The sequence below is a fragment of the Ammospiza caudacuta genome, chromosome 21 (assembly GCF_027887145.1).
Source record: "Ammospiza caudacuta isolate bAmmCau1 chromosome 21, bAmmCau1.pri, whole genome shotgun sequence".
Lineage (NCBI taxonomy): Eukaryota > Metazoa > Chordata > Aves > Passeriformes > Passerellidae > Ammospiza > Ammospiza caudacuta.
The window spans coordinates 411,166-480,000 of NC_080613.1; the positions used below are offsets into that span (position 1 = coordinate 411,166).

The following is a 68,835-nucleotide window of genomic DNA, read 5'->3' on the forward strand; positions in this document are numbered from 1 at the left end:
GCACGGCCTCTCCACGCTCCCAGGGCTGCTGTCCAGCCAGATGTGGAAGGGTATTTCCCTACTTGCACCAACAACAATGTTCCTACTCGTCTCTCCTGCTCTTGCCTCTTCACTGATGCAGAGTTTGCAGGAAAGCTTTCCACCTAAAATCTATGACCTGCTCATAGAACCCATGAGAAGAAGCACCAGAAGCGAAAGCAGTGAAACAGGGCTGCTTGCTTTCCCAGACCCGAGCTCAGGCCAGGGGCGAGCGATTTCTCCCATGGGTGAGCCGATGAAATGCAGGGGGAACATTTTACAAAATAAAGGTAAAATACACAGCCGAAGGGGTAACTTTGGCCACAGACACCAGAGTGTTGCTGCGCAATCACAACTCGGGCCCAGGCCCACAGACGATGGCACAGCAGAGAAAGGGCAGCCAGCTCCTCGCCCACGAGGCAGCAGAGCCCAGTTCACTCAATGCACCCACTGAGAGTCTTGCTCTGCCCTGTGCAGAGACAGCCAGCCACCCAAAACTCCCCAGAACATGAACTTTCTCTTCCCAACAGTTTAACAGCCCCTCCGGGGCTGCTCAGCCCGGCCACAGCCAGTGCTGGTACAGCCACGGCCAGTTCAAACTGCACCGGCCCAGCTTCTGCTCCCACAGCCTGCGGCACCCCTCCAGCTCAGGTCAGGTTTTGTGAAAACAACAGCAAAGACAAGCTTTGAATGTTTAAATAGAAAAGAAACTCAAGTTTAGAACTGCACAAGACTCTGAATACTAGAGAGGTGAAGGTCTCATCTATCCTTTAGAAACACATTCCTTAACAAAGAACAGTTTTTCTCCAAATTTAACAAAACAATCTAACCCAAACCAGCATGGCCTTTGCCTCTGCCTGAAGAATTCCAGCCTAATTATAAACTTCCTCTGAAAAATGAAAAAAATATAGCTGATACTCACAGTTTGGGAGAAGAGGCAGGCAGCAGCTCAAAGTCAGATGTGCTGATGGACCCCAAATCTGAGGGAAATGATGAAAAACCGCTACTGCACAGGTGTCTCCTTTCTCATCAGCTGGGACCTGATCAAGCAGCCTAATGAGCTACACCTGGTCACGCTGGCTCCAGTGCAACTCCCAGACACGCTGGGTGTCAGTGCCCTTCATCCTCCTCCACAGCAGACCAGTTCTGACTGTTGTCTGAGGCAGTGGGAGTTGTTTCCCAGTGACTCTTTTCAAGTTTATTATTTCTCTGCTCCACGTTACCATTTGAAGTGAGCAGAAATGACCCAGGATTGTGAAAGGGCCCTTGCAAACCAAACTGGTGCTGGTCACAAAGGCTGTGGGTGCCCTGGATCCCTGAGCAGGGTGTGCAGAAGTGCTGGTGGCCCCTGGGCTTGGCTGCCCTGGGATGCTGCTCTCCCTGCGGGTGCCAGAGCATCAGTGGGTGCTGACCCGATGTCTCCCCTTCCAGGGCTCAGCCCTGCCCTCACTGGCCACAGCAGGACCAGAACAGTCCCGCTCTGGTGCTGAGATGTCATTCAGGGCCTTTTTGTTTATTAGTGCTTGGAAAGTTTTGCCAAGTGACACACGTTAGGGTTACAAATATCGGTAATGTTGGAAATGTTCCCTGGAAGCCACAGTTCAGCAGACTCCTTCAAAAATAACTAATTGAACCACAACAGAGACACCAAACTGACCCAATCCTCCCAGTCCGTAAAACTATGCACACGCACCATATTTCAGGGTCAATTTATCACAACATGCCCCTTCCTCACTGGTGCATAGCAAAAGGAGAGCATGGACATATTTATAGCAGGCACTGCTTATCAGATGGTATAAATATGTCCATGCTGGAATAAATCATGGCATGGGTGTGAGCTCAGTGATCCATGGTGAGGAGGAAGTGCTGCTGAGCACCTGGGAATCCCCTGGGCATGGGGCAGGCTGCCCACAACCACACAAGGCCATTCCCAGAGGGACAGCAGGACACAGGACATGGCCCCACTTTTGTGTTCTCCTTCCCGCTTGCACCAGGAGCAGATGGAGAGAATTACAGGGGCCTTCTCTGTATTCTCCTTCTCTGATCATCCCCTGGCAGCTGTTTACCTGCTGCCAATTTGGATATAACGAAGCTCCCCAAGACAAGGGTCCTTCAGCTTGTTCTTGGACCTATCTCAGGTGAGTAATAGTGGTGGCAAGGCACCATTAAGGCAAGTCATGCTCCTCTGCTCCTGTAGAAATAATAGATGTTTTCTTTCAAACTTTTAGCTGTTACCAATTTACTCTAATATCAATATCACTGGTGTCCAAATTCTAAACATCCCTGCAGGTGGAAAACCCCAAGTAGACTTCCAGACAGCATGGGATTAAGGGAAGAGCCAACAAAGTGGGCGCCCCATGAGCCACTGCTACTCGAACAGAATCAGAGGGTCTGCAGTATAGGGACAGGCTGAGAGCGAGGGAGGACACAGAGACGTGCAGGGAGGTGTCCAATTCAGGATATTTCTGGCTCACTTGTACAACTGGTGTCTCCTGCAGCCTTGAGAAACTGGGATTTAAGATTTGCAAAGCCACAAATACAAATATATTGATAGGAAAATCGGTTTAACTTTCAAACAGTAAAACCCAATAATTCACAGATCATCAGGAGTCTTGGAGAAGAGCTGTGGGTAATGATGCACAGAATGTTCACAGAAGAATTGCAGAAGGTGCCCGGAAAAGGCCAGCTAAGGAGACTAAGGGAGCAAAATGCCAGCAAACCCCACCAAGACAGAGCGGCTGTGTTCTTGTGGGATCATTTAAGATAATGCCCACTCCTGTTCACGGGCAGTTAGGGCCTTCTAAGAATAAACTGATTAAAGAACATTTTGCAACCTATAAACTTGGTGCAGTTTAAATGAAGTCTTTTAACCTTGGAGGTCTTATTTTCCTTATTAAGAAGTAGGGAAAGCCCTTGCATTCCCCAGTTTGATCAGCTCATTAACAGACTGACAATATCTCGGGAGCTGCTGATGCTCAATGCTTTAATAATAACATCTGCTGACTTCCTCAGGGCCCGTTTCAGAAGAAATTAGGTACAGGTTTGCATGCCAAAGCGAGCAGGGATGTCATGAATCTGCATCCAGCTGGGAGAAGCAGACAGGCTGCAGAATCGCTGCTGCCAGCGCCGCTGCCCAGCCAGCCCCGGCTGGAGCAGGCAGGGTCTGCCATAGAGCCCAGCTCCCTGCCCATAGAGCACAGCCCCTTCCCCATAGAGAACAACCCCAGCTGGAGCAGGCAGGGTCTGCCATAGAGCCCAGCTCCCTGCCCATAGAGCACAGCCCCTTCCCCACAGAGCACAGCCCGGCTGGAGCAGGCAGGGTCTGCCATAGAGCCCAGCTCCCTGCCCATAGAGCACAGCCCCTTCCCCACAGAGCACAGCCCGGCTGGAGCAGGCAGGGTCTGCCATAGAGCCCAGCTCCCTGCCCATAGAGCACAGCCCCTTCCCCACAGAGCACAGCCCGGCTGGAGCAGGCAGGGTCTGCCATAGAGCCCAGCTCCCTGCCCATAGAGCACAGCCCCTTCCCCATAGAGTACAGCCCCGGCTGGAGCAGGCAGGGTCTGCCACCGGCCCCCTGCCCAAAGAGCACAACCTTGGCTCCTGGAACAGCCCCTTCCCCATAGAGAACAACCCCAGCTGGAGCAGGCAGGGTCTGCCATAGAGCCCAGCTCCCTGCCCATAGAGCACAGCCCCTTCCCCACAGAGCACAGCCCCGGCTGGAGCAGGCAGGGTCTGCCACCAGCCCCTGCCCATAGAGCACAGCCCCTTCCCCAAAGAGCACAGCCCTGGGCTCCTGCACCAGCCCCCTCCCCATAAAGTACAGCCCCATCTGCCTGCACCAGCCCCCTGCCCATAGAGAACTACTCCGACCGGAGCAGGCAGGGTCTGCCACCAGCCCCTTCCCCAAAGAGCACAGCCCCAGCTGCCTGCACCAGCCCCCTGCCCTCCCAAAGAGCACAGCCCCAGCTCCTGCACCAGCCCCCTCCCCAAAGAGCACAGCCCCAGCCCCTGTGCCCCAGCACCCCCCGGCCATCGCCTGCACAGGACCGAGGCAGCCGTGCACAGCCGTGCCACCAAAGGGGCTGGTAACTGCTGTGGGATTTTTTTAATCTAGTTTCCTATGAAAACAAGGTTCCTGTGATCCCTGTGTGCTTGTCTGTCTGCCTGTCCTGCCCAATAACTTTGAACTCTTTTCTTTGCTGATTTAAACCAGATTTCACGGAGAGGCAGAAGTCTCAAGGATAATTAAGTTCCTAAAAGGTTCATATGAGTAGGAATTTGGACAGAAAAAGGAATTTAGAGTTAGAACGGGGAAAACGCTTGCATTAAGGGCTTTTGAGTCCGTTGACTGGCTTCTGCCACCCATGACAGGTCATTGCTGGGGACTGTGGGAACAGGGTTGTGTGCTGGTGGGAAAAGCAGGAAGTCTTTGTGTAATTCAGAGGAGTCAGCCACAGGAAGCACCTCTGTGGCCTCCGGAGCTCGTGAAACTGATCCTCACATTTCCCCAGGTTGGCATTCCTGGGTTTTGCCAGCCCTTGGCCCAGCCCATGGGCATGACAGCTTTCCCCTGACCATGGGGAACTGTTTGTCACTGCAGAACAGTCACCAGCACCAGCCCCATCTCTGGCACAGCGCTCTCCTGGTCACTCCTGCTCTCCCTGTCTCCCCACACTGCTCACTGCATGCTCACCAGAGAGCAGACCTACTTGCTTGGCATATGTGTGAAAACTCCCCCAAGAGACGAGCACAGCCCTCTCCTATCTCTGCCAATAACTAGGTGAGAAACAACCGGCTTACTCTTTTTTCAGTGATAAAACACATTGCCTTTCCCTCCCCAGGAGAGTACCTGCCCTGCTCTGCAGCACCTGGAGCTCTGGCCTTCAGGTGAGGACATCTGCTACTTGATTTCAGGTTTCTTCACTCAGAGGAACCTCCAAGGATCTGCTTTGATCCTGTTGGACCACGGACATTAAATTTGGGCCTCAAAATCAGTAACTGGCGCCAACCTTTTCAAGCAACACCCAGTGGAGCAGATGGCAGTGACCCCCATTCCCGTTACAGGCCCTCAAAGAGATGCCTGGGGTGCCCGGGCTGTGCTGGCTGGAGCAGAGGAGCAATCCTTCTCCCCCACAGGTACAGCTCACGAGGCTGCAGCACAGGGCAGTCCCCAACGCAGGAGCTGCTGGGAAGGTTGTGAAATAAATCCTGGCAGAGCAGCTGGATGAATACTCAGTTTAATTTAAGATCGAACACTCACAAGTCCAACTACAAAGTGGTCTCACTTGGGGCATTCTTGTAGCTTTTGCTTTAATTGAGTAAAATTCTAGAGGTCAAATTTCACCCTCAGTAGAAGGATGTCTCAAGGTTTCCAGCATTTCTAGTGGAAAAACCCCAGAGCAGAGCCCACTTGCTCTGAGAATCGCATGATGGCTCATCAGGGCTTTCTCTCCTCGACGTGTTGCCCATTTTGTTAACTTCTGCTTTGCTTTAAAAAGAGGCATCTACCATTTTGCTTCCCTAAAGAAGCTCATGTTATAATTCAAGTGTCAGGACAGATTAAGTTAAATGTGCTGTGTGATTCCCAAAGGAAAACAAACTTCCAAACATCCTCTGTTTGCCTTGTTCCATGTCATGGATTGCATTAGAGCCGAACATGTAATTCTGTCGCCTAATGTGTTAAAGTTGGCAGGAATTTTACTCTCTGTGCAAGGTGAGAAATTACTGAGCTAACAAAACATTTCGTTTCCCCCTCCTTGCGTTCCTTCTTTATGAGATTCTGAATGTGACATTTTCACAAAAAATCCCTACACTTATTTGTGAAAAATGTATATTAAAACCAAAACACATCAAATGGAAAGAAATCACAGATGGTTTTATTCACAAGCAGCAGAATTAATGGCCTTCCCTCCTCTTTATAAATATTGGAAGCAGATGAGTTCATTACTATTTCACTCTAATAAAGAAAACCTGCTTAATTTTGACAAGACATCTACTTATCTAGTGTTTTCTACTGAATAATAAATCTATTTTCTTTGAAAAATAAAAGTTATCAATAAACAAAAACCTGCCTGGAAAATTTGCCAATCAAAAAAACCCCAAACATCTTCATTTCTGATAGTGCCGAAATGGAATCTGAGGGATTTTGAAAATGTCACTAATTTTCAGACCAGAAAGTTTTGAAATGTTTACTTTGTGGTTGTCTTAAATTTTTACATCTTTCAACAAAGCAAGCAGAAAAGTGAAAACATCTGAAAAGGCTTTTGAAAAGAAAAGAGTCAGCACAAGCTGGATGAAGCTGTGGGCTCCTTTATCTTCCAGAAATCCGCACACATGGAGCAGAGTTTATGAGGGTTTTTTTAACCCGGCATTCAAACACTTCCCAGTTCACAATCCTGGCTCCATCATGTTTGCCAGAGCTTCAAAGTGCTGCTGGCAGCTTTTCCTGCGCTGGGATAAAACATCTTACCCAGGGGAAGCAAAAGCTGAGTCATTTTTAACCCCAAACAACATTCACTGATGTGGTCATCTTGTTAGTCATGGAAATCCTGTGTTAGCTCTGTTTGTGCTTCTTTCAACACTTATTAACCAAGGAGCGAGGAGGTTTTATTTTAAACTGCAGAAGATGTTTATCCTCCCTAGGGCCATGACAATCAGTTACATGGCTTATCCATCATGCCAGAGAAAGGAAAGGATTTTGAGAAACTCCCCAGGCAAGTTAATTTTTAAAGCTGTAGGAGGGAGAGGAGAAAAGAAAACAAAACACCACCAAAGCCACCGGCTCACAAAGCCCAAGAGCCTCTGATGACACAAGGACTGCGCCAGCCGCCCCCAGCCCCTGCTGCTCCCCCCAGGCACTGGGAGCATTTCCCTGGGCAGGAATGGCCACAGGACCCCTCCAGAGAAACCACTGCTCCCACGTCTCACAGCACTAAGCACAGCACAGTTAGACATTTTCCTCAGAAACCAAATTCCGTGAATGATGGATGTGAGCCAGCTCCAGTGCCAGTGCTGGGGTGAGGGTTCCCAGGCACGGGGTGTGCTGTGCCACAGGACTGAGCCCACAGCCCTGGCAGCAGGTGGAGAGAGCCCTGGAGCCACGGGCTGGCACGGGATGGGCCCACTCTGCTTTATGTCCTCCCCACACCTCTCCTCCCCAGCCAGGACATTCTATCAGGTGCCACTGACAGCTCCCACGGCAGCCACAAGATGCTGCTTCTGAGTTTTTTGTGGAACAAGTGGTACTGCTTTCAAAAGGTTATAAAAACATATGCCTGAAGAGAATGTCGGGAACTTGGGTATTAATCTCCCTTAATTCAAAGAGCACTCAAAATAAGCGAGACAGAAATACTGTCTGGGGTGAGAAGATGCCAGAGGTCAGATTGTGCACCACTAGCTTGGGTCAAGTTCAGAAGAATAATAACTTAGCACAAAGAAAAACAATTTTCAGTGTAGTGCAGTATTAGCCTCCCCTGGCTGAGCAGCCCATTTCCCTCAGGGTTTGCTGCCCCAGCCATGCAGGTACCAGCCCGCACTGCTGCTCCAGCCTGCACTGGTGCCCCAGCCATGCAGGTACCAGCCTGCACTGGTGCCAGAGTGGTCACTGCAGCCTAGGGGGCTGAGCCCAGGGTGCCAGTGCTGCCCCCAGTGCTGCCAGCCCCATCGCTGGGCTGAGGATTGCTCCAGCCAGGCTTCACCCAATCCTGCCCCATAAAACACGTCGCTTGAGTTTGTTTTCATTTTGCAGCATACCTGTAGAGCAAGACATTTTGGACAAATTTCTCAAGGCTTTCTTACATCCAATTTCCAAGGAAAAAAGCCCACAAACAAGAGCACATTCCCTGTAGGGGATCATGTTGCCACCTCTGTAGTTCACTCTTCCAATCCAGGTAGTTGTTTCAGTCAGAAAATTAAAAGACAAAAGCACACAGAATTATCTGATTAAAACAAGTTTCATTTAACAAATTATATTAAGAATACAGACGGAGTTATCACACAATGAAACTTCCCTTTGTAAAATACAGGAGGGTCATCTAAAATAAATATAAAACATAGTAACATTCATAAGATTAATGCAGAGTAAAATCACTTTCAGTAACCCAACCATCTTAGAAAACCACCTTACAACTGCAAAAAAGGTTTCTCTCTGCCATTTGTATGATGACATTTAAATCTGTTGCTGTTAGGAAACAATTTCACAACAAACGACCAGAATAGCCCAAGTGTTTGGTTTCCCTGTGGTGAATGAAGGGAGCAGCACCTCGCAGAGCTTGTTTGTGAGCAGAGGAGCAGCTCTGCCCCCTGTGTGCCCCTCTGCTGGGGGATTCCCGGCAAGGCTCCAAGGCTGAGGTAATCATTGGTGGGTGTAGTGAGGCTCCTGCCTTTGGGAGGAGCAGGAGCAGCTCGGGGGCACAGCTGGGCACACGGACCGAGCCACCTGGGGAGCAGCGGGGCGCTGAGGCCAGCACGGCACTGCCAGCTCCGTCCCGTCCCCCTCTGCCAGGAGATTCCAGGCCCCGCAGGAGAGGAGGTGCCAAGGCCTGGGAGGCATGCCCTGGCCACCAGCACCTACCTGGCACGTGCAGCGCCCATGACAGGAATTCTCCAGGCTCGGCAGCATGTGGATTCAGTCTGGAGAGCTCAGGACACTGAGGGAGCAGTGGTGGGTGTGAAACCAAACAAGCCCAATGCTACAGACTACCAACAACCTCCCACAGCACAGGAGGCTCCCAGCCAGGAAACCTCCAACAAACACCGCAGGGACACGCAGGGACAGTCACAGGAAAAGTCTGACACAGTTTACTCCTATGGAACTACAGATATGAGGTGCTCCCATAAGGGAAGACACCTGCTACAACTATTCACACTTGAATTTTATCACGAAGTTCACACTCTACATCACTTTCTGGACTAACTTCTTGCCTTCCCATGATCAACACAGCAGAAAGCACAGCCTGGCCTGGGTGGCCACAAGTCACCTTGGCGCATGACCAGCTTCTTGCCGTGAGGAATCCAGGAGGCAGCGTGTCACTAGGAATTCACATCAGAAGGCATATTTTACAGTAAGCAAACCCCTCACTGCTGCTTTTCTGTCTCTGTTGCAGATGTATAACAATTTGGCAAACTAACTTCTCCATCAGCCATAAGATTAAACTACCTAGAGACCAGTTTTGTTCTACAAATTCAGGCAAGATAGCCAAGAACATCTGGTAAAGCTCTGCAAATTCGCTTCTGTTGCTTTCCACTGACTCCTCCCCTCCCCTTATGCTGCAGAAGGCTTCTCCTCAGCCAGACAACATCTACATCAGACACCCTGGACGTTTATTGCCTGGGCCAATTCCTCCACAGTCACCTCTCGGACAGGGAGGGAGATGCAGAGATGCAGGTACTGGCCATGGCACATGCCAGCATGGAGGACTCACTGTAAGGATGCAAGGACCAGCCTTGCAATGAGCTGCCGTGAGTACTAAAGTCATGGAGTGGCCAGTAAAACCTTCCAGTGGAAATGCTGACCTGACAGCCCTGGTCTCAGGAATTCAGCAGTGCAATAAAAAAAGCTTCCTCTGATCAGTGGACTGAGAAGTTGACACAGTCAACCACCCTGCACGGTGTTTCGCTGTGCTTCCAAGCACTGGCTCTGAGCCCTCTCCCTTTTGGAGCTGCCTAGTTTTGGAGCTTGAGAGCTCAGCTGGTGCAGCTTTTTGTTCAGAACATCTTCATTGTGTTTGCCCCACAGGAACTGCATCTGTCCTGTCTGTGCATTTGAACCAGGCTGTCCCCGCAGCGCCGTGGTGCAGGACCACACCATGGAGAGCAAGCTCATCTCACATGGCTCTTTGCAGGTGAATCCTGAAGGAGCTTTGCTGGCGCAGTGTTAGAGAGGGAGAAGTAAGTATACAAATATATCCTGAAGATGTAGATGCCTGTCCCAGCCGAGTATCCTGCCAGTGTTTCAAGTATCCAGTGTTTCCTGTAGGTCACTGCAGAGCAAGCTGAGCAAACCTAGCAGTTGGTATAAGTTCTAAAGCACTGATTTTCTCTTACAAAAGGGACTTGGAGCTCTGCACCCATTTTCCCAGATGTACCCAGGGAGTGTGGCACTGAGTGTGGGGCTCGTGGCTCTCAGAACCTGCTCCTTGCTGAGCCCCCTGTTCGCTATGCAGGCAGCCCTGCCCTCCTGGGAAGAGGTGGCTCCAGGAGGGGCTCCTGGCAGCTGCCTCTCAATCTCCCAGTGGCAGGCACTGCCCTGGAGCTCTGCAGACTGTGCTGCGCCCTGTGCAGCCCTTGTTCCTCCACCAGGAGCAGGGAAGGTCAGCTCTCATCCCAGAGCTATGGGGAACGCACTGCCGCAGATGGCTCCTGCCTACCTGCCGTGACCACTGAGCCACAGGAGAAGCTATAAACGGATGTCACAGAAAACTACAGAACAAATTACAAGCAGAAAAATAGAAAGACAAAAGATGGATGAGATGGGCACAGCACTACGGCACAGAGTGGATTTGAACTTGAAGTGAACCTGAGCCGAATGACCAAGCTGCCATGGTATGTTCATTTGTCGATGTCGGCATCATCAATCTGGCCTTTGTGAAGCCTGGCAGTGAGGTCTGGCTTTTCTTTACTGCAGGATAAATAACAACTAAAAATGGTGGTGCAAGCTCCAAGTAAACGAGCACTTCCAGGGGGTCACCCGAGGGCTCCAGAGCTGGTGCACAGCTTTAACTCTTTTGCCCAGGAACAATGTACATGCAACCAAATTGGCCTCTGCTCTCCAACCACATGGCCACTCTACAGACACAGCTCCAGAAAATTATTTACCTGATCGGAAGAAGCTGAAGCAAAGATCTGGACTCAGTTTGTCCCAAATGTATTTTGTGCTCTTCATCCCAGCAGTACAGTGTGGTGCCTTAAAACCAGAAATGAATCTTTGGACAAGAATTATTTTACTTAGGTACAAATAAAAAATATTAGCTGACAGTACAAATACTGCTGTTAGTTACCACTCTGTGCAACTAGCAAATGCCAGATCAATCCAAGGGAGTGCAAAGTAGGTTGGGGCACATGTACGACCCAGGCTGAGAGCAACAGCACTGTTACTGTTACCATGGCAATTGCATTTCAGTGGGGTCAGGGAATCAGTATTTTACAATACAAAAAATTGTACATTTTAACTCTTACTCCAAAATTGCCATTTTGCTGCCATGATGTATGTTTGTTCTACAGCAGAGACTTGAAAGAGCAGCACAGAGTCAGATGGGCACTTGTAAATAACTTATTACAGCAATGGACTTCTCCAAGACATGCGTTTAGTTGGGAGGAAGCCCGGTCAGCGATCACAGGGAGGCAGAGGTCAGGGTTTAATGCATCCCGCTCTCATCCTGTGCCATGTCAGTCTTCAGTGCTTCCCCATGAGTGCCCAGGAAACAGGCACATCTCTTTTGTTTTAGCAGCTAGCAGGGAACACATTAGAGAACTGTCTCAATGATGGGCAGGTGATGGCATCCCAGCTGTCAGCAGGTCCACAGGCAGCTTGGCTGGGGTCTGCCAGGGTGTCGCTGCCAGCATCCATCCATCCATCCAGAAACACAGGAGGCTTGCTGCCCTAGATCCGTATGGACAGACGGACACCCTGTGCAAAGCGAAGGTGCTTCATCTCAGGACCTGCAGTGCACCTTGGGCACCCTGCCTGCCCGGCCAGTGCCCAGGGAGAGCCAGGGGCCCTGGCTCCCCCAGCCTAGGCAAATCCAGTGACCACAGTGGATCTGAGACTGATCCCAGCCACAGCAGAACTTCTGTGCCCAGATCGTGGCAGAGGGATTGGCATTCACTGCAGCTGGGTTCTGCACTGGCCTGGGTGCCACAGGAGCCTCCTGCTGCAAGGTGTGGAGAGCCAAGCAGCTCCACAGCAGCTTGTGTGGCAGTACCCAGCCATGCCTTCCACTGCTCCTTTCAGGGGTAAGATCTCTCCATGCTCCGCAAGCTCCAGGCTGTGTTCGCAGAGGTTTGCTACAGCTCTGGATTCTGTGACTGTCCTGCAGCAGGGTTACAAAGTGGGGATGAGCAAGGGGCTGCGCCAGGCTCCCAGTCCTCAGTCCTGTACTCACGTGGAGAGGGGTCTGCGGCGGGGTGGGGGCAGCTGCCCAGGTGCCCGCGGTGGAGCGGTGTGTGCAGGGCGGTGCGGCGCGGCGTGGCCGGACACGGGGAGGCGCGGGATGGTTCCATGGCTGTGTCCCGTGTCCTGCTCAGTAGTATGCACGCACACACGCTCCGGCCGCGGCCCTCAGGACGGCGGCACCGGTGGGCAGCGGGTGGGGCTGGGCGGCAGGCGGGCTGCCGCGCTCTGCTCCGTCCGGAAGCTGTAGTCGTACTGTGGGGCAAAGCAGAGAGAGGGAACTGCAGCACTGACCACACAACACTGCCCACACCTGTGCTGGGATAGTGTGAGAAGCAGAAAAATGAGAGAAAAACCTGGGCTGACAACAGCTGGCCCAGGTAGGGCCATGCCAGCTGAACCTGCTGGTACCAACTGAGCCCACATCAGTGACCTCCCCAGGCAGGGCTCACCCCCTCCCCAAAACCACGCATTAACACAAATGTGACCACGCTCATCCTGTCCATAAAGCAGCTAGTCAGAAACATTCCCCCTGGCAAGTTTACTCAAGCTGCTACCATCAGAATTAACATTTTTTGTTGGCAAGAGGGTGAAAGTCCCTACATTCACACCCCTTGGGCCACGGTGTCACTACAGACAGGGGACATCCCTCGCAGGCTGGCGTGCACTGTAGCAGTGCCATCTCGTGGCACGCTGTCAGCCGCACCCGCCGGCCCGCGGCCACCCCGCCGCTGCCAGGGCACCCCAGGACAGGCCGGGGTAGCGGTGGCTGTCCCGTGGCAGGCGGGTGGCCAAAGCAACACCATGTGTTGGGGCTACCGAGGTAGGAGCTGCCTGCAACCGTGGCACACGCACTGCAACAGCCCCGTACACGAACTCTCCTCCATGCATCTCCCAGTGCCGCATTTGTGGCCTTTGGAATCTCACAAACACGTCCCCCTGTGTGCTCCTCACAGCCGGACCAGGACAAGGGATGTGCTGCCAGCAGGGCGGTCGGGGCAGCCATCAGCCATGCCGGTACCCGGCCCAGGGCCGTGCCAGCTGTACCAGGGCCGTGCCACTTCCACCCGACGCCGACCTCCTTTTGGTGCCGGCTCGGGAGGACACCGGCGCGACGCTGAGCTACGGGAGCCCCGCTCCTGCCGAGCGCACAGGGCCGGCCATGGCATTGGATCCCCGGCGAGCGGGCCCCGGCGAGGCGGCCAGGGGCCGGCAGGGGGCGCCGCGGTTTCGTGCCGGGCCGGGCGGGAACGGGGCAACCCGGGCTGTGCCCGGCCTGTACCGGGCCTGTGCCCGGGGCCTGTGCCCGGCCTGTACCGGGACTGAGCCTGGGGCCTGTGCCCGGGCTATAGCGGGGCTGTGCCCGGGGCCTGTGCCCGGCCTGTACCGGGACTGTATCAGAGTCTGTGCTCGGCCTGTACCGGGACTGTGCCTGGGGCCTGTACCCAGGCTGTACCGGGGCCTGTACCAGAGCCTGTACCCAGGTTGTACTGGGGCTGTACTGGAGCTGTACCGGGGCTGTGCCCAGGCTGTACCAGAGCCTGTAGCCAGGCTGTACCAGGGCTGTATTGGGGGTTGTATCAGAGCCTGTACCCAGGCTGTACGGGTCCTGTACCCAGGCTGTACCCGGCCTGTACTGGAGCTGTACCAGGGGCTGTGCCCAGGTTACACCAGGGGCTGCATCAGAGTCTGTACCCGGGCTGTACCACAGCCTGTATCCAGGCTGTATTGGGGGCTGTACCGGGGCCTGTACCGGGGCCTGTACCCAGGCTGTACCAGGGCTGTACTGGGGCTGTATCAAAGCCTGCACCCAGGCTGTACTGGAGCTCTACCAGGGGCTGTGCCCAGGTTATACCAGGGGCTATATCAGAGCCTGTACCCAGGCTGTACCGGGCCTTTACTCCCCGGGGCCGCACCTCCCTGTCGCGATGCTGCAGCCGCTGGCATGCAATAGGCCTCATTTTTCAACACCCAAACGCATAAAGATGTCAGCTCAAACTGTTTACTAATTAACACTTAAAAAGACACAAATTAGATATGCGTGGCTAAGAGCAATTATAATCAAGACGAATCTCTCCAGTCATTGGGGAACTGAGGAAACTCCTAATTGCTGGAACCAATGTTTTAAAATCTGAAATCATGCCAGTTAGCAAATATGTTCATTTAAAGAACATTTCATGTGACTGCACTCAGGAGAATTGACTACAAACATGCAAACAAGGAAAAATATTTCTGTGTAAAATTAAAATTTTAAGCTCTTCTAGATTTACAACTTCTTCATTAAATATATTTGCAAAAAGCAGTCCATGAAAACTTCTAGCAATTCAGTGGTTAAATGAACTGCCTTCCTTATCACTTTAAAAGGAATGATGAATATTGGATGCTCCCTTTACTAATTAGACTCTCTAGACTTTTTACACCACGCCAAGTGCAAATGAAGACAGGGTGCACCCTGCCAGTGGCCAGCCCGCTGCCCTCACTGCACAGCACCAGCCACAGAGCTGGGAACAGGGACAGTGCCACCACCCTGGCTGCCACCTGCACCTGCCCAGGCGCATGCTCAGTGACTCTACCCTACCCAGGGCAGGCAGGGGTAAAGGACAAACCCCCAGAGCCCTGCTGGGAGACTGGCAGCAGCACTGTCTGTCCTACATCCACCAAATTAGCCATGAAGTGATGGCACGTGCTGCTTACACCTGCACCTCACCACCTCTTCATAGCCCAGCTCTCTGAGCACTGCCCCGGGCACAGCTGTGCCATCCTGGGGCAACAAGAGCAGTTCAGGTGCAGTCCAGGATTTGCACCTATTTCCATCATTTTCCTGACAGGGTAGAGTCCTGAAATTCAGCTGCCTGCAGCTTGGAGGATGGGTGCATACATCTGCAAATGTGGTGACAGAGAACAGTAATTCTTAGAATTCTTTGGGAATATTTTTTGCAAGGCATCTTGCTCCAGGGAGAATGTTCTGGCTGCTTTGGATATCCAGAAGATTTGCTGTAATGGTGCTATTGCTTGCAAGGGAAATAAAGCCATGCCGAAATTCACAATATTTATATGTGTAGCTCTCTATGTGCAGACAAGATGCTTCATCAAGGAATATGGGCTGCATAATCGTACTTTTCATTACGCTGGAACGCACACAGCCTGCTACAGAGCAGGAGCTGTGGGAGAGCAGCAGGTCTTGGCCTCTCCTCGCTGCCCACAGAAATGACTGCAGTGCTGGTGTCCCCACTCTCCACAGGCCTGTGAGGGCACAAGCAGGGCTGTGCAGCCCAGCCCTCCCCAGGCAGCCCCCAGGCTGCCAGACCTCTCCCACACCAGGCAACGCACAGAGATGATGCAGAAGCAAATTCAGCACCACACGGATTCCCCATGGCCAAAGGGACCATCTGCTCCCTGGCCAGCTCAGGGCAGGAGTGGGACAGCAGCCAGGCACAGGGAAGGGCTGCCAGCCCTGAGCACCCCCTGCTCCCAGGGTCCCTCCTGACAGACACTGCCAGTCCCAAACAGAGGGGTGGCATGTGTGCCACGTGGCAGACTGCAGTGCCCGAGGCAGTGGGTGCATCTGTCAGCCACTGGCCCTGCCAGGCAGCATCCTCAGATCCACCACTGCAGCCACTGCAGTCCCACAGGGCCTGCAAAACCCCTGCCAACTGGGCCTGACCATCTTCTTGTACTCAGACAAAACTTTCAGGCACAAGAGGGTGGATCTGGGAGAGACAAGAAAAGTATTTTCCATAAGGGAAGGGTTCTTAAAAACAAGTGAACACAGCCCTCATGATTTGCTCAGTGCCTGGCTGGCTACTTACCTCCTTTTCAATTTCTGCAAGGGTTTTGATTGTGATACCCAAGAGATCAACCGGCTGCATCTGGCAAGAAAGAAACAAAAATGTCAGATTCAGGGTCAGGGAGGGGGTGTCTGTTTGTTTGTTTGTTGTTTTGTTCTGTTTCAAGTCACAAACACTCCATCACCAGAGATTTAGAGGCACCATCTGTAAACACAGGCACGATCCCGTTCCTCGTTCCAGCAGGAGAGTGAACAGCAGACGGCGGGCTGGGGCTCCCAGCTCCAGCCCTGCTCTCCCTCAGCACCACAGCTGACACTCACCCTGGTGCTGCTCCGTGCAGGCAGGGTGGGTCTGTAGCACTGGACGGGTTCTGTGGCTGCAGCACGAGGTGTGAGCAGCACCAGCTGCAGGAAGCCCCGACCAAACTGACCATATGGTGGCAATGGTGTCTAAAGGATCCGCGGGGAGGATTAGCACAACCTAATCTCTCTGCATTTGTCCTCACAGCAGGGACTTCAGATTTCTGGGAATAATGGCCCATAAACAACCCTCTCAGAAAGCAAGGGATGTGAAAAACCGCTATCAGCAGGAAGAAGAAAGCAAAACGCTGGAGCACTACTGAAAAATCAGACACAGCTGATGGCCCAGTGTTTGCCTTAACAGCTTCCTGTAAATTGATTTTTAAAAAGATGCTGCTTTAGGATCAGATGGATTTGGGAACCGATTTGGATGCTGAATCTTTGAGCTCTGGATCATGAACCTTACCAAGCACGGGTCCAGTGACACCCAGAGGTCACTCTGAACCAGGAGCAGCATTTCTGTTTGGTGAAGCAGACGTGCCCTGCCGTGCAGGCGGCAGCACCCGCTGTGGAGCAGGCACCACCCAGTGCCCTCTCAGGCTCACCTGCAGCCAGGCAGGACCCTGGGGCAGCTGATGGCACAGGAGTGCACTGTGCCATTACCACTGCCCCGAACTTCTGCAGTGACAGCAGGAAGTAGTAAAGCTGCTGGCACTATGCCATCCTCACAGCAGGTAAATGCAGGAGAGCTCCACCTCTGCAGCTTTCTTTACAATCTATGCTAAGAAATTAGAAATGCTTTCAGCACCAGGGAGTCCCATTGCCATTCCTATTTTTGACGGTAATAAACCTTGAAATCCCAGGATAATTCAGTTTTAGAAGCAATCTGGCAAAAGCCTTTCCCATCTAACGGGCAGCTATTGTGACATGCAACCTTGGCCCATCTCAAGCACTGGGTACGTATTTGGCCCCACAACAGAATAGCTCCCAGAAGCAGCTAATTTGTCTTGATGTTTTGTGATTGCTCCGCATGAAACAATGGATTTCAGACACTGGAGAACAACAAACTCACCCCTTCAGGAGCACAGGCAAACTTCTCCGAAATCATAAAAGGCACTCCATCCATTGCTGAAAAGGACAAGACATCACATGTGACGTTTCCAGCTGCCTTCTGACATGCAACTTCACACATTCCCAGTGACAGATCAAGTGTTCACAGCACTGACACATGACTGATTGCTCCCAAACGTTACTGCCAGCCTTTTTCTCCCTCTAAACTGCCAGTGGTTTCTTTACATTTAAGACATAGCTGGGTCAGTCCCTACCAAGCCAGGAATCCAACAAATTCTCCTTGCTCTATCCATATACAATTTCATGGCATCAATTTTGCATTTTCCAGTTTTGTGCAGCTGGCAAAGCAGGACAGTATTTGAAACTAGAAGGACACAACTTCTATTAATCGCCTCCTCACCAAACCAGTTCAGCACGCGGTGGTGTCTGAGCAAGAGGATAAGGGACAGCTGCTTCAGGGGACTTGCAGCCCCCAAAGCAGTCAACACCACCACCTGTGTACCAAGCAGGTAAGCTGCCAGCGCCTGGGTAGGATGATGACAAACACCTGGGGCCAAGCACCCTGGCCTGGCTGCTGCTAGTGTAAACTCAACACTGAGCAGCAGCTCAAACACTTGCAAACCACATCTGGAGGATGTAAACCAGTGGAATATGAAGACAGACATGAGGACACGACACCACAGTCTCATGTCACATGGCCCAGCTTTTTCTGTAGCATAACCTTAATGGTATTCAGAGCACTGTTTGCCTTTATACCATCTTGTATACTCGTCCTAGTGCAATGATGTTCAGTGTTTGTGTCTTGCTATCACCATGTCACAGGAAGCCTCCCACAAGATGTGGCAGTACAAGGGAGACATTTTTAAAACATGTAACTCAGCAATTTGCATGGAAGACTGAAAAGGGCATGTTCCGAAGGCAGCTCACACCCCAGATACACCCCCTTAATTGCACTTACACCTTTAACATCTGAAGTCTTTAAATTTCAACTCTGAAAGAAATAAAACTTCAAATCAGAGCAAATTTAAGCCCTGAGAGGCCCTCCACTGATCCTCAAATAGGGTTTTCTTTCAGAAAGCATCTGCACCCACAAACCCAGTGCTCCTCTGCTTTTTCCAACTTCTACAGCACCACTGAGTTACCATGTCAGTGATTAAACAAGGGTCATTTAAGAAGACTCAGCCTTTTACATTGGCTTTGTCTATTTTCAATACAAAACCCCCCTCCACTGGAGTAATTTTGTTATCAAAGGTGCTGTGTGGCAGCCACAGCGCAAAGGAAAACAAAAGGAAACAGATGAAAAGCAGCATCACCAAACCCAGGAAGTTTTAAACCTGAAAGACCATCTGCACTTGTTATCCGACAGGAACCCCCTTTGATCAGCCACACGCCAGCCTCTGTAAAGCAATCTAAAGCCTGAGCTAGGGAGCGTGTGCATCCCCAGAGCCCCCGTCCCTGGGCACGCGCCCCGGCCCACTCGGAGCTCAGCGCACACAGCAAAGCAGCAGATAAAAGCAGGGTGAGCCAAAGGCTCTGCAGCGCAATTAGCGCTCTCCTAAACAAACGAGCTTCAACAGAGCTGTAATTAGGCAGGCCTGTAATTAAGTATATGCCCTTTATCATAACGATCATGCTTAAAAATGGCACGATGCATGGAAGTGTGTTATTAATGCTGCGCTCCCCAAGCGCGGGAGCGTGTGTGGAGCTGCCGTGTCAGGCCCGTCACCAGCCTGCTGCTAAAATGCATTAAAGGCATAAAGCAGAAAACAAGGTGCTCATTCAGCGTCTCCTTTCTCAGCCAGGCACCGGTGTCACGAGGGTTTAAACACCACCAGTTCTGGAACCTTTACAGAAACGAGGCCCTGGGCAGCCACAGCCACTGCCTGCCCCAGCACCAGGAGGGCAGCAGCCCTCACCCCTCAGCCCTCAGCCCATGGCTCAGCTGGGCTCCAGGAGCCCTTTGGCCACCCAGGGCTGCAGGCAGGCAGGCAGGGGGACAGCCCAGACAAGATGCATGGGGAGCAGCGCTCCCCCCTGCATCTGCTCTCCCTGGCTGAGCGAGTGCCCTGAACAAAGCAGATGCTCTGGGGGCAGGAGCCTTCTGTGCCCCCACCCCACCTGTGGGGTCTCCTGCTCGCAGGATGAGACACCCACTGCTGCTGCTGCCCAAGATGGGCTTTTCCACACTCACGAGGACTGCAAGGGCGTGCTCTTCTCCCTCAAAACGGAACAAAATAAAATCGGGTTTCAGAAGGAAAACTGTTTCCAATGGCTGTTTGCTGCCTCCCAGGACCAGCTCCTTCCTGAGGGTCACAGCTAATTAACTCAGGCACTGCAATTAGTTAAAAGAGTTGAGAGGAGCCAGCAGCCAAAACCAACCTCGCAAAGCGCAGCCCCAAAGGACAGGGTTCCCATGCATCCCTGACAGCAGAAGGGGATGGATGCCTCGGTGAGGTGTAGTGGACGTGTCCCTTCATGGGTGCAGGACCACCGAACACACAACCGCTTCCACCTGCTGGCTGCTCCTGCACTGTGATTTACCAAGACCTGCTCTCAGGCCCTAGTGGGGAGGACACCAAAGCATGCTCTATAATTCAACTTGCTAGCTCGCTTAGAAATCCTCTCTTTAATCTGTGAAAGTATTGTCACCCTTCTCTAAGCACTCGAGAGATGCTGCCTTCTGTGCTGCAGACTCCAACTAAATCTCAGTTGTCAAATTAGTAATTCATCTTTCTTGAATAACTATATTTTTAGCCAAGCTACCAGATTTAAATAATCAGACCTGCCAATGCTACCCTAATTTAAACATGCTGACGAACTTTCACAGGCAGCATCAGCTAACATAATGAGTTTCTGGATGACAAAGAACTTCAGACGGTAGTTCTCTACACTACCCAGCGTAATAAGCACTTGTTCTTTTCTACAATGTGCACATAAAAGAGAAATCTAAATAATAGTTGCAGTAATTATCTTGAAAAATATGTGGTGATTAATGGTGATTATGAAAATCTGTATAATTGTTCGCTAACGCTCCAAAAATCAGATGTTCTCTTGAAGCAACCATCAGTGAAGAACTTGGAAACACAAAAGCTTCCAAGCTGCCGTCCATGGGATGACCCGTGTGCCAGCTCAGCCCTCACCCTGCCGGGACCTCTGCCGCAGGTTCCAGGATGTCCACCATGTGACACGTGTGTCATTGTGGCTGAAAGCACCAAGTTCAACCTGTTATTTATGCAAATAATTAATTACTCTTGTATCCAACTCACAGTTTGTCATGACACATTAATGACTTGATAGACTTCTATGAACTAGTGAGCACAGGACAGCGGAGCGCTTTTATCGTCATTTAATTTAAAAACGATCCTGTGTGAAATTATCTAGTTGTGAGTGATGGAAGCATAAAGAACAGACTCAGCAAAGCTTCTTTTGGATCATTGCTTTATTAATGGTAACGTCAGGGAAATGAAAAATGCTAACATTGTCATATTTAACTCCTGGGTACAGATGAATCGCTGCCTCAGAGCCTGGCAGGCTCCGTTTGCACACTGCAGTGAGTGCTAATTCCTCACACCACGATTGTGGGGATACACAGCCACACAACAGTTTATACACCTTAACTCCCAAGGAACTAACAGCTGTTTCTGCATTAAATTCTCACCATAAGCTTTTGTAGCTTTGGATTTCTATATTACTGTTTTTGCATTGCCTGTTACACTAGAATTTTCAATTTCTGATATTAAAAATATTTAAATAAATAAATAAATCCCTTGCAAAATGTTTTCCTGCATGACTGAAAATGAAGAACTGCTAATCCAAACCAACAAAAAACCCAACACTGAGTGCACTACTACCACCTTTAAAATTTAAATGACCTTAGATTTTAGAAAGGGCTTCCTCTAATGCTGCAGAACTGTTCCAATTTTCCCCAGACCTGAATGCTAACAGAGTGTTTATCCTTTACCAAGAAGAGTATTTCATAAACCAGCCTAGAGCAACACCATAAAACCAGCAGAGCTCTCCTGCTTAGAGAAAACTTGATTTTCAGCTAAATGGCACCAGAGGAATCTGAAAGCAGATTGAGAATCAGGGGCTGGCACAGAGATTTAAACAGCAACCCGAACAGTAAATGTGTGTTCTTTGTGCTACAGTGCACCGAGGCCCATATGGAACCACACCAAATCACTGATGGCGAAACCTCGGGGCCAAAACCAAAAGCAGCCTTTCCTGACAGCTCCTGCCAAGCCAGCTGCAACAGGGAACCTGCAGCTGTCCCAGCTGTGCTCCCCAGCTGCAGACACCAACCCCAACACGCATACAGCTTCGTTGTGTCATACAAGGCAGTGCAGAGGTGCAGGCAGGGGCACAGGCAGGGGCACAGAGGGGTGCAGGGCTCAGCTCTGCTGGCCCAAGGCAAGCATGAGCACGAGCGCAAGCTCATGAAAGCCCCAGAGCACTTCATGTGGCTCCTGGGCAGCAGGAGCTGTCCCCAGGGCTGTTGAGGGGACACAGCCAGCAGGGAATGCCCAGCGCGGTGCCTGGTGCCCAGGCCTGGCCAGGCAGCAGGGTGGCAGCAGCACCAAAGCACCCAATGCCTGGTGCAGCGAGTGGGACAGCAGGGCCCTCCTGGGCTGGGGAAGGAACCTCTGCTTTGGGAAAGGTTTACAGCTTTCCTGTTCCTCTTGAAATGACTTTGATTAAAAAAACAGACCTGGACTAAATTTTCATTTTTGCTAATTTGATTGTCAGCCTTGATTTTCTTAGTTTCCTGCATAGCTCATGACATGGCACAATTAGTTCTTTACTGCTAAGATCAAGCCACGAAAACACTTGAAAAAGTACCCCTGGATTTGATTATTTTCTTTTTTAAATAAAGTGAAGGTTAAGTACTGCATGGTGACGCCTAAGGAGCACCTCAGCACTGTGACTCCATCAGCACTAGAGAACATGGAGAGACTTCAAACAAGCTCTTCAAATTGCAAGTGTTTAGGAGCTCTTGATTTTATTATTTTTTAATAAAATGTCCCCTTTGAAGTCTCTGCACCACACTAAACTTCAAAGATCACACCTTAGCATGTGCTGTTTCCAAGCCACAGCCCCTAATTAATTAGAGGAGAGCAGATACAAACCAGGGCACTCACGTGGGGCTGAGGCAGAGCTGGGACAGGGCCCACTTAGTGATGGGGAGGCAAAGGCAAAGGAAAGGCAAAGGAAAGGCAAAGGCAAAGGAAAGGCAAAGGCAAAGGAAAGGCAAAGGCAAAGGCAAAGGCAAAGGCAAAGGCAAAGGCAAAGGCAAAGGCAAAGGCAAAGGCAAAGGCAAAGGCAAAGGCAAAGGCAAAGGCAAAGTAAAGGCAGGGGCAGAGGAAAGGCAAAGGTGGAGGCAGAGGAAAGGCAAAGGCAAAGGCAAGGTAAAGGAAAAGGCAAAGGAAAGGCAAAGGGTAAAGGCAGGGACTCCTCCAGCGTCTGCTCCCGGCTGTGTGCTGAGGAGAAACCCAGACTCTCTTCCATTCCCTTCAGCTCTGGCTGTAAGGACAGACTCCTTGGAAGTCATTAAACATGTAATGTCTGTCTGCACGGCCGGGCAGCGCAGGCTGCAGCAGCAGTTGCAAAAAGCATCTCGGGCAGCCCCACAATGGCCGCAGTGTTCCCTGGCCGGCAGCTGTAAATTCCTGCTGCTTGATGAGAGAAACATCCACACGGCTTCCAGGGCTGCGGGGTAGGGGCAGGGGGTATTAAATCCACAGGCTGCATATTGTTGCAGTGTCTGGCCCCGGAAGCCTTTTCCTTAGCTGAGCCACCTACGGTGTGCGGTGGATTTGCTGCCGCTGTGACAGTCCCAGGCTCCCAGACTCTCTGGACAGGAGCCAGGTCACTGCCAGGGGCAGATGCTCACACTTGCAGCGATGCTGTGATCCTGCCCAGCAGCACCCCACACTCTCCAGCAGTGCAGTGAGTGACCAACATCTGTCCCACAGGGCTCCCAGGGGAGACAAAGGTGCACGGTCCTCTCTTTACATGGTTTTGGTCTAAGAGACTCAAGTTATTTTTAACACACAGCAGCTTTGTGTTTCCAATAAAAGCAGGAGAAAGAAACTAGATCAGCTGCCCTGACAGCACCGTGCTCTCCATTCTGCAAGCATGCCTACAAGTTAGTGGAATGGCTAGGAAGGATGTGGGGATGGATAGCCATCTTCTGCCCTGGAGCTCACTGACACCCAGAACACGCTCCCACCCTCCCATGGAGCGTCCACCCAGCCACAAGAGCCTCGACACAGGCCCAAAGCTGGGTCTGCAGAGGATGGCACAGGGCACAGGCACGCAGCACTGCCCGGATGCAGGAAGGTCTCTGTGCCCAGGCTGGGTGGTGCCCTGCTGCCAACAGCCAGGCACAGGGCCACAGCCCTGCCGAGCCAAAAACCCTTCTGCAGGAGGAGATCCACTGTGCCACACAGGATCCACATCCTCTAATGGGACTTCATTTTTAAGTGCTCAAAAACATTACTGGAACCACATATTCCTATCAGGTAAATTTCATTTGCATATGCAAATGATATCCAAATACACTGCACCATTAATATGATCAGTAATTACATAATAATAGTCACCAATCTCCACACACATCAAACTTACAGTTTTGTAGCTATTAAGGAAACTGTGCTTTGTAATTAAGATAATCCTCATTTCCAGATGCTAATTAACTATATAATAATTAGCTTCTTTTGCTAATGCAAATGAAGTATTTTCATCCTTATTGGTAAAAGAGTTGCTTATCACTTAAAAAAGAGACAACCTAGAAATAATCCCTCCTCCTCCTTAAAGGTGAAAAGGTAACTCCATTTTTCTCAGTCTCATTTGTGAATGTAAATTAGCCCTGATTAATCAAATCACAGATTAATGTGCCCATCCTGTAGCACGGCCAGTGCCTGGCATGGCCCCCAGCCCTCTGCCCGTGGCCCAGAGCAGCCCCTGGCTCCTTTCTGCTGGTGCTGGCACTGCAGAGCCCCCAGCCCGGGCACCAGCCCCCGCAGGGACACACGGTGCCACCCAGCCAGCCGAGAGCGCCAGGAGCTGTGCCAGCCTGTGGCTGTGCCACCAGCCTGGGCAGGGGCAGCAGGTGCCAGCCTGTGCCAGCGCCACCAGCCTGGGCAGGGGCAGCGGTGGCAGGTGCCAGTGGCAGCGCTGCCACGCCACCGCGGCACGGCCCGGCCCAGCCCTGGCGCAGCGCATTCATCATCTGCTAAACCAATCCACCCACTCTGCACCACCATTTGTCATTAATTATGCTAATCAGCACACCATTACTCTCCAATGACACCATGGCACTTATTAGCCAGTTATGGTTTTTCAAAAGCACAGCTCATTGTGTATGTGAGTGCTGCGCCTGCATTAGCCTACAGGGAAGAAATGTCCAATTATGAAAAGAAAAAATTTGCTATTATCTCCCTCTAACAAACCAATTTAGTAATTATAAAAGTCTCTGAACTCAGAAGGATTTGTTAAGAAGAGCTGAGTGATGAAACCAGAGAATTTTCTTTGCAATAACTTTCTGAGTTGGAATTGAAGTGACAACAGAGAATGAGCAGTTTTTATTATCTTAATTACAACTCTTGCATCTTCACTTTAGATGATCAAAAAGCAGAATTTATCTAAACACAGGCCCATATTTGGCTCTTCCATTAACCCATCTGATTTGTTTATTTTAACTGATATGCACCAAACGTGTGTAACGTGTCACAGACCTCGAGACGGGCCTGGCCAGTTCCCAACGCGCAGCTCTGAAGCATTGGCTGTTGGATGCAGCAGCCACCCACGCAGAGGCACCCACGCAGAGGCACCCACGCAGAGGCACACACCAGGGTGGGGACACCATCCCAGGAGCAGGGACACCGCCCCATGCTGACACAGCTAAAGGGATGGAGCCAGGCCCTGGAGAGCCCCTGGAAAACTGGCTTTGTTGGAACACCCAATTCCTCCACAGTTCCTATGTTGATCTGCTCACTGCAAGGAGACACCACTGGTTTTAGAAGCTTAATATGTGTTAAGAGCTCATTAATATCATCAGAGTAAATGGGCCTATTAAAACATCTTTAAGCAATATCTGAACATACATCTCCCTAAACTATATTTAATGACTGTACTTAAGATACATTATATGAAAGTCTTAATGAGACATTAGATAGCATTTTGAAGATTAAAATTAGAGAATCCATATAAAGTCTGTCCACTTAATTTAGCCTTAAGCTACACTGATGAAATACATTACCACCAAATTATTACTTCATTAGAACAAATATTTTCTAATAATTTCTGATTTATGCCATTAGTTGTCTCCATATATATTATATATTTGTATCTATATGTACATATAAAATTATACACAAAACAATTTTCTAGTTCAAGAGGAGATGGGAGAAATCTGAGCTTTCTAACAGCTGAGCTAATTACTTGTCTTTTTTTTCTATTGAGTTAAAGATATGGAGTATTCATAACAGTCCATTCGTGGTGCCCCCACTTATCCATGAACCACAAGGTCATTTTTTAAACATTTGCTGTTTTGCTTTTCAAGGATCAGTAAGATGCCTCGGGCCTGGCATGCAGTGATGCTGCGATGCTGCCTCTGTGCCCTCTGCAGAGGGAGAGGCTGGTGGCAGGGCAGCCCCCCGGCGGGTCCCAGCCCGGGGCTGAGCAGGACCCCTGTCCTTGTGGCCCAGAGAGGGCTGGCACCCACCAGGGTGACCCAGGGCCTGGCAGGACCCGTGGGCACACCTGCAGCACTGCCCATGCCTCTGTCCCTGCTGCTCTGCCCAGGGACGGGCACCCACCCTGGGCCCTGCCCTACGACAGCCACAACTGAGGCACTGCCAAAACAAACTGCAATAAACTTATTAGCAAGAGGGTTTCATGTGTGGCTTATTTTGTATAAACAGCTTTTCATTAGATAAATGAGGCCCAACAACCTTTACAAATGTTTTCAATTATGAAATGGTGCCATTGAGATATCTGGATGGTGATAATCAGGGAAAACACCAGTGACATCTCCTGCTCGGAGCTGGAACGTGCTGCCTGCATGGCTGCTCCTCCCAGTGCCATCCCACCCGGCCACACCAGGCAGTTACTGACTCCTGCTTCATTTGATGCAATCTGTAGCAACAAGACTATTTACATTTATTCTGCCCAAGCCTTCTATCCAAAAGAGCAAACATCTCATTGTAACAATTTTGCATTTTTAACTGCGAGATTTAAGCGTTCTTCATAAATAACAGCCTGGTTTGCTGCACTGCAACTCCTTTTTATTAGTGGCACAGAAATGCACAATGAGCAACGTGTTCTATTATTCTTTGTCAAATCACAGAATGCTACATTAGAATAACTGTGCTGGTCAATGTAATATAGTAGATTAAATTCAACTTCTGTGCAAAACCCACTGTAAAACAGCATGATAAGAAGGCTATAAAAAATTTAATTTTACTCCAAACTCCATCAGAAAAAAAAAATGGTGTGAAAAGTAATTTTGCATAATCAGTACACGCCATCTGGAACAATTAACTGATTTCTATAGAACTATGAGGATCAGTCATATCTGCTTATTAAAGATCAGAAATTATACAAGTAATAAATCCTTGAAAAAACTAAGCGTACTCCTGCCTGTCAATGCTATTTTAACTTCAAATACTGAAGAACGCCTGATAAGGCTGAAAAGAAGAGATTAATATATGCAAATTACATCCAGCATTTAAAATCCCCAACAACTGTCTCTGGTTTTCTGTCCCTTATTGCTGCCTTTATGTTTTATTCATACACCAACTCACCTGTCACTTCATAAGCTATAATATTATGGGGGGTATTATTAAACAGCATAAAGCCAAGCTTTAATTGGAAAGCTTCATTGCATTTTCCAATTATTTGGAGTAAATTAAAAGCAGATGCACATAGTTTAATAAGGAGTCTAATATCAGTTCCGGGAAATCAAAATTCATTGTCATTACTATGCTGTGATAGTTTTGCAAACTGTACCCAATTTTGGAGGTTTTGAAAAGAAAATCTGTCTCTGCAATCTGTTAATTGTCATTCGCTTAATAACTGTTTAAATATCCAAACCTCTGAGCGGCTCCCTATTTAAAAAAAAATTAAACTCTGGCACTCGGCAAAGCAAAACAAACACAGTGCAGGCCACCCCAAGGTTGTGCTCCATGGGAACGGCACCAGTCCCACAAGCTCATCCTCTTCATCAGCCCCTGGCCTTCAGCCAGCGCTGCCGCGGGGTGAGGGCACGCCTGTCCTGGGATCCCTCAAAGGGCTCAGCCTGCCCTCCATCACCCCGCTGCGGATGTCCCTGCTCATCCACGATTTACGGATCCAGGGTCAGAGCCAGATAACCCTCTCAGCAGAGAGCAGCAGCCTCCCTGGAAGGTGACGTGCGAGCTGGGGAGCACGGGTGAAGCCCACATGCCCCAGCAGAGGGACAGGGCTCCCATGCCCGCCTGCCATGCCAAAGGGAGCCAGACCATACGAGGGCAGGGCAGCAGCCAGCCAGGGCTCCACCTCCCCTGCCAGCACACGGCAGGAGCAGAGGAAAACAGCAAATGGCACTTTGGGCAACAGCAGGCTCATCAAAAAACTGTCTGTCTTAAAAATGTCAACGGGGACAGAACTCATGGCTCCATCATCCCCATTTGGGGCTGGGGCCCCAGCACAGCCTGGGTAACGTGGGGCACGCTGACACAGCCCACCAAAAGGGTTTGCACACCATGGATGGCATAATTTCATAGGAAACACACTTTTTGTATCTCATTAAGTATAAAGTAACACACTTCCCTTTCTGAAATATGCAGCTGCATCATTTTACATGAGACTCCAGCCTCCCTGAACTGCTGGATATTAATAGAGTCTTTCATTGCTGGAAGATTATCCAGGTCTCTTAGTCCAAAGACTAGAAATTGCAATAGGGTAAAGAACAGGCTGACTTTAATCTCAGCTTCAGGAAGGAGGTTTCAATGCAGAATAAAGCTTGTGTCACAACTTGTCTGGCTTTTGGACCACCCTGATTAAAATTCAGTGTCACAAAATATACATTTAGTTACGCTTCTACTCTTAAAAACCACGAAGAGCTTAAGTGAAGGGATGAGGACCGACAGTAGGATGCAGCACAGGACCTCCCCTTCCAAGACTGGGGTCTCAAAACCCTTGAACATTAGAGGCAATCGCAGAACCACCAGGAACTGTGCTAGAAGATGAAGATAAAAGCAATCCTTGTGCACTGATCCAAAGAATAGAATCTCCCTTTTTTTTCAGAATTACCTGTTTTAGTGAAGTAAACACACTGTGACAAGTGCATAATTTAATTTTCTACAAAAATAATGAAGCAAAACAATAATTTGTAGAAATAAATTATTAACCTCTGATTAAAACACCTGTTCTTCTATACACAGAAGAGAGATGTGTCTTTTAAAAGGAAACAGACAAGTAAGGAAGTGGCACATGTGGCCACTTGACCTGGCATTTTGCAACAAGAAGGAAGTTGACATATGAGCACTGAAATAGAACAACATCTGAATTTAGAAAGAGCTCTGAAAGAGACTTTTGTCACTACCAAAGTACAAAAGAAAAAACAATGAAGGGGATGGGGAGTGGGTACTCGAAGGCATTTCCAAGTTAGCCCCTCCCGTGCAGGAGGAAGCGGGCAGAAAGTTTGTCTCAGGAGCAGTGTGAGAAGCAAACGCTTCCCACGCCCCTGCCCAGGGAGGCGGCACCTGCCCCCGCAGGGAGCCCCAGCCCGCAGTAGGAAAAGCAGCTCGGCTTCCTTCCCAGGAACCCACTGGCTTTGATATTTTTCCAGACCATTAACATCAGTTTCCAGACTCTCTGCTGCCTCCAGAGAGCTGGATTAGAAACCCGCGTGGAGCGATCGCCAAACGCCGCCGCAGCACCTGCAGGAGCAGCCCATCCTGGTGCAGACCAGCCCAGCTCAGCTCCACTCGTGTGCCACGGCCAGGGCCTGGCTCACCTGGCACACCTGGCCCCGGCTGGGCTGCCCAGGCTGAGACCCTCTGCCCCTGCCCTGGGGCTCTGCCCTGCGCTTCCTGCTGGGAACGCTCACCTGTGAGACCCAGCAGTGCAACTGCACCGCAGCCTCTGCTCACCAATGCTTCCCTCTCCAAACTCAGACCACACTTTGCTCTGACCTTTCACACAAAGTGTCTGAAAGAGGGCAATAAATATTTAAATATCATAAAAAACTACCTCAATATAAATATAATAAATACCCATTTAAGTAAATATTTACCTCCCTAAGGTAATAAATACTGGTGTGTGACTCCAAAATAAACAAGCCAGAGCTGTGGAGAAACTGGCACTGCAAGAGCTGTACGGGGAAACCTCCTCCTTCATGGCATGCTGGCACACACACTGCAGCCAACACTGCGCTGGCAGCCGGCCGCGCTTCCCTTCCCTGCTCAGCCCGGCTTCTCACAGGAAAACACCTCACATGAGCCACTTGAGATGGATCAATGAAGGGTTTAAAGACCACAAAACAGCACCTATAAGGTAGGAAATACATGTAAAGGCATCTCAGCCTCAAATGACAGCTGGAAAACCCACGGCTCCTCAGCAAAACAAACAGCAAGTGCTGCGGTCTCGGTCACAGCACGGGCGTTCCTTTATCGGAAGATAAAGCATGCTATGCTTTTTGGGATCTGACATCTAAGCTCCAAGCCATGGCTTAGACACGGCTTCTCTCCTCTTAAAGGGAATGAAAACCTTCACCTGCAGCTCAGCAAGGTCCTGAACTGAACTGAGAATGCTCCGGGTAGTGAGAGACGCTGCACTTCTGGATCCTGCTTTATTTCTAAGGATTAACATGACTTGAGCATGGATGCTCAAACTTATGGATGACATATCAGTACATCCAGGTAACATAATTTCTTAAGGTACTTACACAATTTTGACAACACAATTTCTATCCTAATCAGAGAACCAAGGCCAAGAGAGGGGGTGAGATTGTTCTGGAGTCAAATTACACAAAATTGTCTGCTGCTGCCCCAAAACACATCTATCTGTAATACAATGCTGAAGATGGCTACAGGGAAATTTCAGGGGGAAAGACAACTCTGTTCAGCAGAATGCACAGATCACCAGCAGCAAGGGCTGGAATTCACTGCTTAGTAACTTCAGAGTGCTGCTGTGGTGTTAGACCCCATCCAATTAAGTGAGGCCTGCAGAATATTTACACTCCTACATCTCTTGGTTCCTGAAAGGGTTAAAGCTTATTATTAGCATATAATTTACAGGTCCCTTCTCCCAGGAAAGAAATAATGCACGGTAAATGCCACATTCGTTTTAATAATACATGTTACAGTCTGTGCCCAACATCTGCACAAAGGTAGAGCAGACAGATTTTTTTGACATGTCCCACTCTGCCATTGAAACACAGGCTTTTTGTTTTGTAAGTGATGGAAGGTTTAATCAAGAAAGCAGGCAATTCATCAATCGAAACAAGGCTGCTCACACTGCCCTGACAGCACACACATGGTTTTATACAGAAGAAACCTGGCCACCTGTCAGCAGCACCTTTTACATCAGGATATACAAATACACTGGGTGATCAATCCTCCAGCTCTTCCCATTCATTTCTTCATTTTCTTATTGTATTTTTCTTTATGCTAGATGTTGCCCTCATTCTCTGCAGGAATAGATGGGAGACAAGGCAGGCTACGGCTGTTTATACACTATCATAAAAATTTATATACCCTTAGAGTGACTTATTTCCCTTCTATTTGAGTACCATTATTATAAATAATTTTTCACTTCATTGAGGAATTTTCCCTGTATGTTATTATCTGTGCCTGCCTGCGAGGGCTGCCTCTCCCTCACTGTGCTTGTGCCTCTGATAAGCCAAAGCAATATGCTGGCAGAAGATGCTCAAGTCTGAAATGAAGGCAGTATGCAGTCACAACAACATCTTAATTAAACTGAAGGCCATGAGGAAAGACTGTGCTGTGAAATACTGAGCCATGTCTGTCAACAGGTCTGTCTGCAGCAAGGCATTCTTCTTCCAGCAGCTGCCTGCCCCAGCATGCACATTAAACCTGGCAGCTCCTCAGCATCCTGCTCCCAGCAGCACCCACAGACGTTCTGCACATCACAAACCCCAATTCTGCCTTTGGTCTGGGTGCATGGCACAGGGAGAGACAAGGGAGGCTGCTGGGCACGAGGATGATGCCAGCAGTGCCAGTACTGCACTGCTGTGGGTCGTGACAGGCTCTGGGCACTGCTTCCCTATCTGCACCCTGCCAGGGACTCACTTAGGAGTATATGCCAAGAGAAGTGTCCTTAACCTTCAGGTCACCCAGTGTGTCATGGCCAAGACTGGCAAGGACAAAAGAATGGTTAAAAATTGTAATTACTGCTTTCAGGACCATTTTTTCATTGAGTCCAGTTTTTGCAAACAACAATTGCATTACACAGCCCAAGGGGTAATGGGCAGTTCCAGTGAGGATACAGTCATTCTGCCAAAATATATTTGAGATACAAAGTAGAATCGACAGCCAAAATTCATTTTATCTTCCCCAAACATGCTGAACCACAGCTGGAAGTGTTGTTTTCATCAAGTACTGAGAAAATCTTGGATGTCTATAGAGAGCAAAGAGAGACCAAGCTGCAGCTCTTCATCCTACCCCCATGCCAGCCCTCCCTTCCCAAGCAGCTCCTTCTGTGCCCACAGCAGACTGAGGCCATACTGAAAGGGGAAGAGACTGCTCCTAATGGTTTTTGTTTTCCTCAGCAGCCCCAAAACCCGTGTTCTGAGCCGGGAGCCCAGAGAGTGAGCTGTGCCCACAGGGCTGTGCCCAGGCAGAGAGGCACCCTGTGTGTGCTGAGGCCCAGCTCCATCATCTCGCACACATCCTGCAGCACCAGCTCGGCGCGGGGAGCCCTGGCAGCAGCCCAGGCGTGGCAGCCTGCTCCTAAATCTCCTGTTGCCATGGCACTGCAGCAGCACTGCAGATAGCCCAGACGGAACAGGAAACCCGGGAATGGCTTCCAGAGCATGCCTGGGGACCGGTCCACCCCGCAAGGTTCCAGCACACAAAGAGAGCTGTCGCGGCACCTCGCTGCAGCTGCTGACAAGGCAGCCGTGGGCAGGAGCTGTGCACCAAGATCCTGTCAGTGCACAGCATGTGTCAAATGACAAGACCCTTTCTCTGGAAAGAACTCACAGCTGTAATAGCCATTACAACACACGCACAACTCATAACAGTGTTTCTGGAGGAGAATGTGCAATTGGAGGAAAAATAAAGAGTTATACTTGAAAATGTGCTCAAGTAAACATGAAGAACTAATGCTCTGTCCAGTTCTACAAGGCCTTGTTTTGTGCTTAGCCTGTAAGGATCTGGTAAAGTGCTCAGGCTCTCTGTAAAGCAGGCACCTCCTCAGGCTGCCCCACGAGCAGAGGCCACACATCCTGCAGCAAGGGCAGCCCCACCAACACCACACAGAGCTGCTGCAGTTGGTGCTTTCCCAGAGAGAAAGCACAGCTTCCCATCCCCATGCAGAATTGCCTCCTGTGAACACAGGAATACACCTTCCCTCACATTTCCAAAGGTATTAGGGCAGGAGAGTAACAAGAAAAACGAGGACTGACAAGGATTATGCAATTCTTACGTTCTATCTCTTTGGGAACCTGAAGCTGCAGTTTCAGGCAGAGATTACCTTTTAAATAACCCTTTGATTATGGTACATGAATTAATGCCATGTTCCCATGTTGCAAGTGTCACTCACTATTAATAGGAGGGACCTGTGAATGGTACATTTTTGCCACCTTCTCTTCCCTGATTATGCACAAGGAGTTTCAACTGCACAGCCAGCCCACTGAACAAACTGCTGAATTTCCAAACTGTCCTAAAATCTCCTTCAGCCAGATGATGGGACTAGACCTTCATTAGGCTTTGACAGAGTCAGGTTTAAATCCAGTATCTTTCTCCTCTTGCAAAAACAACATAACAGAGCAAACCCTGTGCTAAGCGTGATTCCGCCGTGGCTATGACAATATTTGCTCAGGTGCAATAGCACTACAGCAAGCCCTCCGAGAGCACTGCAGGGGCCCAGCAGGGTGGGAGAGCTCACCTGAGATGGCGTACAGGTTGGAGTGCTGGTGCTCCAGGTCCAGGCGGCTGCTGTGGCTCTTGCCCCGAAAGCTGGCCGGCAGCGTCAGCGAGATGTGCCTGAGGGAGGGAGGACAGGCAAACGCGGTTACACGGAGCAAGGGACGACAGGCAGACACGGTTACACACAGCGCAGGATGCTGCTCCTGTCAGCTCCAGCCCCACAGCTCCAGGCAGGCTAAGCAGCAAACAGCAATTTTAACACTGCTTCCAAAACTGCCGGCCAACTGTTCAGTGTCAGCCGCTCCAGCCCTTGGGCCCTGGGCTCGGCCAACAACCAAGGGCTGCAGCAGCGTCCATCCAGCCCCAGCAGGGCATTCAGCCCAGGGCAGGCAGGGCCAGCACAGCTCTGCCCCTTCACCTTAACCTGCATTCCTCCAATGCAGAGCCCCAGTCTGTGACAATTCTAATGAAATGTTATCATTAACCTTCTGGACTGCCTTGCCACACGTAAAAAAGTGGCTCCCTCTTCACAGAGGGCTCAGTGCAGCTCGAGGCAGAGGGAGCAGCTCCTGCCTCAGCTGAGTGAGAGCTCCTGCCCTGGGCCGACAGCGAGCACTGCCAGCAGAGCCAGGCAGCCCTTGTGTCCCCTGGGTGGGTGAGACAGGGCCCCTGCATTCTCCAGCAGTGCACCAAACCCACGTCCTCAGCCAGCAGATTTTATCTACCACACCAGCCATCTGGAACTTATCTGCCTTCAAAAACAGGACATGTTTTGGGAAGAACAATGTATTTTTAGCCCTTGATGCAGATGATGGTGAACAGTACAGATAAAATAAGAAAAAGCAAGCATCAGTCTGAGTTTGCTTGTGCTTTCCAAAGCTATTTTTAAACAAAAAAAGATGGTGTGAAAATATATTTGAATTTGGCTATCAGTTTGCTGTTTAAAACACAATCCACATGAGAGTCTCTGGAGCAGAGGCATGTGTGTTATGAACACTTTAAAACAGGAGACCACTGCCTGTGGGCATGACATGCTTCTCATTCAACTTATAACAGAAGTATTCAGAAATATTTTCCAAGGCACCAAAGGCAGCCAGTAGAAAGACTCAGTTTCTCTGCCCTCTAGGGAGAACTGCTTTCTTCTCAGCAGAAATAGTTCTGGAGCCAAATAAACCAGATCAACTTAAAAAGCCCATTTCTAAGGAGAGTATTTTTTAGAAGTTTGTGCCAACTTGTGCTGTAGGAGAGGCCGACCCTGCAGGGTGGGCACGTGCCAGGTGTGCCATGAGGACGGATCGCTCCCCCATGAGGCACTGAGCACACACCAGCACTGGGCAGCACTCCCACCCTGCCTGTGGTGTCTGGAAATGATGGCCTGCCTGCCCGCCTGCTCTGGGGCCATTTGCTATCCCTGAGCTACGACAACTGGGCATTCCATTACTCTACTGCCTCACAAAGCCACAGAGATGTCTCCAAAAAGAACATTAGCTGCACAAGACAGGGCAGTGACTGCTGGATGGAAATCAGCTCTCCCCTTCTCTCCTTCTTTTTATAAAAGATGACATTGTAGGGAAGAATGGGAAACAAAGCCTAATTTATTTTAAATTAATGTAAACTTTGGCCAGGATCAATATAGCTTATACCTACCAACTTCATTGCATAATGCATTTTCCTTATGTGTTGTGAGAGCCAAATCATTTTGCATTGTAGAAGACAAAAAAAAAGAGGCTGCCATAGAAAAGCAAGAAAATCCCAATTACAAAGTCCCCAAGTTCCTAAACACATATCGTGAAAGTATGTGCAGTTCTGTGGCATATGGCAAATCAATTACTAGTTTAAATTTTAAAACAAAAACATGGTAAATGTGTTGCACAAATAATCAAGAACAACGGTTTGGTTTAGATTACAGCGGCCACTAGAGTTTTGAATACAATTAATCATCATTCCAGGCACCAGGAAGCCATATTGACACTTATTCCTAATTTGAATATTTAATTAGGGTGAAGTTCTTCATCAAATTATCACAGAACTGGGAGGAAAGCCTAAAAGATTTAAACAATTACTACTTTAACCCTTGCCCAACTGCACACCTGTGAGCACAAGAGTCTCTTTCTGTTCTGCAAAGCTGGAATATGATCAGGCAAGGTGACAGGTAAAATGGACTACAAATATCCTGGGAAAGGGGAACAGACACCCAGCACCCAAAGGGCCTCTCTGGAGAGGCCAGGCTGGCACAGGCTTGTGCTTCTGACTGCTGGTGCTCCTTGACCTTTACCAGGGCAAAGCTTTTGGGCTGTATCTCTATTTCAGAATCAAATGTGGTTCCTTCCAGGGCTTTTTTGGTTTGGGGCTTCTTGCTGGTTTGGCTATTTTTAAATGAAAAGCCTGTCCATAACCAGCTAGCAGGCTCTGGCTGCCCACAGCTGAGCTGGCACAGTCACCTGCTCCTGCCTGGGAGGTTTCACCTGCACCAGGAGCTCCTGGGCTGGGGCTGGACCCCAGGGCTGCTCCAGACCTGCTGTACCTCCAGCACCCCGTGGGCACCTCCCTCTGCACAGCCCTGCCTCCAATCGCTCACACACCCCTTTATGTGCTGTATTAATCCATATAAGAAAATCTCTTTTAATGAGGAGTGATATACTTATGAACTCTCTAGAGTCATAATTAGAGCAAACTAATTGAAGTTGTGTTTTGACACACTTTCCAAATTCACGGGTACTGCATGACATATTCACAGCACCAGTGCTGCACACCGTGGTGACAGCAAAATCATTAGGCTAATAACACTTATTTGCATTCCGATCATGCCAGCAGCGGCCGTTAAATGCTGCCTCAACCAGCACTCGTTTACCCAGAAAGTTTCCACGGAAAGATATTAACAGTAATTATTAGTACTTTAGTGGATGTCTGACGTTAAGGAATGGCAGCTCACAGAGCCTATCCCCAAGCCAATTATCTGCCTTGTGAAGTGTCAGCAGAGCAGCTTCGCTGCTCCCAAAGATGAGCGGCGCCGCGGTTTGGTGTTTGGTGCAGTCGGACGGCCAGGCCCAGGGCTCCAGCCAAACCCTGCTGCTCCAGCACTGCTCCAATACCAAACCCATTTCTCCCCAGCATGCCATGATTTCAAGACAATTTAGAGCAAGTTTAATCACCCTCTTCACTTCAGTTCCTCTTTTATTCAGCAAATCCACAGAACAAGTCAGCATGTGATGAGGAGATCCCTCACGTGCAGGCTAAGGGGATTTGAGGTCTGTGCACATTATGGCCACTTTTTGAACATTTTTGGAGAGAAACTCACATAAAACAGGCCCAGGAATGCCTGACAGTTCCAAACCTGTTATTAAGAACTGTCTGCAGGAAGGTGATGAACTGCTTTTGAAGCGAGGGGGCAAGTACTCATAAAACACAACAGAGGATCACAAGAGGAAGTGCCAGATATCAAAGGATGCTTCATAATTCATATAAAAATATCAACAATGTACAGCAAAAGCCCAATGGAAAGTTGGGCTTTGGACCCAGCAGTGACAGACTGGGTGGTACAAGTCTGACACCCAGAGCAGCATCTGAACCATCAGGCAGCAAAGTTTGATTTTTTCACAACAACCTTCAGAACGGTGCTGCAAGACTTCATGGGAATACATTTCAAAAAAAAACACCAAAAAACCCAGAAAAACTACCTTACTTTCCATAAACAATGATCAAGCAAAGATCATTCCCCATGAAAAATGGAGAATGGAACAATTACATTTCAAGCTGTAGAAAGCTGAAAACACAGCTAACATGAGTTAATATCAGGCTGCAGCTCTCAAGAAATGCAATCCAACATGGAAGCTTTGCTTATGGAGACTGGAGAAGGCATATTTCTGAGAAAGAAGCTGCTGGGGTTCTGTGAACTGGCACCAGGGGACTTGGCAATGAGCCCCTCTAGCAGGAGGCATCTCCTGGGCAGCAGCTCACAGCCTCTACCTGTGCCTGAAACACAGCAGGCACCTGTGCTTCCAGCAGCGGCTACATCCCAGCTACAGCATTTCTTCACAGCCCTTAACTTTGACTGTGCTGGGGCACTGAGATGCCAGAACACCTACCTCATACTCCAAAGAACTGCAATGAAAACCTAAACGGCGAGGCAAGAATCACCTCGGGTAATGGACTTCATTCCAGACAATCTATTCTAATCGTGTAAACCAAATATTTAAATACTTTTTAAAACCTTCCTGACCCTTTCCCTAAAACAAGCAACATATGGGCTTTGCAAGCATTTCATCTCATTCCAAGCTACTAAAATATCCTGTTTCCTAAGAGTCAATGAGAACTGGGGTGCCAGATTCAGATTTTATAAAAGCCCAATGGCAGGAGAGAATGAAAAAGAGTGAGCGATTCTTTCCACATTGAGCTCTCCCCGCTCAGCTTTCCCAGCTGCACAGGGGAGGAGGGCCCAGCCCCTGGCAGCCCCTCCCCAGGTGCCTGTGCCCCACGGGACGGGCGCTGAGCCCCCTCTCCACAGGGGCTGCCCGAGCGCACAGCGATGCTCACCAGGGCACGCGGTCTGCTCACGCCAGCAACCCAAAACTAAAGGCCTAACGCAGAATGAAGCTCCTGCAGCCTCGTCTACATGGGGATTAATTCAGATCAGAGGAATTGAGTAACTAGGACAGAGCAGCTGCCAAACAATAGAAAAAACCCCAACAAGTTTAATTTACGCCGCTTGGAAGAGTGAGCTGCAGCCCATTAAATCCTTGCAGGCAGAGGCTGCATCAAAGAGCTGAGCCCTGGCAGTGCAGCATGAAGTGCTTATGGAGTGGCTGTCTCAGCTGAGCAGCGCCGTGTCTCGGGAGGCTGCGGCGGCTTCCACATCCTTCACGAGCTGCTCTCCAGAGCCACGAGTTTTCACATAATGAAGCAGTAGGGAAAAATTGCCAAACAGCAGAAATACTCCAGAAAGATAAATTACACACGGTGTAAGCGTCCTGGGTTAGGATTTTAAGTCCTGCCCAATTAATCAGCGCAGCCCAGGCTCCCAGGCCAGATGCAGAGCCCCTCTCAGGACGAGCCCCTCGCCCAGGCAGACCCCAGTGCCCTGCAGGGCTGCAGGCGCAGCCCGGCCCGCAGGGACATCCACAGCTCCCCTGCAAAACCTGTTAAACAAATATGCCACATAAAGACTCATTTGGGAAGAGCACATTGTCAGCACTTTGCCAGTAATAAATAATGACAGTCCAAACACTTTACTAAAAGCAATAAACTCAAGAAGTGTTTTGGAAAATGGTGAAAGTGATTGATTTAAAGGAAATATCTGAACACAACCACATGCATTTCAGGGTGAAAGCACAGATTACAAATCAGCAGTGGCAGAGATCATATTAAATAGCAGACAACACACAAGTTTTAGGGGAAAAAAGCTCAGTTTCCCTGCAGGGCTTATTTAACAACCCAGAGCACGGCTTCTCCAAATGGATACCTCCGGTTTGGACTTAACAGCGCTATGCTATGCCCCAAAGAAAACATGCCTCCAGAAATACTGCTATAGCAGGAAGAGGGCTCTCTATAAAGAATAATGACTCTAAGATTGAAGCCTCTTCACTCAGAGCACTCCACAAATTTTTCAATGCATTCTCAAAATCGGCCAAATCTATCAGGCTCCTTCTAATTACAGTTCATGCCTTTCCTTCTCAGCTGCTGCAAGGGACTCTTGTGCCTGGAAACCAACCGTACTGTTTAAACATTTTTTCCTAATCATCATTTTCTACCACTAAAACATACTGGCCTGTGACCAATTTTTGCACGTCTTCATCCAGCTGAGCTGGACGCAAGCCACACGGTCAGTGCTGTTTCATAACAAACCCTTTATGGGAACCAGACTCTGGAGAAACACATGCCAGCCCCCTCACCCACCCAAACCATCATGTTCAGATCTGCACAGCCTATACACAGCAAGGGCATTTCATGCTTACATTTTGTTCCTCACCATCCTCACCATGGAGGATCCATGGAAACACCCCCTCCAGGCTCCAACTTACTGTTTGAGTCTCACAGCATTGTCAATCCATCGCTGCTGAGATGTGACCTCAGCCCTTATGACATCCTTGGCTTCTGGTAAGTATGTAATTTAAAAACTAGGAATATTGCACTGTTTCATGACACAAGTGATTTGAGCATTCAAGCCACATAATATTTTCAAAATATAATAATGAATAACTACTTTTTTTATTTGATCTTATAGGTATTTTCCAATGCAAATGATTTTACAATTAGTTGCTAGTCAGGAGGTGGTTTTAAGGGAGGGATTTAAGGCAGACCCCCACTGCTCTGTGGAGGCATTCTGGCCCTCACATCACCAGCAGTGGCTGCCCTGTGCAATGGCAGCTTTCTCAGGATTTGGCCTTTCTCTACAACAGAGCAGAACAGCACTGAAGCCCTGGAACCTTTTCCCTTACAGATGCTTCATAAAAATCTATTTTAAATGACTTAAATAAATTATTATAGCTATTTCTAAATAATAAGGTAGCTACTAAAAATAGGAAAGGCAGAAGGCTTCCCTTCCATTACCACACTGCAGTCAGGCTGGTGCATCCCAGCCCCAGCTTGGCTCTCCACACTGCCTTGTTGGTGCTGCTTTATGACCTGCCTCGACTGCACATCATCAGCCTGCAGCAGAAAGCCACAGACTGATCCCTTCCCAAGCTTACACCACCAATTTCAAACCCTGTTAATAAATCAATTTGAAAAATCAGACTTCTCTGCCTAGCAAAGAAATTCCTGCATTCCACAACATGAAACTCCACTGGGAGCAGAGAACAGGAACAAATTGTTTCCTTTTCCTAAGGAGGGGCCAGCTTAACTAGTGAAAAGGTAACTGAGAGCTCAGAAGGAAAATTCGGACATCTTGATCTTATTCCTGGTGGTTAGGTAGAGCAATTGCTATCTGTGGACCAAAGCCAGTGAAGCAGCTTGGAGACCTGCACAATGGCATGGCCACCCTCACCAGGACTGCCAGGGCTGCTGTTGGAGGCCACCCAGTCAGATGCCTGTAGAAGAAAACACGAAGGAGAAGAAATGGCTGAAAAACACCACGTGAAGGCCAGAACAACTATCCAACAAAGCCTCCCCTTGTGCAGCCCTGACTGTGAGCCATAAGCCTGTGACATGCAGAAGCAGCACTGCTGATGTGCACCAAGCTGTGGAGCTCACACCTCTGGTACATGACAACTCTGAGATGGCCACATCCACTGCCATCAGCACCTTACACCACAGAGCAGAGGGGCTAGTGCAGAAAAAATATACCCCACAGGAAAAAGTCCTTCCATTTGAGGTTTAGCTGTACATAGGGGTTTAGTTTATATCCAGCGTTAGCAATTGTTCTGAAGCCCCCTCTTGATTCAGAATTATCCTAAATGCAGGCACAACTGAAGAGAGCAGCTGAGATACCTGCCCAGCCCAACAGCAGACCCTCCACAGTGCTCCATGCAGCACTGCTCACCAATCCATCCTCACTACTGAGGCAGCTTCAGAACAACCCACTGCTATTCCTGTCAGGATATATCCACATGGCATAAAACAGCAAACTGACTGCCACTGTAATCTCCTCTCTCTGTGGTGACATGAAAATAAGAGATCACTTGTGACTACAATCTTTCACAAACACAGTGTTGAGTAACTCACCACATGGCTGACAGTGTTAGAAAAGGCCTTCAAGTTGTCTGTGTTCCCTGTAATAATTAAATATTTGCAGGATGCACCTTTATATACATTTCTATTTCTTAAAAAATATATTGGATAATAAATAACCAAAGTAAAAAAACAGACATGAAAGATGCTTTGAATGATCAGGCTGGTGGTGTAAAAGTTACCTGTAAATCACACATGGGGTGTGAGAGTGGAGCTGGCTACAGACAGGTGGGTTTTACTACAAGGCATTAATGTAACATTCAATTATTCCACTGCATACTGGCTGGTTTAACTCAGCCAAATTAGAATACATTTTATATTGACTATTTTGACATTTGCTTTATTTGGCAAGTAAAACAAAACTGATCCAATTTCCTTGCAGCCATTGTAAACCATAAACTGCACAACAAGAGGTTATAAAATATATAAGCCTTGTAAACACTTCTTTTCAGACTGTCACTGATGCTTTGAGCTCTAATTTTGGCCCTGTTCCCAACAGCTCTGACACTGCTCTGCAGCCTTCCCTGGTCAGCTATAAAGTGACCCATCCACATTCAGTGATTAAGCACTGCCATTGACATTCTCTTCCTATGGTAATTTTTTTTTCTTTATTGTGGAAATTTGCCCAGACAGAAGTTCTTGCAGAAGGAAAATGAAGATCTGTGCTCTAAAATCAAGACATCTTTCTCTCTGATCTCCCATGGCCTGGGCTGGCATCTAGCTTATGTCCAGCAGAGCTTCACAATAACATCTCAGGTCCTACTGGGACAGGCTGGAATCCCCAGAAAACTGCTGGCTTTTCATCTCTTTTGCCTCATCTCTGAGAAGCATGACAGCACGTCTGCCTGCAGCACACCTGACAGGACGCGACAGCAAGCTCTGTGCCAGGGCACGGCAGCTTACCAAGCAAAACCCTCAGAGAAAGAAACACCCAAATGCTTTGGAGAGCTCAAAGAGCCACCACAGGACCATGGATTTCAGTCTGGGTCATGGGTGAAGGGTCAAATGTACACACCTACCTTAAGGAGGTACCTGATAGCTTTCTGGGGAACACGTTGCAGCAGTTTAAAAGTGTGCCTCTGAAATGACCTGTAAATCAAGACTCTAAAGGACACAAGCAATTTCCACCCATGTGATATAACGACCTTTGTACACAAACTGGGCCTTGGAACTCCCCTCTGCTGTCTCCTTCGAAATTCCAGCTCTCACTAGTTACTGTAATACTGTAAAGGTATCCACAGTGTAGAAAATGCCTACAAAAATACATGTACACATAATAGGCAAAAGCACAAAGGGACCCAAGATGAGTGTGCTGTCCCCTGGCAACAGCCTGGCCCAGTCTATGAGCCTCAGCAGCAGGGCACAGCTCACACTGGGCACTGTGCTTTTGGAGTGAATGTCAGAAGTGCAAAGTTCTCAGTTTCGTCACTGTCTGGGCTGCTTTGCTGCTTAACAACACCTCTTTGTCCTGAGAAATCCAGCAAGTAAGCTGTCGGTACAGCACTACTGGTATATGAAAGTCTACACACTAGCACATCTCTTGATACACACACAGAAATATTGCCTGTAACACAGGGAGACCAGCCTGGACAGACACACTGCCCAGCAGTGCTGCTCCCATCAGTCACCACGAGCTGAGCAGGCTGCTGTGCACACTCATGACAGCTGCATAACTGGAGCTCAGCAACTGGGTTCAAGAAAATAAAAAACCAAGAACCAGTACTTCAAACCATGATCAGAGTGATCCTGGAGATAAGCAAAACCTGTTTCCCTTCTGAAGTCTGTAGAAACACTTCTCCTTCCCTCTGGTTAGGGAGAACAATCAGCCTGGCAGCAGCTCTGGCTCACCCTTCCAACATGTATGTGTTGGAAGGCACAACATCCTGCACAGTTCAAAGCAAAGGAAAGGTACAGTTTGCTGCTTCCCTTCCTTTGCAGGCATTTCCTTTCTTCTGGCTTCTTCACCCATTTTTCTTTACCCCACAACAGGCAAATACTTCAACCAACAGCACATTCCCTTATCAGATTGACACAACCATTCCGTGCCGATGCAGCACCCCGGTCTTGGTTTCCCAGGCAAGGTGAGTAAGCACAAGACATGCAGCATCAAGCAGGAGGGGCCGGAATGCAGCAGACCTACCTTGGCAGGTTGGGAGCGGGCGTCGAGGCGGGCGCTTGGGCGGGAGGAGCCGCGGGCTGCGCGGAGTCGTGGTTGCGCGGCACTCTGCCCATGCGATACCAGATGCCCATGCTGTTCAGCTCCCTGCGAAACCAACACGGCGCCTGTGCTGATGCTGCACGCACGCACCAGCACCAGGCACTGGCGTGCCTCACCGACGCCTTGGTCAGTGAGAACAAGGGTAATTAAAAAAAAGGGAGGGATGAGTTAACTCCTACATCAAACTCAGTAACACTTGTACTTACTTGGACTTTTCTAATGATAAGCTTCACCTCTTAGAAGCTACTACTTGGTAATTACAGGAGCACTTGCTTTGGTATAACTGCATTCCTGACAACAGCTTTGGAGTGAGGGGTACTTACCCAATGAACGTGTACTGAGGAGGGGCTTGCTTGGACCTCCCCAGGATTCGGATATCGCAGATCGCTGCCTCTGTGGAATCTCGAGGGATGAATTTAATGCACAGCCTCTTCTTTCTGAAAGCTACTTCTTCTGCAAAAATAACCCAGGATACAGGGCGGGTTTTATGCAAGATTAGAGTATAAATGTTATTTATAGTCTCTCCAGGTATTAGGCAGGTAATTACGGCACAACTGGTGCCAAAGAACAGACATATGTCAACAAACCAGTCAGTGCAGTGCCATTCGGAGGGGAATGTTCTATCAGATGTGCTCTTGGCACTGCAATAACCAGATCTCCTCCTGCCTGCTGCAGAGATCAGCTCCCACATGCACAGCACAGCAGGTGACTGCCAGTTCCGCATGCCTCTCGCACTCCCTTGCTCTTTCCCAGGTACTGTTTGCCTCACTGGCCTGGACAGCCATATCTAAACATTCCTCCCACAAGCACTGCCTCTAGGAATGTACCTGGAAGCTTCTGATACAACCAGTCAGCTCATTCTGCTACGTGCTTCCAACCAGCCACTTCCACACCCCTCTGAGGAGGAGCAGGCAGAGCTTGCCATGCAGAGAGGTCGAGTGCAAGAGCTGTCTGTCCAAATCTCACACATCCCCAGTGTTAGTGACATCTCCTGATCAAGTCAGCAGGCACAGAAATGATACTCCCACATGTTTGCCCTGGTTCTTTGCAAGGACAAACCAGATTCTCAAAGCACTAAGTGCCAGAACCTCCCACGAGGCAGCTGCGCTGCTCTGGCCTGTGCTCTGAGGGTGGATGAATGCACTGCACAGCCCTTTCTGCTACGTGTCACAGAGCAATTGCTTCCATGTTATCCATCACGGAAAACTCGAGCCCATCAGAGTTAGGGCTTATCTGTGTAATGAATTCACAGCTCTTCAGGCTGTTTACCAGCACGCAGACACAATCCACAGCCCAAGCTGGTGCTCTCTGTGACCACAGCTGGCACTGGCACACAGACACAGATCTGCAGTGCCTGGAAAACAATGCTCCATCTCACCCTAAGGAGTCTTGGGGTGAGCAAGGTGAGGTTCCTGTTTGGATGCAGGCACTTGAAAAGCAGGACAGAAGTCTACTGATATACTGAAAATCTAAAGACCAGATGCTGAATGAAAATCTGGAAAAAAACATCAACTACAAACAAGTGCCTGCAAAATAAAAACCCTTCATCTTAATGTGAACAAATATCTCACAACTTAAAATATGCTGTCACTTCAACAGATGGCAAGCAGCCCTGTCTCCATAGGCTCCTCCTGTTTCGTAATCCACACCTTGGGAACCAGCAATCCATTCCAGCCTCTGAAATGTGCTGCTGCACTAGCACAAATAAGCATACAGTGTGAGGTGTGCCAATAGAGCATCTGTGCATGCAGCTTGCAGTTACAGTGGCGCTTTTAGAGATGGTAAATACCTGCATCCCTGAAGTCTAGTCTTCCCCTGCTTTGAAAAAGTAGAGCTTCTGTGTTTGAAGCGCTTAAAACTCATTTTAGGATTTAAGGCTTTCTGAAAATCTGCTCAAGACCTAACAAAGAGTAGTGTATTTTAAATGTATTAACTGCAAGTCAGCTGCCATTTTGAGAGGAGCACAGAGACATCTGTAACCATAAATATAACTCTGAACAAAATCAGTGCCTCTTATTTGACCCTCTTGGCAGGTACAAAGCTGACTACTTGCTTCTGTCTGTGTTCTCTTTCACACGCTTCCTTAGTACAGGCAGTGCCTCAGCTTTAAAGGCTGTCACAGTCACAACCCAATGCATTTCAAATTAATGGCAAAGCCCCCTTCCTCCTTTCCAGCAGGACTTTCACAGAAGTTGAAGCAGCACACAGTAAGGTTCACCACTCCCAGGGGTCAGCAGGATAAGCAACAATTCTACCTCACACCACACATGCCCAAGAATTTTCCAGGAGCAGAGGGTGACCTGGGAGAATAATCTTCAGAGTCTTTCACTACCAGGCCACAGGTTCCAATCAGAACCAGAGCACAGTGACTGAAAACCATCCCCATGTGCTGCAGCCCCAGATGAATGATTCCCCGCAAAGCCGGTTCATGTAACCCCTTTCTGCTCACTGCTGGGCTGGATTCCATCACCGAGGCGCACTGGGACCAGCCCTCCTGCGAGGAGCAGCTGTGCACCAGCACCACTCCTGCCATGCTCTGACGCTCCACTCCCGCGGGGCTTGTCCCCTGCCAGCCCAACGCCCTCGGTGCCTGCTGCACAGCACAGGCCTGCCACCAGACTGGCTCCAGCTGCTGCTGCCACAGGTCCCAGGGGAGCTGAGCACACTGTTTGGGAACTGCTCGCTTACATGTGGCAGTGAAGCAATTCTACCTTGCAGAAATGAGGACGATATTCCCCCTGGACACTGCGCTTGTGCCTTATGTCAGCCAGCACAAACACACCTGACACCCCTCAGCTGGCAGGACAGGAGCCCTTGTTCTCCCACAGCAGGAGATGTACAGTGGGAGGGCACAAACCCACACCCCCTTCCTTTCGGTGCATTTCTGAACACTCCTTGACACAGCAGCTCTGCTCCTGCTCGGCCCAGTCCATTCTTCAAACTGAAAAAAGAAACTCTGCATTCCTGCCCCAGAGACATGGGACTCTAGCAGGTGAGTGAAGATAGACAGGCAGCCCCATTAAACAGCCTGAGGAGGACAAGAAAAACAAAGGCTGTTTCATTGCAGCCCAGAGCTGCCCCTAAATGTGCACATGCCACCCCAGAGAGCAGAGGTGCTGGGAGCATCCCTGTGCCTGGGACACACTCTCCTCTGCCTGACCACACAAGCACTGGCAGAGCGAGACTGAGGAACAGATGCCAACTTACGTGTGTCAATGGTCTCCTGGATGGGCATGAAGCCTACAGGTAAGGTGTCTTTGATATCAATGAGCTTCATGTCGACCAAGACGTTGCCTAAATGACTCTTTGGAGAGAGAAAAACAGTTGATTATGACAATGTCACCAAATTAAACCCCAGATCTTCCCACCTGCTGAAGCCTGAGATGCCTTGTCATTGTATCTGACCACAGCTTTAGAAATGGGAGGAACATACCAAGGCAACCCTTGCACATGTCCTCTTGGCAGGAACCAAACAACGACTGACTAGGAAATACCAGACAACTTTCAGCATTCAAAATTCTAACACCTCATCCACTGCCACACTTCCAGATCTTTGGAAGCACAGCCAAATTCTTCCTTTTGCAGGCACAGCAGCTTGAAGTGCTACTTTCACCAAGCTATCCACTGAGCAGGTCGCCTCAGTTCTTACACACTCTACATTTACAAGAGCAACATGACATTTCCATGACAGTAACAGTGAAAAGCATTACAGGATGATGGCTTATGCACACAGAGCCAAAGTTATTACATGCATTAGCTAATTAGTACTGAATAGACAGGGTTCTAGCTCCAAATGCAGCACGCTCCAGAAGCACAGGCCATTTGGAACAACACACTTAATTTAGAGTCCATATGAATTCTGAACTCGTGCCTTGTCCTATTAATCAAGGCTGGAAGAGCTCAGAGCCCAATTCAGAGTGACAGCCTCCACAATGGTTTTGAGACCAGATTTTCTTTGCGGTTTTGATAAAACCAGCACTGCTGCCAATAATCTGGGGTCACATATGAAAGAACACATTTCAGGTACTGCACAGCCTTTATAAACAGAAACATAATACAGCACAATTAAAATTTAATCCCAAGTTATCAAACTGTGTCATTGAGTTTTACTGTTACTGGTTGCAAAGTACCTTCTTTAGTTTTTATCTGGTAAGAATTTTTCAGACAAAACTGTACTGATTATTTCACTGAAATTCTTACAAAATACTTAAATTTGCAGGCTCTGAAATAAGGGGAGGTCAGGTGTGAGTTCATTTTTGGGAGGTCCTGCATTATATGGTCAGCTCCTGACCAGAAGGGTAGGCAGACCTGCAGCCCTGTCCCACCAGACACAAGTGTGGCACACATCCTCTGCCAGGAGCCCCCACCATGCCCAGGGCATCTCGGAGCAAGCAGTGCTGGATGCTGCCAAGCCTGAATGTGTCACTTAACATGGTCCTGGCACAGCAAACAGCAGACGAAGCAGTTGCTGCTGATTCATCTTTCATGTTTTATTTATTTAAGCTGTCTGTGTTACATCAGCGGCAACTTTCTGCTGAACCACCAAGCCCTCTTCAATCAGCAGCAGACAGGTAGAGAGGCGCCTCCAATGAGCTCATTAGCTGCTGGAGCCCCGGGAGTCAGCTCTGCCAGGTGCACAGCAGAAAAGGGGACAAAGCCCCCAGCTCTGAGAGCCACCATCCAGGGCCTGCCCACACTCTGACGCAGCAATGTCAGATGCTGTAAACTGCTGAGAAGGATGGTTCTGCTAAACAGGCACTGCAGACTGACTCTGCTCTAAGCCAGATACCTGACGTGCATTAACTCTACTAACTACAACAGTGTTCTTCAGGAGAAAAGAGTTCCCAGCGTTTTGATAAACACAAAAGGAACCCCTGAATGGTAAAACTTCCAACCCAAAGAGCAGCACATCAGAGGGAGAGAAGCCTCTTACCTGCCTTCCTCCCAGATGAGGGAACTGAGGCCCCTTAGCCCCGAGGTGCCCCCAGCAGGGAAGCACATCATATATCCCATGTGGTCAAGAGGACTGAGGGAAGGGGAAACTTTTGCTTTAATTTATGCCTCATCAATACAAAGAAAGGACTCCCAAACCACGGTGATCCCAGGGTTCCTGCCAAAAGTCCAACAGGCACCACCTGAGGGTATTTACACCATCTCTGCAGCCAGCAGCTACTCCTGTCCTGCAATTATTTCTGACAACTTCAAATTTTAGGCAGTGACCAATAAACCTAATAATCAAATCAGCACAAACCTATTTAATAGCCTTCCTGCCTACTCCAGGGCTGCTATTCCTGCAGCTGCACATACTTCAGGATGAAAAGCACAATTATTGTCCATCCACCCCAGGAAGTGATATTTCCCATAGCTCTGGAGCTTTAATCTAGATGCAGGCAGGGAAGCAGATGGAGTAAAGGTCAAATGGTGGGAACTGGCAACCCCCAGCTCTACTGCCAGGACCCGTGAGCAGCCCCTGAAGCTGCCATCACTTCTCTGTTCCTGTCACAGTGAAAGCACAAGGACAAAATGGTACTTCCAGACCCTGCCAGCTGAATGGCCGAGAATATCCAAAGCGCGACCAAAAGCAGGATTACCCACTAGATGGAGTGCATTCATTGCAGAAGTCAACAGTTCTTCCAGAAAAAAAGAAAGTTTTCACAGTAGCCTCAACCAAAAACACAGCAGAATGCATGAAGCTCTTGCTGCACACGGTCTCCTCTCCTCCACAGAAAGTGTGGGCAGACAACTGCTGCTAATCACAAAGTAACTCGTACTTAATAGTCAGACCAGATTACAAGAATGTGGTAGCATATGCACAACGTGGGCACATTTTCAAGAATCAGCACCAAAACCAACAAAGCAAGCAAGCTAAGCCTGCAATAAAATATCTGTGATGCCCCTGGATTCAGAAACCAACATTTTCTTCACCACCACTACCTACATTGTCTGTTTCTTGAGGAATTTGGGTTACACCTCAATCAGGACCATGAGTGTGCAGCACTCATTGCTGCAGCAGGTAATGAGGGTGAGAGGCTGCTAAAATGCAAACGTTCCCTTCTGTGCTTCTTTTATTGCAGAAGATTTTGTCAGCAATTTCTTTACACAAGAAACACACACAAAATGCAAATATTCTGCCATTGCACTTTGCCTTCTTACTCACCCGAACTCAGCAGAACGCCTGCTTGAATTATAATTGGCTCCATAAAATGAATCATCATGTGGGTAAGCACATACCAGGCACAGATGCAAATCACACAGACACTCAACAAATCGACTTACATTCTCTTTCGAAAATGATCTGGTGAAGCACAGGTACCGTGTGACCTTGGATTTAAACAAGCCATCTTTCCACAGGTCAGCATCCAAGCCATCTGCTGTTTGTGCAACCTGCAAAGAAGAGACAGAGGGAGAGAGGAGACATGTGAGCCAAGATAAAGTTAATACATGTGCAGTACTTCTTCCTCAGAGCTCTCCTAATTAACAGCAGCCCAAACTTTCACAGCATCTCATTAGTTTCTTTGCAAGGTGCAGTGCAAAGAACTTTCAAGAGGAGGTATAAAAAGAAGTTCTAAAAATGCTGTCTCTCAGGAGACCCTTGATTAAAGATGCTCTGACAAAGGCTACTCTAATGAGGAAACTGCAACTTCAGTTACAGTCTCCAAACAATAGTTTGGAAAAGTCAGCACATTGAGGCATTCATTACCACTCTACACACAAGGGCACACCGGGCGAGCTGCGAGGGTCCGTGGAGACAGAGCACAGAAACTGACCCATCCCAGGACTATTTTCATGGAAAGCCAAGGAATTCTGGCTCCCAGGTCAAAAAGCTGCTTCCAAGCAGGTTGGGGAATCCCCGGTCGCTGGTGGGTTTTAGCAGCAGGGCTGCACGTGAGGACAGCCCGCAAATGTCCCCCTCCAATGCAACCCCACACCCAGCCAAACTGGTATCACACGATGGTGCTGGGTAAGGAAACAGACCCTGGACCCTCCACAGGAGAGACAGCACGATGTGCAGGAGAAAATCTCACTGCTAGCTGAATCAAGGAGTGGGCAGGAGGCAGCACCATGCACTGGGGAAGGGCTCTACTCTCAGCAGCTGGGCACTCACCACACACAGAGCAAGCTGGTAAGAGCCCTGGCCCCAAAATGCTTGTTGTAAGAGAGGAGGCAAGAAGGCAAACACAAGCAGAAGGGTAGAAGAAACAAGATTACCCCATCAGACTAACAGCCAACTGGCACCTCCAACAGGAGACTCCAGCAGGTTCTGAAGCTCCACATAAGCTGAACTTCTGCCTAATGCCTCTCAGAGGGGGCAAACAGCTCCACAGCAGCTCTTGTAATCACACCGAGCGTGCCCTTGGCCCCAGAGTGGCCTGGAAACAAAGAGCTGACACTTGTCACCTTTGCACCCCTGTTCAGCTGAGCAGGGACTGCGCCGGGCACAGGAAGCCAGAGCTGTGTGCTGACAAGGCCTCCAGTTACCCCGAGGGCAAAGATAGGCAAGAGACAGTCTGATCAAAGCAGCAAAGTGCGCTGACTGCTCCCTGAAGTTTGGCAACTGCTGCTCACAAGGGGCCCAGCTCAGGCTAAGCCATTGTACAGCACACACAGCTTTTGTGTTCAGGCTCTGCAAAGAAACACGCCTGATTTTTAAACAGCTACATTTTAAAATAGGATTTCAGCAAAATTTTTTGCTTATTTGAAATCTTTGAATTCAAATCTTTCCTAAACTGATAGTTTAGGAATATGTAAAATCTACAGGCATCTTCCTCTGTGATGGGTAAGTCAGTCCTAGTGAAAAGATATTCAGGAAACAGTCAGTTTGGGAAAACTGCTGGCATACAGGGATGGTTATCTTGGACTCCAAGCCAAGAGAATGTAAGCATGAATGAACTTGTCAGAGAACTCACGGGGAAAGAAAACAGAGCCATATAAACAGGAAACTTCTTGCATCACCTGCTGGGCTCCTGCAAGCAAGGAGAAGCCCCAGCAAATCTCAAAGCAGAGCTGTGCCTGGCCAGCATGCCCTCAGGACAGGAGCCAAGTGGGAAAGGCCCCAGCAGACCAGGCCAGCAGGACAGGCACTCCACAGCCCCAGCCTGCCCAGTCCTTCCTGGCTGAGAGGCAAGGAATGTGCGAGACAGAGGATCTGTCCCACCTGGCACTGGGCACAAGGAACGGTCCTTCTCCTCATGAGGCTGGGGGAGACACTCCTCACTGTGTGCTACAAACAGATGGACTTGACAGAGTGACACCCGGTAAGGTGTGAGCCCCCAGTACGTGCAGGGTGATCCACCTGCTGCACACACTCGGGATGGGGTCACTGCACCACAGTCAGGTCTTTGGCAAGCGGGTCCTTTAAACCTGATCTGCCCCTCTGGCAAAGTCAGGGCTGCTCCTGCTGGGTCTGCAGCTTGCTCAGGCACTGCCCCAGAGCACACCCCACCATGGGGCTGGTGCTCAGCCTGCAGCAAGGAACACAGCTGCACAGGAACCACACCTCCCTCCTGTCCCAGCCTCCTGCCTCCCCCCTCTCCTCCCCACCCAGACACTCAGTCTTGCCAGTTTGGTTGGATTTTCAGGAATTTAAGTTCAGACACTCTGCATATTTTGGCAAAATCAAGTCTTTGGTGCTTTAGCTGTGAAAAGGCCTGGCCAGTTATTCCAAGTGCCAGCAGCGGATTTGTTTTCTAAGCAGACACAAAGGCAATAGAGATTATGGAGTAACTAAAGCACTACAGAGGAAAAAAGGCCTCTGTCCCATTTGCCAGGACATCCCCCCAGGCACTGCTGCCTGCCATCTCCAGCTGGGCAGTAGGCTGAGCTCTGGGGCTCCATGTGAACCTGGGAAATGGACCTGGACATCTATAGACATTCAATTTACACCTGGGATGAAGAACCCATGCTCCTGGAGACTTCTTTAAAAGAGAACAAAAGGGAAAATGAAGTTGTTAGTTGGAGAAGGATAAAAATTAAAGGGAAACTGGTAAATCCTATAAATAACAAAGGTGAATCAAAAAGACCCGGTTACTTCATTGCAAAACTTGAAACCATCAGTGAAACTACAGGAGAAAATACTTCCCCATGCAATCTGAATCCACCTGGAGAACTGAATGCTGCAAGAGGCAGCAGTGACACACAAAGCCACTGGATCCCTAAGGGGACTACAATATCCCAAGAAACACTGCTGTAAATGCTTCCCAAAAGATGAGTGTGGCTCTCCTTTCCAGGATGCAGTGTGCACCTCCTACTATGAGGGCTCTAGGGAGCACACCTCTGGGACGCAGCTGCCACAGCTGCCTTCCTCAAGGCTTCACAGCAATCAGCCGCCAGTGCCTCGTTAAGGAAATTGCATACCTGCAGAAACACAGATCCCAAGACCACCCAGCTCTGCACACTGCCCATGTCTCAGAACACCGTTTCTCTGCTGTGCTGAGCACTGCGCTTGTGTACATTCAGCTTCACACTTTTGGGGGCCCAGACCAGGCTCCAGAAAGGTGATGGAGAAGTGGCAAAGCAGCACACCTCACAATGCTGCAGCACACTGACTCACAGACCAGCCACCTTCACAAACACCCGGGCAGGAGCAGCACACTCGTGCATGCCACTGTCCCTTCACATCAGTGTGGCACCCAGCACGGCCCCCTGGCAGCAGGTGCTGCACAGAGGACAGGACACCAAGGGTGCTGCAGCACCCAGGCACACTGCTGGGGTGGCAAACTGGCGTGTAAAGTGGCGTGGCAGCCGTGCTGGGGGAAGGACAGCACACAGCAGGCTCTGCCCCACGCCCGCTCCAAGGGCAGTCGGTGCTCCTTGTGAGCAGACAGGGAGGCAGCAGAGCCAGAGCAAAGGCAGCTCCTCACTGTGCCCTGAGGAGACAGCGACCCACATTCACCAGCATTACACCACCACCATAATTGGATTACGCCACAGGAAGACTCTTTTATCTTGTTTAGTTTAAACTGCGTTAGCGCTGCAACTCCCCATTAAGCCACAGGCAGGCTATCTGGGGTGAGCGTGCTCTCTGCCCAGCCATTTAGGCAAAAGGCAATTCTGTTATCACAAGTCTCACACTGTCCCGTGCTTCTTTATCAGGGCAAGCAGCTAATTACACAGCCTGGCTCACACAGGTAATGAGCACTTGGAAAAACACAGTAAATGTAAAAACCTCCCAGGTCTTTAAGGAGCTTTTTCACAATGCTCCCCTTGTGTCCTTACTTCAGTCTGATCCATTTTGTTTCTTCAGACTGAACAAGGTATGAAATCATCCAGAGCTGAAGAGGTGTGAGCAAAGCTCAGGTCAGCTGGCTTCCATTCCTACCATACAAGCTGTGAGGCTCTGGAAACCCAAGGTGTCATATAACATAGTTGGAGCACATCACATAGAAAGGCGAGCAGATGAACTACAGACCAAATCTTTCTCTATAGATCTCTGCAAAGTCAGTATTTTATATTCCACAGTTTGGGACACTGATCTATGAGTAGAAACATCCTGCTGTTGGTTACACAGCAACTAATCCGAGGAACAAGCAGCTGTTGAACAGCAACCTCCCTTTATCTGTTCACACATTCATCTACCCTGTACCCAGCTGCCTTTTCCTGCTGCCAGTCTCCTGCCAAACCTTAGTTTAGAGGTTTGCATTCCCCCTGTCAAAATCATCCTTGCCATTTCAGCTGGATGCAAAACTCTTTGATTCCCTTTCTGGAGTTTCTCATCATCATTGTGCAATGCTGATATGTGGGATTAAACAGCTGACGCGGGATCCATTTATTTAGAGATAGAATTTGTACAATACTTAGGACTCCTTCAGGATGAATGTTAGTAGGATTATTAAATTTGCTTGCCATTGTGGCCAGCTGCTTCAGTAAACCCCTCCTCCAGGAAATTCAGCTCCTCTGGAGTGGCAAAGATGAAGAGGCAAATTTACACCCACAACCCTCTGCTGAAGGAAAGCACTGAGTGCTGTGGGCTGGAAGGTGGGCAGCTGACTACCAAATGATGACTGCTCACAGCCCAGTTCAAAGGCACGTTCTCTCTGGAAGAGAGGCACGTTCTCTCTGTGCTCCCACCACAGTAAAGGCTCAGCAGTGCAGCACCAAAGCATTGAGAGCAGCAGCTCAGAGCTCTACTTACAACGTCATATCCAGTGGGTGCTCGGCTGCGGGACGCCAGCACGCCCACGCCGGTGATGGGATCCATCGGCAGCTCGGGCAAGGCATCCGAGAGGTCTCGCACCTCAGGCATCATGGACTGCTCCTGCAAGAAAGGAGCAGGATTAAAGGGCTGCCTGCTGGGCACCACACCCCAGCAGGAGCCAGAGAACCAAGAGCACACATGCATGCCACAGTGCCTGTGCTGACACACCACAGACGCCCAAGGTAAACACAGGATTAGGCCAGACACACCTTCTGCACTTTCATTTGCTTTTGATAAGAGAGTATACTTGTGGGCATTACTCTACAATGCCAAATAGGTTTGAAATTTGGGCTGGCAGCCTCTGAGACTCATTTTTGTTGCTTCCATGGGCTGGTCTCCATCTAGCAATGACAGGAAAACCAAAGCTCAATCCCTTCTCTTCCAAAAAGAGAACAAATTTCATCCCCAAGCCAGGCTGGTTGAAGCAGCTCTGTCATTTTAAACAACAAGAAATCTGCTCCTAACAGCTTTAGAGGGAGGTTCCCCATCCACCATGGGTGTTACGACATGCTGGGGGTTCCCCTTGAGTCCTCAGTCCCATCACACGCCCGTCAGCCAGACTGATTTCAAGGAGCAGCACAGATGTCTCTGGCGCTGGATGCAGAACTGCACTGGCTGCAAGGAGCCCCAACACCAGGAACACAGAGGAAGCACAGGGTGGGCTGGCACAAAGCAGACAGGCCTTGAGGAGGCCCGAGCATCTTCCAGAAGAGACACATCAGCGAGAACGTCAAGGGAGGGAGATATGCGAAAAGGACAGAAGCGGGTAAGACCAACTAATTTTGGAGGGATGCTGCTGCAGGAAGCAGGAGGAGAGGACAAGAAAGGGGCTGAAACAACCGAGGTGAAGGACGGGAAAGGTGCCACTGCCTCCTGCAGAGGCAGCCAGTTAAAGCAAGTCTTCTCTGGCTTTCAGGCAGGAATGCCCCAGGAAACCGCCCCCCACGCACCCCAAGACAAAGGGCAGTGCTTTGTGGAAACAAGCATCACTGCTGCACAGCCAGACAAGCCGTGAACCAGAGCTGCCTAATTCAATTCCCTCCTCAGAGCAATCAAACCCCAGCATTTCTAGGCCATTCAGATGGCTGGTTACTTACTGCTTCTAGAAAAGGCAGAGGTGAGTACTGGTGCCAGTGGAATTGGGTTTACACTTCACAATGCCCAGTCTGAACAAACATCGTGCTGCAGGCAATAAAAAAGAGCAAGTCTGGGCCCTAAGTAAATAATAATAATGTCACATGAACAGCCAGACTACTTGAGGAGTCCAAAACAGATGCTAGTGACCAGTAGTGGTGCAAACACTATTGCTGATGAACCAAACAGGAGAGAGCTCTGCTTTAGCACCAGTGTGCTGGACACGCATCCAGCACACAGAGCAAAGCAAGCCCTCTTCACTCCCAAAGCAGCTCAAACCTTTGAGCGTGATGCAGCCTGAGCCCCAGGGGCTCCCCCTCCTCTCCCAGCAGGCTCCCTGTCCTCAGGGTGGGCGAGGAGCACAGGACCCTGCTGCAGGAATGCTGGGGGCACTGGCACAGCCATGACAGACCCTGTGCCAATGCGTGTGCCACCCCACAGCTCATCCAGAGACCTCGCGAATAACACAGAATCTCAAACATACAGCGTGGAAGAAACATAATGTGAATTTAACAAAGACCTTACATCTGTATGTTACATGTAATATAGAGCTTACAATCTGCTCTTCATGAATGTTTTCTGAAACTTCAAGTCACTCAATAGTTTGGTGACTTCTTACTACACATTGGGAGGAGCTGGGAGGTAATGAATGCTGACATAAGCTTCTCTTGGGCCATTTTGCACTGCAATCCAGGTAAGTGATGATATTCCCCAGCGCGTTAAGAACACCACACAGCAGGCTCCCACCCAGCTGCAGCGGCACTGCAGGGAAGCAGCTCTGCTCACACGGTGCCTCCAGTACCCCCCAAACACAGCCTGACGAAGCGCGTGCTGCTGAGCGCTGCCCAGCCGCGTCTCACCGTGCTGGGGCCTGGGGAGGGAGGCCCAGCTGCCCCAGCAGGGACCCGAGCAGCTGCCAGCTGAGCCTGGGCAAGGCTGAGCACGAGGGGCTCCCGGCACCAGCACAGGAGGAGGGGTGGGCGCTCCAACCCGCAGCGCGGTGCCTGCCTCAGCCCGCTGGCACCCGGTCCTCAGCGAGGCAAGAAGGGACCTTTGTGGGAGCCATCTGCAGCCCTGCTCCAGGGCAGGGGGAGGGGAACCGCCATCAATCCTCACTTTGTGCCGGCTCACACAAAGCCCCTCTATGGCGGCAGCAGAGCTGGGCGTGGGGCTGCCTGCCTGGCCATGGAAACACCACGGGGTAACACGGCACAGCACCAGCACAGGGCCCCGAGCAGCACCTGCAGCTGCAGCAAGGGCACCAAGCTGCCCTGCCCAGAAAGCCCAGCACCTTCCTGTGCCCCGTGCCTGCAGCCGACAGGGATGGCAGGCACAGCTCCTGCCCAGCAAGCAAACCCGCTGTGGCCACTGCAGCATGGCCAGGCTGTGCCACACCAGGCCGTCACTGGGCAGAATGACTGAGGATGCATCTGGAACAGATATGGAGCAGGAGAAGTCAGTTGCACACTGGGATAAATGTTTTTGTGAACTCTGCACAGGTCAGAGGGGAGTCTCTGGCTGGGCAATCACACAGATCATTAGTTACACTGCACTTCTCTGTGAGAGCATCAAGAAGGTTTGGTTTCTCTTCTATCGAACCTTCTAATCTAAAAATGGAAAAATAAACAGTCAAAGAGGAGATTAAATTAAGGAGAAGGATTCTACAAATACCTCTGTTAGGCAGCTTGTTACTTCAATTCTCTTTAGCGATGTGAGTTTGACCTGCATGCCCAGCCACGACCACAGCGGCCGAGCACTCAGCCCAGGATATGGCTCTCAGCATCCCGCAGCAAGCTGCCCGTGCCCACCCGCTCACTGCAGGGCTATTCCGGGACCAGGCCAAAACAATGACAAGAACATTTTCCCCGTTAGCTGGGAGCATGCTCCCTGGAAGTCTTCTCAGCTGTGGGGCCACATCCTGTCCCCAGCACAGCCCAGCAGCCAAAGGAAGCCGGATGTGAGCTCTGGGGCAGGAAAAAGCTTCAGAACACTGCGGGGCTGCCCAGACAAAGCCAGCGGGGAAAGAAAGTGTCTCTAAGGACAAAGTCCCTGTGCATCCTGGCAGCACCAGCCCCAAGCAGCACGCAGCAGAGAGGGTGGGATGGCTGCAGGACAAGATGGACAGGATGCACTCTTGGACAAGCAGCCACCATGCTGCTGGCTCTACCCCGAATGCTTCCCAGCCCTTGAAGCAGATGTGCCTCAAGGCAGGAGGCACAGTGCCCCTGCGATCTTGATGCCCAGCTGTAGCAGAGGCCTTCTGGGACTCCACGGGCTTCTGGCACAGCCTTCTTCCCACAACCCATGCCCACAGTCACACACACCTCCCTGTCTGCCAGCACGGCCAAGTTTGGCTGTTTATAGCCTTTTTGCTTGTTCTCTCCCATTTCCTTCTTATGTCATCCGCCTTTATTAGTTTATCCTAGGCATACTTTTCTGCTGGCTCTACTGACGTGACTGACCACACAGACTGCTGGCCTCTGGCTGGGACACATATACAGCAGAAGAACCCGCTTTCAGAAATGAATGTGTTATTGTGAGTTTCTAGACCATTTTCTGCGCTCAGTGCTCCTTTTCAACAAGTTCAGCAAGTTCAAGAGCTGGTGGGTACATGACCAGATCAGGCCTTTCGATGTGTTTGCTACAGAAACATCATGCTGCCAACAAAGCGGGTCAAGCTCTGGAGTTAAATAGCCAGGGACTTAGATGGAGAATGGTGTTATTGTTTCTTCCTCCAACTATAAGCCCTGCACTTTGACACCGGCTTGCTCTTCCCACAGGCAGAAAAGCATGAGCTAAGGCAAAACTGGAAAAAAAACCAGCTGCCTCACTGCATCCCTGCAGTCTGTGGGAAATGGTCCCACAAACCAAGCAGCCTTCTCTCAAAGGCTGTCCTCCATCCCTGCAGGAAGGCACGGCTGCCACAGCTCACCCACACCGCACACGGCCCCAGCCAGCCTTCTACTTCTGCTCATGGAACACGGCGTCGTCTCCATCGGAAAAACAGGAACACAGCATCGTATCCATCGGAAAAACAGGAACCTGCAGTGGCCATCAGCAGCGGGCCTTGGAGGCCACCATCACAAACAGGAAGGATTTCAGTTTCACATTTCACCACCATCGAAGGCATGCCTGGAATCACCTCTGCACACAGGCTCCCTTAGGAGACAGTTGCCCTGCACCAGCTGCAAAATCTACACTTTGTGACTGAATGAGATGGAAACAGGAACTTAAGTGACAGAATGAGCAAAATCGAGACCCTGTATTGCTTCACAGCACTTCTAACTATGGACACACATTTCTGAAGTGTCCTGTTTCGAATCAAAATAGGTTTCCATACGTGGATGACCTTGCACCAGGGCAGCAAAACTGAAATGACATTTGGTTCAGTTATTTCTCTCTTGGCAGAGGTATGAACATGTCTCTGGGGGCTACTGGCACCCTTAAGCCTGGGATTTGCTTTGTCAGAGATGCACGTGGTACAAAAGTGAGATGTCTGTTTCATCTCACACATGCAGAAGTCAAGTTATGCCTTCATCTAGAAGGGAAGTCCATCTCAGCTAAAAATTATAGGGATGACACTGCCAACCTGCTGCACAACACACAGGCTCCCTTAAAGAATAGATGAGCATGTTCTCACTCAGTTAAAATAAAATACAAAATGGAGAAACCCAAGCTTTAGCCTGAGCAGCTACATACCTGCATATACCCGGCCTGTCTGGTTTCAGTGTTACTGTGACCGAGCTGAGAATGACCCAGCTCTGGGAATCTGCAGACAACACTGAAGAGTGGTGGACCTTTGAAAATAGCTCCAGAAACCTCAGAGAAAGCTTGCAAGCCTCCGTGATGCAAGGCACGAGTACTTAAGGCACAGGCAGCTCTGTGTCGCGGCTCCAGGCAGGCTGTAAGCAGTCAGCCAGTGCCACATCTCCAGCCATGCACTGAGCACAGGTAAGATACGGGCAGTCAGGTAGGCCCGTGCTACAAACGCAGCAAAAGAACGCATAAAACAGAGGGGGGGTTGTTATTTCCTCTACCCGTCATCAAGAAGAATTTACAGTAAATTCCGGAGCAGGTCAAGGTCACCGGGGCTGTACCCCACGGCTGGTACCCGAGGCCGCTCCTGCAGCTAGCCCAGCCTCGGAGGAGCCGCCGGGTCCCACGGAGGCCCCGGGGCGCTCCAGCCCCGGCCCAGGCGCGAGGTCCCCGCGACAGCCGGCCCCGACAGCCGGCCCCGAGAGCCCCCGGCAGGCCCCGGCCCGGGGCTCAGCCCGCCCGCCCCGCCCGGCGACGCGGCCGTGCGAGCGCCCCCGCCTCCTCCCGCCGGGCCGGGCTGGCTCCGCCGGGCCGACCCGCAGGGACCGCGGGGCCCGGCCGGGCCGCGGCGGCCGCGGGGACACTTAACTGTTGCCCGTGCGGCGGGCGGCGGGTCGCGGCTCCCCCGGCGCAGGCAGAAGCAGCTCCTCATCGCCCGGCGGAGCCGGCGCGGCGCGGCCCGGCGGGAGGAGCGGCGGCGGGGGAGCGGCCTGCGGGCCCGGGCGGAGCGGCGCGGGGCGGGGAGCGGAGCGGACGCCGGGCAGGCCCAGGCCCGGGCTCGGGCTCCGCCGCCGCCGCTCCGCGCCCACCGCGGCCGGACCGCGGCGCGCAGGGCCCGGATCCCGCCCCGCCCGGCCCGGCCCCCGCGCCGCCCCGCGCCCCCCGCCCGAGCCCCGCGGCCCGGCCCGGCCCGTCCCTCGGGACACTCACCGCGGCTGCCGCGCTGCTGCCGCCGCCGCTCCGCCCGGCCCGGCCCCGCCCGGGCACCGGGCTCGGCCCCGGCACGGCCCCGCGGGGCCCGGGGCCACACCTCGCCAGAACGCCGCTTCCTCGGGAGCAGGGCAGTGCCCGGCGTGCTCCGAACAGCCTCCCTGACCCGACCCGTTCCTCGGGAGCGGGGCAGTGCCCGGCGTGCTCCGAGCAGCCTTCCCGACCCGAGCAGACCGGAGGTGCCAAGTGGAAATGGCTGAATAGTTGTGATTTGGACAGTGTAACCTCCTTGTTCCTTCTGAAACGGGCTGCATCCAGGAGATGGGCAGCAGCTGCCCTGGGCTGAGGAAGGGAAAATGGTGTCAAAGAAGCTGGTTATCTTCTCAAGAAGTCCCCAGGGTTGGGAGGAATGAGCGGTTTCAGCACCTACCTTCAATTCATTAAGATATTTGATGCTGTCTCACCGTGGCCTGGAAAAGCAAAGATATGGTCCAAAGTAGTCAGGGTTTGCCCGGCCGGCTGGGTGTCCAGCCTTCGGGTCCGCTCACAGCACAGAAAATATCCCGAACAGAGGGTCTGCAAAGGGCTGCTTCTGCTCAACTTAACACGTGCCAGGGTTGAAACTGACAGCACACTCATTGAACTAGCAGATGATGTGAATTGCAGCATGTCGTGGCACAGCAGCATGGTCCATAGCCATCACTACGTGAACCAGTCCTGCAGCTGTCCTGCAGTGCCTTTTGAGCACCTTACCTGAGGCAAGGTCAACAACAATCGCCTGCAGAGCAGCACGATGGGTGTGGGGGCTGACATCAGCGGCCTCCGGTGCAAGACAGAGAGTAGGAGCTGATAATCTAAGGCAAAAGAAAAAATCCTGAGTGAAGAACAAAATAAGGGAGGAAAGGAAACACGTTAATGTGTATGTGAATTTAAAAGAAGGGCAGAACCCTGTTCCCCTTTGTGAGAAGCTGAGAAGTGATATGTGTGAAGTGCAGCAAGAGATTCTGTAAAGATAACAGAATACAATACAATACCAAAGAGTTAAGAACAGCTTGGAGAATTTTTGTTAATGGTCAAGTCGAAAGCCACACCGAAAGCTTTTATCAGACATTATTCAGTCATTCCCTCGGAGCAGATGGTCTCCCCCGTCCTTTACAGAGCTGGTTTACTCTATTTCCCATGACGCCAGAGTTTTCTTTGTGCGGGGAACCTGTCTTTGTGACTGAGGAGAAGGATCTTTTTTTTTTTTTCTTTTTTTGTTTTTCTCCCCCATGGTCTTTTTGATTGATTTGACCGTCTTTTGAGGAGTTCTGTTCAGCCTGTTCTTTTCTGACCTAGATAATGGTTTGTGCCTCCATCCCGTTTGGGCCGTCTCTAGATTGCTTTAGGCGGTGTGAGCCGAGCCGGGCAGGAGCGGCTGATCCAGCAGCCCTTGTCTCTGCTCCGTGGGTGTCTCCGGGCTGGCTTGCCCCTGTCTGGCTCTCCCTGAGGAGGGCAGGAGCTCGGCTGCCCAGGCGCTTCCCTCTGGCCCAGCCCCGGCTGGGCTGTAGGTGCTGCGGTGCCTGCAGGGCCGAGGAGCAGGGCGGCTCTGGCCCTGAGCCTCCGGCCTGTTTCAGCTCCTTGCTCTTCATCCTGCTGCGGTCACACTTCCTACCAAGCAAAGCACCGTGAGCTGTGATTAGCCAGTGTTTGAGAGGTTTGTCTGGAGGGCAACGTACGCATTAGTGGTTTTGTGCTCCTGTCCATAAAGCAAACAACAGAAACTGGAGTCCTGCTTCATCCTGGACACAGCCCTGGGCTGGGACCAAGCCTTCCTCCTGTCCTGACTGCTGCTTCTGTCCAAGTAAAGCATTTTAGACCGGTGCTTGCTGAACCATGGCAGTAGGTGTTTTGAATGGTGACTCCGTTCCCTCCCTGTTTGACCAAGGCTCTCTGGCTCTTACTAATACAGCCCTGATGGCTGTTAGTGGCTCCTGCAACCAAAGATTAAATTTTTTTTTTTTTTTGAGCGATAAGGAATACAATGCATTTTTTTGATTTGGAGAGTAATTTAGAGAGAAGAAAAGATGATGCCTGGTGGAAATGAGAAATATATGTCCCATACATAATATATGCCCCAAATGTCCTATTACAAATACAAGAAGATTTCCTGAACTGAAGAAGTTGTTACACATTACAGTGTGCTAATGCTCCCCCGTGGAGATGCTGATACTGAGAGAGTCTTTAGTGTAATAATATTAAAAATCCGAGGGTTTCAATAAGATCCTTCCTGCTACCATGGTGGTAGGAAATGAATTGATTCCAAAGGAAGACTCTAATTGCTGCTTAGAATGCACAAAATATTCAAAGATTCACTGCAAGCGTATATCCCAATGTGTCTGTGGCATGATCTGCAATAACATGATTTCCAGAGAGAGTCACTTCCAGCAGGGTTTGGCTGCACACAGCCCCGGGCAGTGCTGGCACCTCTGCCCGCAGGCACCTCTGAGCCTGGGCAGGCCGGGTGGCTGGGAAAAGCCCCATTGTTCTCTTCCACGGGGCACTGCATGGGCTCTGAATCAGCAAATGCTGCGTGTTGGATGCATGAATCATAGCTACACTGGAGTTGGTTAATCTATCTGTGTAAAGTTACTCAAAAGCATAAATATTTGCAAGTATAATGCTTTCCTATGAATATTTTACATCCATCTTTTTCAAGATCCATTTATTTACTCCTCTTTATTTCAGAACATGTCTTTTCTCACGAGTTCTGCAGTCCTGTGTGTACTGTCCAGCTCATACCAGTGTTGTCTTTTCAGGACACCCAAGAGGGGGAATTTTGGTCAGTCCTGGCTCCGGTACTGTTGCTGTGGCTGAGCAAACACGCTTGCTTATCCCAGGGTGGATGGCTGCCCGAGCTCAGATCTTGCAGAGCACTGTTGCACAGAGTGGTGCCTGCAGGCTGGGTCTGCCAGCTGTGTGGGACGTGCAGTTTGTGCCATCCTGCTCGGCGTGGCTGAAGGGTGACTGCTGGTGCCACTCCTCAGGGCTCAGTGCTGGCCACAGCACAGCTCTGCACCTCGCAGTGGCTTGCTGGCTGCGTTTGTGGGGTGCACAAGGTGCCTGGGAGCCAGTCACACAGCCATTCCAGAGACTGGAATGAGCTGAGGCCAGAGATTGCTGTCACTTGTGGCGAGGTGCTGCCCAGCAGCCTGCAGCTCCCTCTGTCCACGGGGAAAGCCAGCGAGGAAGGGGCTGTGTCTGGCCGTGCAGGAGGGCAGGGCCCTGTCCTGGCATCCCCAGAGCACCTCGGCTGAGCAGACACATCTGCTCCTCGCTCAGAGGCTGGACAAGATAGGAGACAGTGCTCGATCCCCACCACCCTCTTTACGTTTTGTAAAGATTTAAAGCATTTTAAAACAGCAAAATCTGTCCGTGCCCAGACACTGCCTCTAAAGAATAACAGTGCACAGGTTTCTGCACCTTCAGCTGAGAACAGACAATACACAGAGTCCTGTGGCTAGCACAAGGACACTGGCCAGTGCTGCTGCACATGCTTCTCCCAAGGGCAAGCCCTGGTCAGACCTCACCATCAAAAGGGATCCCAGTTTTTAGGGGGAAACAAGCTTTAAAGGATCCTGCGTCTGCACCCTGCCTGTAAGCTAAAGTTCTTTAAAATCCTTTGTGTTGTAGGAATTAATCTCTCCATAGCCACATTTAGCATAGTAGTGCAATACTGCTGCACATTCCATGTTTTCCATGCTTGTCTTTGGAGGAAAATCAGCCCGGAATTTCATTTCATGCTGGAGTTGCTGCAGGTCACAGCTCAGCTGCTGCCTGGTTTTAAGGTTTCTTAAAGGTAGGCTTAACCTGCTGCCTCTAATTTGGAGCACCAAAATATCTCTTTGCAGTCAGAACTTCCCTTCTATAGTTCTAGTTTACAGCTTGATTGTTCTAAAAAAAGTGAGGAGGTCCTAATCTCCTTTAACTCAGACACCCACTCTGAAACAGATGAAGCAGTTTTGAAAAAGCAGTTTCTTGATTCATTTCCCATTAACTTTCCTATCCCATAGCTGTTACTTAGCACTAGATAAGTTGTCACAAATGTATTTCAGTTGTGATGTACAGGACACCAATGTGCAGCAATCCTACCAGAGATAACTGATTTGTGTAGCACCCAGTTGTGGCTTTGGCCAGGACAGGGGTTCAGCCCCTAAAGAGGTTCAGGGCATCCCTCACCTGAAGGGATGGTCCAGGAGGAGAGACTGTCACCAGCTGCCCCACAACAAGGGAAGCAGGGCCCAAAGCATCCCGTGAGCTGCCAGGGTCACAGGGAGCCTCTGGCCCCGGTGCACAGGCACTGCACTGCTCAGTGCTACAGGGATGCAATCTGGCCTCGTGAGTCCTGTTTCCAGGCCCAGGAAACAGCCAGGACCAGCCCTGTTTGTTCTGTGGGACACCCTGGGACCAAAGCACAACTGCTGTTCCACCAAATGGAGGGCAGAGAGAACACTGTGCAGCTAATTACCAAGGAGAGCCACGCATCCAGATCCTCAGATTATGAGTAATGGCCACAGCACGATGGAAACCTTTGCTTGAACAATTTTGAATGATGAACACATTTGAGGAAATAATGTTTTCTTTGCAGGCCTCCTCTGATGAAATGCTGCTGCCTGCTTTGCTTTGTCCCTCGGGTGGGTGCTGCCACCCGTGCTTCCTGCCTGTGCGTGGCCTGCCCTGTGGGAATGTGCAGGGGAACCCTGGACAGAACCCTGCTGCCAGGGCTGCGGAGCTGCTGACCCACGAGCAGGCTGGAAGCAGACAGCATTCCAATGCTGGGTGTTGCACAAAGGAGTCCCGGGACTCGGTTAATAGGTGACCATTTGGCAGTGGTACTGGGGAGTTTGTCACAGGTCAGCTGCCCCTGTAAGACTTTGTTTGGGTGCAGCCCCTTCTCCATTTAGCTATGCAGGACCTCAGCTCTGGTGTTCCAGCTCCTGAAAGCAGGGCCACAGGCAGCACCCCTTGTTTCTCTTAAACAGAAAGAAAGAATTCACACTGGTTAAACTGCAGCAGCCAGGGATTTTGCACCCCTATCTAGCCCCAGGGAATGCCAGGGGGCCCATCCCCTCCTTCAAGAGCACACTGACTCCCTCCATGGCAATTCCCAGGCCAGCTGGCATCTTCAGACACTGCTGTTTGGCTCCTTGGCTACTGCAGCTTGTGCACATTAGCACCCCAGCAAGCTTCCCATCCACCTGACAGGACCTGGTGTGGATAACGATGCCAAAGTCAGTCATAACTGAACAATTACTCTATCACTGGGAGACCAGAAAAACTGCAATCCCAACATCCTTAAGGAAGGGTCCTCAGGAACAGCAAGATGTTCCCCATTCTCACCTGGCTGTCCCCAGACAGAAGGCCACTGACCCAAGGGCATCACAGCCTCCTTGGGCAAGGGCAGAAACCAGCCTGATCAATCCTGCAGCTGATAAATTACAATTTCTTCTGGCAAGAGATGGGGGTACGAGCTCAGAAATGGGGTCTTCATGGGAAAACCTAAAGCCACCATGGCCAACTGTTCATGCAAAAGCCCCAGCTGCTGGGCAGCTCTGAGCGTGAGGTTGGCACAGCCATTAGGACAGGTATTTCCTTCAGTTCTGGCTGGAGCTTCCCAGAAACTCTGCATGTCCCACAGGTGTGACGACGTGCCCGTTCTCAGCAGGACAGAGGCCATGGCTGTGGCAGTTCACTGAAGGAGAAATGCCTTGTCCCATCCAGCCCCACCTATTGCTCTCCTCATCTCCTCAGTGACAGTAAACACCATCCATATCACAAAGCTCCGTGGGTTTGCCTCCTGCTTTGTGCTTTTCAGGCAGAGGCCAGCAGCAAGAGATCAAAGCTGTTTTTCTGTTGCTTCGGAGCCGTGTGGGCTCAATGAGCCGGCAAACCCTGCGGCCGCCTGCTCAGCGCGCGAGCAGCAAATTACTGACAGGGCTCTGCAGCTGGACCTGCAGCACTCCTGACCCACACTCTGCCAGCACTAAACTGCAGCACACCAGGCTCCAAAATGTCACATTGGCTGCAATATTCATGTTGCAAATACAGATGGTGTGAAAACCTCCAGTGAGGTTACAACCCGCACATTGGCAGGTGCCAGCTCCAGCACCACGAACAGATGAGTCACAGCCACTTCATTCAATTCACAGGCAATGGCAAAGAGGGGAGCAGGGTGTTGAATGGGCTTTGGGTGGCCAGCTCCTTGCACACATTACTGATTCCTAGAGAAAGCTCTCCCTGCCCTGGCACAGCATTGACTGTGCTCTCACCGTTGCCCTGCTGGAAGCCAGTCGAGGCTGGGACGCCGTTTCCATGACAGAAGGTGCAAGAGCAAACGGGCATTGATCCTGAATAACACATCCAGGGGTCAGGGACAGGCCTCCCTGTTCCTGGAGAATGCAGAACCCTGCAGAAGGCAGGAGGGCCCTGGCCACAACAGCATTTGGAGCAGTGCAGCAGAACTGTCCCTTACAAGAGTTAAATTCTGCTCCATGGTGGGAGAAGAGCCCCTGTCCCAGGAGAGGAGGATGCCTGGGAGGAAAGGCTCCTGCAGGACCCTGCTGCTCCTGCCAGTTCCTGAACCTGCTTCTTGAAGAGCACCTGCAGTTGCCACCCAGTTTGGAGTCCCACAAGCTGAGGCAGCAGTGCACAGAGCAGTGGGGCTTTCCCTGCACCCCAAAATGCAGAGGTACAATTCCCTCAGTCACCAGACTCCCACGATTAGCCAGAAACCTTCCATGTATGTGAAAGCAAAATTTTCCGTAAACCCATGGTCATCTGACAGAATGGGGGAGCAAATTTCAAACTGTCCTGCTGAGATCCAAGGCTGTGGATCCCTCCCTGCTGACCGAGCATTTGGGCAGGAGAAATGGTGGATTCAACCCAGATCTGTGGCACTGCATTGGAGCTGGGCCAGCCCCATCTGGCACACACTGAGCTCTGGAGCTGCAACACCAAACTGCGTCTCCCATCAGCTCCCAAGGGAGTTGGATGGAAACAGCGAGTGGCAAACTGAAGGTGCTTGCACCAAGTGGTTCCCAGGTTTAGTGGGAATGCTTGAGGATGCATCCACCCACCGAGAGGGAACTCGCTGCACATGGGCTGCCCCGTGCAGCCTGTGCTGTCTGTGGGGTGAGCGGGGCAGCCCCTGGGCACAACCTGGATTCACGGGGGGCATGGCAGCTCCAGCTGCCTGTGCCTCACTGCCCTTGTGCAGTTGTCTGCCAGTTGTGTGTGCCGATTGCTATGAATGCCACCATCTGGTGTGCCACGTGGACATCATAATCTTTTCTTAATTACATTAGCAGTGCAATCAGTTACTGCATTACAAGGCCGGCGATGAGCTTTTAAATCTTGGTGGAAATCATAAATAATTGCACTAAGTACCAGGCGCCAGATGTGAGTGCCAACTTCAGTTGCTCTAGATAAATAGTAACCTTACAACAGTGTTAGATAACAGTCCAGTGCTGCTTTTCATGGCTTAACAGTGGCTGCACACCCATTTTTTTCTGGCAGGATCTATCCCCAGTGGTAGATTAGAAAAAATTAGAAAAAACACAAACCATAAACAGGATTTTTTAAAATGTGGAAAACAGAGTAATGTGGAAGAAAAATATGTTTTGGTTTAACATGTTGGAGTGGATGGATGTCAGGCAGCCCCCTCACGATGAGCCCCCCATGACACTGCTGGAGTGTGATGAGGGTCAGCCAAAATGCAGCAGAACTGAGGGATGCCTGGAGGTACAGACAGGGCAGCAGCTGCGGTGAGAATGGCCCCAGTGGATCATCCTGGCGTGAGACGGGCTCCATGGGCAGGGCTGCTCAGGCTCACCCTGGCTCAGCTGCTCCCCAAGGCCTTCTCCTTTCAGGAAAATTTGGAAATTCTTTGTGAAAAGAGGAGTCTTGAATCACTGACAAACATTTTGCCAGTTTCTTTGGAGTCGGGTAATTCACTGAAACTCACTGAAATTATCCTGCTCATAACTAGCTGGACCCAAAGGAAGAGCCATCATCACACAAGCAGAGGAGGCTCACTCAAGCCCCTCTGTGCCACCATCCTGCTGTCCTGCTCCCAGGAAAGTGCAGGGATGCCGGCTGGTGGTGGCTCCGTGTCAGCTCTGCCTGCACCCAGCACCCAGCACCGAGCACCCAGCACCCAGCACCCAGCACCCAGCACCCAGCACCGAGCACCCAGCACCCAGCACTGAGCACCCAGCACCCAGCACCCAGCACCCTGCACCCAGCACCGAGCACCCAGCACCCAGCACCCAGCACCCAGCACCCAGCACCCAGCACCCAGCACCCAGCACCCAGCACCGAGCACCCAGCACCCAGCACCCAGCACCGAGCACCCAGCACCCAGCACCCAGCACCCAGCACCCAGCACCCTGCACCCAGCACCCAGCACCGAGCACCCAGCACCCAGCACCCAGCACCCAGCACCCAGCACCCAGCACC

The 68,835-nt window shown here is 50.4% G+C and overlaps 1 protein-coding gene across 6 annotated transcripts; it reads right to left on the minus strand.

The window, feature by feature from the left end:
• Positions 1-7,951: 7,951 nt before the first annotated feature.
• On the minus strand, positions 7,952-60,385 carry MVB12B (multivesicular body subunit 12B). 6 transcript variants are annotated; one of them, XM_058818251.1, is made up of 11 exons: positions 59,999-60,074; positions 55,557-55,673; positions 54,397-54,519; positions 49,542-49,649; positions 46,473-46,569; positions 43,589-43,718; positions 43,188-43,310; positions 33,402-33,499; positions 17,287-17,342; positions 15,937-15,996; positions 7,952-12,382 (listed from the first exon to the last, which is right to left on the minus strand). In XM_058818251.1, exons 3-11 carry the CDS (start codon positions 54,508-54,510, stop codon positions 12,296-12,298), a joined length of 873 nt encoding a protein of 290 aa, XP_058674234.1. In that variant the 5' UTR covers positions 54,511-54,519; positions 55,557-55,673; positions 59,999-60,074; the 3' UTR covers positions 7,952-12,295. The 6 variants fall into 6 exon arrangements, with proteins under 6 accessions (XP_058674234.1, XP_058674237.1, XP_058674232.1 ...); XM_058818254.1 differs by lacking the exons at positions 55,557-55,673; positions 59,999-60,074 and adding an exon at positions 60,340-60,385; XM_058818249.1 differs by lacking the exon at positions 55,557-55,673 and having other exon boundaries at positions 59,999-60,061.
• Between the last annotated feature and the right edge of the window lie 8,450 nt (positions 60,386-68,835).

Coding starts and splice junctions, on each gene's coding strand:
- MVB12B (XM_058818248.1), bottom strand. CDS start 54,603: ATGCATGTGTGCTCTTGGTTCTCTGGCTCCTGCTGGGGTGTGGTGCCC. Junction 17,343..33,401: donor CAACCTGTACGCCATCTCAG/GTGAGCTCTCCC, acceptor TGTCCTTTTCAG/CAATGGATGGAGTGCCTTTT. Junction 15,997..17,286: donor TTGCCTGTGCTCCTGAAGGG/GTGAGTTTGTTG, acceptor CTTTCTTGCCAG/ATGCAGCCGGTTGATCTCTT.